The 72089-nt window shown below is 40.2% G+C and overlaps 3 protein-coding genes and 1 pseudogene across 3 annotated transcripts; all 4 read right to left on the bottom strand.

Moving 5' to 3' along the window:
• Positions 1-26700: 26700 nt before the first annotated feature.
• LOC118485924 lies at positions 26701-30944 on the bottom strand. Its single transcript, XM_035982450.1, has 7 exons — positions 30500-30944; positions 28732-29397; positions 28500-28655; positions 27745-28145; positions 27526-27636; positions 27054-27459; positions 26701-26960 (listed from the first exon to the last, which is right to left on the bottom strand). Exons 1-7 carry the CDS (start codon positions 30942-30944, stop codon positions 26701-26703), a joined length of 2445 nt encoding a protein of 814 aa, XP_035838343.1.
• Positions 30945-30988: 44 nt separating this feature from the next.
• On the bottom strand, positions 30989-32923 carry LOC110902270. Its single transcript, XM_022148971.1, has 4 exons — positions 32185-32923; positions 31786-31932; positions 31092-31678; positions 30989-31039 (listed from the first exon to the last, which is right to left on the bottom strand). The coding sequence occupies exons 1-4, from the start codon at positions 32921-32923 to the stop codon at positions 30989-30991; spliced, it is 1524 nt and encodes a 507-aa protein (XP_022004663.1).
• A 10294-nt stretch (positions 32924-43217) lies between these two features.
• Positions 43218-45163, bottom strand: LOC110902268. Its single transcript, XM_022148970.1, has 2 exons — positions 44254-45163; positions 43218-44161 (listed from the first exon to the last, which is right to left on the bottom strand). The coding sequence occupies exons 1-2, from the start codon at positions 45161-45163 to the stop codon at positions 43218-43220; spliced, it is 1854 nt and encodes a 617-aa protein (XP_022004662.1).
• A 1821-nt stretch (positions 45164-46984) lies between these two features.
• On the bottom strand, positions 46985-48383 carry LOC110902267 (annotated as a pseudogene).
• Positions 48384-72089: the final 23706 nt, after the last annotated feature.

Here is a 72089-nt window from a genome sequence, read left to right on the forward strand (position 1 = left end):
GGCGTTTTAGATACAGATGGCAAAATAAAACTAATTAACTTTTGTAAGACATCCTTTTCTTGCACCCTGTATTATACAATTTCAGTAATTTTTGGAGTTTTTGTAATAATGTATGATTAAAGGAAATTATTATAGTTTTGGTGTTTGGTGTTTGTGTCATTTTGGCATTTTATAACTAATTAGAGAAATAATGTATTTTATTAGCGAAAAACTAGATGACAAACTACATAAAATGACACAAAAAAAGAAAAGAAAAAAATTAAAAACTCCTCATCCAAATCTTCACTGTCATTAGTCTCTTCTTCGTGAAGATTTTGTCCCTGAAACCTTTGAATTCCTACACGGCTGGATGCCCGGCTCTAGAGGAAGCTGATCATTTAGCAAAATCTTATTGAGTTTAATCATATGTGATTTTTGAACTTTTTGGCGATATTGAGTATAATATTGCGTTTGTTTTTTGGTGTAATCTATGGTTGTTGAGTGTTTTAGTGGTTGTGTGGATGGTTGCCATTTTTCTTCTTTCAGTTTTTTTTTTTTTTTTGAAATTTGGCGTTTTTGTTAAAGATGACGTTTTTTAGTATGATCAATGGAAGGGATGATAACGTCGTTTATAAAATGATGTTTGGCGCGTAGTTTATGAGGGAATTTTTTATAATAAATGTTAATAATAAAGTTTCAGCTACTGTTTGTTCACCTTTACCTATTAAAGCTGCAACGCATTTCATCATTAAGTTTAGCGTTTTTGTATGAATGACGTTTTAGATAAATATGGCGTTTCATCTGGAAGGGACTATGTGTATGGCTTGTAGGTTAAGGCGGGAATTTTAATGGCGTTATGCTCATGAGTTTGACGTTTTGTATTAGAGCAGTAAAAAGACCCCTTTACCCTTAATGAAACGCGTCCACTTTAGAAAGTTAATGTTATTTATGAAAATGTCACCGTGACAATCTAATCCATAGATTGTTTTGATCAGACGGATCAGAACCGTTCTCATTGTTTTCATACTTTAGAGTGTTTTGTCTAAATCCTACCCCTGTATATATATATATATATGTGTGTGTGTGTGTGTGTGTGTGTGAATGGGGAAGAAAGGGTCACGCCTTGAAAATTTTCACGAGGAGAAGGAAAAGGCCGCACATGGCGCCGACCGCAATGGTGTTCACCGGCGCCATGGGCGTTATGGGAGGAGGAGGCGCCATATACAGCCCCATTATAGGCGGTTTAAGATGTTGAAAGTATGGTAATAAAGGGTGATACTAAATGGGGGCTACTAAACGTACCCCCACTTGTTACTTTTTATACCCTCTTTTCATAAAATCACATTTAAACTTGACATGTTTACCCCCTAAACAAGTCATAGTTTTTTAAAGTATTTTTTTTGTTACAAAACATTCAAAAGTGTAAAAATATATAATAGACGTTTTTAAAAAAAAATATTTTTATGTTTATTTAAAAAACCATATTTTTTTAAAAGGTTTTCAGATATTTTTACACTTTCTCAAATATTATTTTGATTATGTTTTCTTTTATTGAACAACTTTACAAATTACTAATAACCTTTTCATATAAAAACTATAATAAAAAAAGTTTTGAATTTTATTTTTGAAAAAAGTCTACATTATATTTTTTCCTCGTCTAGTTTGTATTTTAAATGTCTTATATTTCTTATTTTTAATATTTTAAAATGTTTTTTTTGGAATGACTTGAAGTGGGTATCTGATGTGTGGTCGAAAACCGATTATTATTCATAATTAAGTTTATGCTTTTACATGACTTTTGGTTTCGAATGACCTACTTTTAATTACAAAAAAATCCACATATATTTTTGAAATCAACCAGTTTGATATATATTTTTTAAATAAAGAAGGGAAAAATATTTGTGAATCAACCCTATCCATTTGTTTTGCTTTAGAAAAGTGTTCACTTCGATCCAAGTCTTAAACTGGTTTTAACTTGTTTATAACATATAAAAGGAAGACCTTTAAAATACAAACTAGACGAGGAAAAAACATGATATAGACTTTTTTTCAAAAAGAAAGTTTAAAACCTTTTTATTATTTTTATAAGAAAAAATGTTATTATTTATTTGTAAAAAAACATAATCAAAAATACTATTTGAGAAAGTGTCTTTAGAAACAATATATGAAAACTTTAAAAAAATATGATTTAAATAAAAATTAAAAAATAAATATTTAAAAAAACATCAGTAATTTTTTTTACACTTTTGAATTTGTTTTGTAACAAAAAGAATATTTTTTAAAATGATAATTTGTATAGGGGGTAAATATTAAAAGTTTTAATGTGATTTTATAGAAAGGGGTATAAAAAGTACTAAGAGGGGGTATATTTAGCCTACCCCTACTAAATACACCCTCCTTTTTACTAATTATACCCCCTTTTATATTTTATTGTTTTTTTGTCTTTTTATTGTCTTTTTGTTATTATATTTTATTGTCTTTTTGTTATTATTATTATTATTATTATTATTATTATTATTATTATTATTATTTATTTTTATATTTTTTTAACAACAAACATTATTATTATTACTACTACTACTACTTAAGCCTTAAATTTTTTTATTTTTTTACCTTTTTATTTTTCTTATGTTAGTTTTTTTATCGTTTCAACTTAGTTATTATTTTTTACGAAAATACTGTACGTTTTGGAAAGTTTTAAAAAAAACCTTTGATAATCGATCCAAGCCTGGAAAGAAAAGTTTACTACAAAAGTTTAAAGAAATAACCAATCCAAGCATACCTTTTGTTGAAGAACCTAATGTTAAAGAAAATACTCGTGGACGAACAACTATAAAATCCAAACAACAAAAAAAACTGAACCATGTAATTGCTAAACCTCCTCTTCTTTGGCTTCATAGGTCTCATTCACCTGATTGTTAACGAACAGAGAGTCGACGTATGCAACGGCCCGTGTTGCCCCCATGGACTGGGCCATTCTCAGACCCGCTAACAGCGCTTCGTATTCTGCCTCATTGTTGGAGCATTCGAAATCGAACCGCATGGCTTACATCAATTTTATTTCATCCGGGCTTATTAGCATGAGCCCCGCCCCGGATCCTTTTCCACTGGAAGACCCATCTGTGTATAACTTATAGGTCTGCCTGGCTGTGCTAGACTTGGGTATATCATTGACCATGGGGTCTTGTATCACTTCTCCCTCAGGAATTTCAGCTAAGAAATCGGCGATGACTTGCCCCATGATTGCTATTTGTTTTCGATATTCGATGTCTAGGGCTCCCAGCTCAATTGTCCATTTGGCCAATCTCCCAGAGATTTCTGGTTTATGTAAGATTTGCTGTAGGGGATAATTTGATAAGATTTGCATTGGAAATATATTCGGAGACGCCGGGTATCATGGACTAATGCAAGTACCAGTTTTTCAAGTGTTGGATACCGCGTTTCAGGTCCTGCCAGTACCCACCTAATGTAGTATATGGGTGTTTGTTTTCCATCCCTTTCGACCATGAGTACAGCGCTCACAGCGTTGTAAGCTGCCGCCAGGTACATCTTCAGAGGTTCCTCGGGGTATGGCGCCGTCAACAGAGGTAGCTTTTCAATGAACCGCTTCATGTCTTGCAAGGATTCTTCGGCTTCACTGGTCCATTTGAAGTTTTTTTTTGTTGAGATAATCTTTCAACGTTTTTATAAATGGCAAAGATCTCTCGGCTTGTCTTGCCAAGAACCTGTTTAGCCACTAAACGCCTATTCAGTGCTTGTGCTTCTTTTAAAGTTATGGGGAAGGCATTCGCGTTATAGCGGCTATCTTTTCCGGGTTGGCTTTAAAGCCGTCCTGCGTGACCACTACCCCCAAGAACTTACCTTCCTCTACCCCGAATGAACATTTCTTAGGGTTGAGTTTAATGTTGTATTCTCTTAGCTTTTGAAAAGTTTCCTCGATGTCTTCGAGCATTTGTTTCTCCTCCCTGCTCTTGATCACGAGGTCATCGACATATACCTCTAAATTTCTGCCGATTTGTTTCTCAAAGGCCTTGTCCATGAGGCGTTGATAAGTGGCCCCGGCATTGCGTAGGCCAAAAGGCGTTTTGGTGTAGCAAAAGATGCTTATATCGGTGTGAAACGCCGTTTTTTCTTCGTCTTCTCTTGACATTTTTATCTGGTGGTAACCCTTATAGGCGTCTAAGAAACACTTGTACCTAAAAGAAACCAGAGAGTCAACCTTGAAGTCCATCTCGGGCAATGGATAAACGTTTTTAGGGTAAGCCTTGTTTAGATCTTTGAAGTCAATGCACATCCGCCATGTGCCGTCTGGTTTTTTGACCATAACGGGGTTTGATACCCATGTATGGTATTTTGTTTCCCGGAGGATTCCAGCCTCGACCAACTTTCTAACTTCTCTTACCACTGCATATTGTCGATCAAGGGCCATGCTTCGCTTTCCTTGGGCCACTGGTTTAATGCCTGGGAGTGTAGCTAATCTATGTTCTGCCTTGTCCCGGGGTATCCCGGTCATATCGGTGTGTTCAAAAGCGAAGATATCGACGTTCCTCCTTAAGAGTTGTTTCATATTGTTTTTGACTTCAGCAGAGAGGCCATGTCCTATTGTGACTGTTTGCTCGGGGTGGCGTGTACTCAAAACCCATCTTTCTAGGCCGATTGCATCGGTAGGTCCCTGACGGCATCTTTTGGTGCCAAAACTTCACCTATCTTATCCCGGAAAACTGTTGTAATCCCCCGCGGTATGGGGAACTTCATGAAACCGCGTGCCATGGAGACCATAGCGTTTAGTTTTCCCAGGGTGAACCTTCCAATTATTACATTGTGGTAGGATTCAACACGTAGCACAAGAAATGTGAGGAGTATGGTCCTTTCCTAAGGGGCGCATCCGAATGTTACTGGAAATGTGATTTGGCCAATTGGGTCAACCTTTTCTCCGGTGAACCCCTTTATAGGGGCGTGTACAGACTCGAGCAACTTTTTATCCAGTGCTCATAGATTATGTCTCCACAGCTCCCAGTGTCTAACAAGATCCTTCTTATGTTGTAGTCGCCTACAACGGCAGATATGATTAAGAGGTCAGTGGTGAGGTGTAAGTCCTCAACACGTGGTTCAACTGTCATGGTTGCCAGCATCCAGGGTTCGAGTGTGGAGAAACTCCGCTTCGCTCCCTTTCCCTTATCGGCGTATTCCATATTTAGCTCCCGCTGTCTCTTACCCGCCCCTTTGTCTGCATCTTCCTTGTTGGGGGGGGGGGGGCAGGCCCTACTTTATATCGCGAGCCAGGTGGGCCAGTTTCCCTGTCCTTACATAGTATTCGATTTGCTTCTTCAACTGATAGCAGTCGTTAGTATCATGGCCACTGCCCTTGTGATATTCACAATATTTGCTGGTGTCTTTATTGGGCACGTATTTCAATGGCTTGGGAGGGTTGAGTTTCAGGTTTTCAGAAGCCAGGATTTCTGCTGGCGTTTTACTTAGGTTAGGGTACTCAGACCTTGACTTGGAAGAGGATTCGTTTCTTGAATATGAGCTCCTAGACTTGTCATATCGGGAATCTGACCTGTCACTTTTCTGAAACCTGTCCCCCCTGTCCTTGCCCTTAGAGTTTCGCTGCTCCCTATCGTCTTGGCTTTTTGTGCTTCCTTTTTTCCTGTTAGCCGCGTGACTGGCTGCCACAGTCTTTTCTTTTATGACGTACATTTTGGCAATTCTCAGGATTTCGTCTATGGTGGACGGCCCGTGTAACAACCCGCACGTTCGTGCGTTGTTACTACTCACTATACTCGTTATGCCTAGCACCAGAGATTCGGATCATAATGTAACTATATCGAATACATTGCTATTTCGAAGTATTTTCGCATATACGCATACTTTATCGCTATGACACATCGCATCACACACACTAATGCTCACGATGACGTTGAGTGAGGACCTATTCTACCCTCCCCGATGGCTGTGATGCATCGCAGAGTAACGTATAATCGAAATGGATCCCGATTATTGTGTCGCAACTTTGAAATGTGGATATTTATACAACCCAACGTGACTAATTATACTAAATATACGAATGTGGGTATGAAAATGTGTATCCAAACTATCGCAACGCTTAACGATCAAAACGAAATATCAAAACGCAATTCACCAGAGACCACCGATCGAATGACTAGTCGATCGGACAGCCACCCGATCGGACAACCACCCTATCCATGGCACTCCCTCACATTTCTTCTCTTCACCTATAAATAGCCCTTGTCACATCACTGTTCAAGTGATGTGACAACTCTCACTCGACCAGCATGCTTTTAGGCCATTTTCTCTCGATTTCTCGCGATTCTTGTAAGTTTCTACCTCAAATCTTGTACTTCTATGATCTACACGCACTTCTTCATCATTTTCTCTTCTAAATCTTTACTTTTAACCGTGAAATCAATGGATTTGAGGAGTTCTAGGGTGATGTCATCACGAAGTTCTTATGAACTTCAAGTATTGGCCCCATTCCACCAAGAACAACTTAGATCTGAACGATTTCCACATGAATAAACAGAGATCTTGCATAGACCTGAACATATTCAAGGTAAAAAGGATTGAAAATGGTTTTCTAACTTTCTTTCAACTCTTTTACACTCAATGCACTCGAAACCGATAGAATCGGAGCTCGTTCTGATCTTCTACTCTTTCTAGTGATGTGTCGGTTTAAGATCTGGTTACTATCAGAGAGACTACCGATTTCGGGTTAAACATGAACAACCGTCTCGAACAGGTTAACTGGTCGGACTAGGGTGATTCCTATCCGATCGGGTCGCTTGGGTCAAGATGGGGTTTCTGTTGTTTAGCACGTTATCAAACCGTCCCAATCAAAACTGCAAACTATCAAAACAACCAAGTGTAGAGACGATCATGATGCTGGGACGGATTGCCGTCCGATCAGACTGCCACCCGATCAGACAGCCACCCGATCGACTTGCACCTTGGTCCCATACTTAAACCATTTCTCAAAGGATCTGAACGTCGAAATGGATTACCACCCGATCGGATTGCCACCTGATCGAGTGACCGTCCGATCATGTGACGTTTGGGACTTAAATAATTTTCAACACAATGAGTTCCAAACGGATTGCCACCCGATCGGATTGCAATTCAATCGAGTGACAAACTGCTGTGAACTTGTTCTCACTAAAGTGTCCTACCAATCGGATTGTCGCCCGATCGGACCGCCGTTCGATCGACCAACCTGAAAGGTAGAGATACTTCTTTGTTTTCAAAATGCTACTACAAAAACTCAAAGGACAAACCATCCTACATAAACGCATCCTTACCAAACGAGGTGACAATCCAATCGAATGGCCATCCGATCGGATTGCCATCCGGTCGGATTACCGTCCGATCCTTTGACACTTTGCACCGATTTACGCGCTGATCAACACTTACGCTATCAATATGTAATCAGGCTAATCTCAGACGCGCTCCCTTCAATCCAACCAAGTTGTGTTTACTTGCTGAACACTGACTGTGAGTATACTTGAACCCCTTTTTAATCGCATTTTGGGTGTAACATACGTTCTTATCAATCAAAGTATCAAAACGAATTATTCAATCAAACTATTTAACAATTACGAATAACTGTTATGCATATTTACACGTGATGGTAGTTACATATGTGTTAGGACTTATACTCGCGAGGTCCCGCCTTAACTAGTATAGTACTATAGCACCCGACGGGGTTTAGTTAGGATGAATAGCAATCGCAATCGCAGCTCGAGTGACTTAGCTGGTAGTATCTGTCTTGTATGCATGTATGTTAAGGTATCTCGTTTATGTATTTGGTAATTCGTAGCACTTTTAACTATTTACGCTACTCTATCAAAACTTGTATACTCGCTAATACTTTTGTATTGACGTTATTTTAACGTATGTTGTAGGTTTAGTCACAGTCTACATCAAATCAAGCTAGGAAGTCTAGAAACTCACCTAAATTCTACGTTGTCGGATTTGTATTGTTCGAGAGGACAAGAAATCTGTGATAACTTTTGTGAATGTATTGTTTATTAGTATGGGATAATGAACGCATTAAATACTGTCGCAATATAGTTGTTATGGATTCTCTTGAGCAATCTAATTCGCCTAGTGTCGTGCCCTGATGATTCCGCCATCGGTTGGGGTGTGACAAATTGGTATCAAAGCCATAACTATAGGGAATTAGGCAAGACTTGACCTAGTCCGGGTCGATGTCTTAGGAAATGACCTAGTCGATAGTCTAAGTACCAACGGGCCGACTCATATGAGCCCAGTAGGGAATTGCACGGGCCCACTTGATACTCCTGTTCGAATCCGCTAAAACTACAACTTTGCGTGGACACCGCATACTACAATTTCACGCGAAGAGCCTTTCCTAAGGCTGGAATGTTACTTAGCCTTTCCTAAGGCTAGAACAATACACACATTTTCGAAAATACTTGCATAACATAACCGAGTGGTTCAGTCGAGATTAGGTGTGAAAACCAAGAACTCTCGACAAGATCGCTCACCTATTGCATTTTTCTAGCACGAGAACTTTCTGATGAGCTAGAAGTGACGTCCATATCTCAACAAAAGTATCCGTTTCAAAATCCAGTGGAACTCCCGAATTTATTCAAAGAGCACAACCACAGTTAGGGGCAAAGTTATTAAGTCAGGGGTGAAACCCGTATCTTAGTAAACCGTTCCGCTCTCTATAAAATGGTTTTCAAAAGCTCTCACCAAGGACTCGGCTATAACGATAACTCGAGCCACGCGATGACCAGGAAGACGAATGCCATGAGCGGCACCCCAGTGGAAGCATAAGCCTTCTAAGGCAACGCACGTGCACGGACTTGTTAGGTATAGTTGGGTTACCATGGGTAGTCAACGCCTAAACACCTGAGGCACTCTATCTACTTTTCTAGCTTACGACTCGCCGATTTTACGCTTTACCGAACTTATTTACGCTATGTGGCTACGATTTAAAACTTTACGCTTTACCGATTTCTCAATTTATTGATTTTCGCTCCTCGTTTTATAAGCGCACAACTCACACAACCATCACAATCTAAAACGAAAAACCGAATGTTCGCAACAAAGAAAATTTCTAATTACTCACTCTCGCTCTCTCTCTCTCTCTGCATCGCGTCCTCGCGCTACCTATACAAGCAGAAAGGTGTAGTTATATGAACCTATATATACACGTATACAAGCAAATCAATTGTGTGGGAACTTAGGAATTTCGTGTTCCTATGTGGCTCCTATGTGAAATCTATTATATTACTCGCAACAAGTTTTGATCGCGCTCAATCGCATCGTAAAACCCAAAAATCATTATGATCGAATCTCACTCCAAATCTCTCTCTGTCTAGATGTCTTCAAACGACTCCATGTGACAACTCGAATTTCCAAGATTTGATTTCATATGTATTGCACGATCATGTATTGACTAGTTGTTTAATTGCACATTTGATTGCCATGAAAGTATATATATACGTTTGATTGTTTGATTGTGCATAATTGTTTGATTGTGTATAATGGTTTACTATATTGTGAAACTTGTATAATGTGTTAACTAGTTAGTGTGAAACATGGCCCAACCTTCGAAGGATAGTTCAACCTTCGAAGGATGACCACGAAACATGGCAGGGATCGAAGGATGACGAAACATATCCTTCGACCCGAAAGATCATCTTTCGGATCGAAGGGTCTCGAAGCATATCTTTCGGACCAGGAAGAGATCCTTCGACATCCTTCGGCCCAGTTCTCTCATGGGCTTGGCCCACTTCAGTAATATGTTTATATACGTGAAGACATGCTTAGTCGGCAGTTTTTCCGAAAACCCTAATTCCCTTGTGTGTGTGACGGCATAGCAGACCCACTCTCTGTTCGAAGGATTTCATTCTGTAACCCAGAAAATCGGTTAGTGTTTAAATTGTGATTTTATGATTGAATCGAATGTGTGTTGATCGGATCATTTGTTAACCGGCTGGATATTGCTTGTATGATAATTGGATAGTTGTTAATCGGCCGAATGATGTTATGATGATAATATGATTGATCGATTCAGTTTGGTATGATTGTTTGATTGTATTCGACGTTTTGTTATAATAGAATTGCATGATAATGAGCTAGGGCCGGTTCGATTATATTATTATACTTGGTCGGATTGAATATTATGATACATGTTCGTACAAATGGCTCATGATTTTGGATTAGGGTTCTTGATAAACGTGGGATTCATACTTGTTTGATCTTATTGATGTTAACTGATTTGTGAAATTGTGTTAATGGTTAAATGTAACTGATACCTATCGAAAGATACCTATTATTCGAAATATAACTTGACCGAAGGATACTTGCTAGTCGAAAGATAGTTTGACCGAAAGATACTTGTTGACCGAACCATAGTTTGACCGAAAGATAGTTTGACCGAAAGATAGTTTGGACCGAAAGATAGCTTGACCGAAAGATGACATGGTCCGAAGCATAACATTCGGTCCGAAGGATAATTGTGATAGGTGACTGTCGAAAGATAATAGTGGACTCGAAAGATAATAGGGATTTTTAATATGCTTTGACTGATTGAATATATGCTTGATTGAATTGGCATGCCATGCTTAGTGATGAACATTAACATTTGTATTCGTGTAATGATACGTGCTGTGCCGATATGCAAACTGACTGCTATGTGAACATTAATTTGCATGCGTATCATTGCGAACATGAACTGATTTGTTATACATGCATACAATAGGACGTGATTAATTAACTGTGAGCACTTAACTAGCATACCGAGCAAACCAAGGTGAGTTCACACTCTTACCAAGGCATGGGGTTCCCGGGGTGTTGGGAATGGGATTGAAAGGTTGATTAGATACTCTATTGACACTATGACTAGACTACCACATCACTATCCTCGGTTGTGAAGGATACCTATAGTTACGAGTAGTCTAGTGGTTAAGAAACGTGGAACACCACCACAGGAAACGTGGAACACCACCACAGGAAACGTGGAACACCACCACAGGAAACGTGGAACACCACCACAGGAAACGTGGAACACCACCACAGGAAACGTGGAACACCACCACCAGTAACGTGGAACACCACCACCAATAGAACATACAACGGCCCAGTAGAGCCACCTATTACAAACGAACTTACTATTACGCATTTCCTTTATGTGAACTCGCTCAACTAGTTTGTTGATCATTCTGTTACATGCCTTGCAGATCGCTAGGTACTTGGAGCTTGCACTGGAGAAGCGGGTCGTTGTGGACAAGGATCGTGGCTTTTTCACTGAACTATTATGACACTTAAACTGTTAACTATTACTGGTTTATTTACTATGCTTCCGCTACACTTTGAAACGATGAATTTGTTTGATCACCTTTTGTATTGAATGAATGGTTTTCATTTACTTTACTTAATATTAAATGCATGTTCAATATGATTGGTGGCTTGATCCTGGTCAGTCACGCTCCCAAGCGGTGATACTCCGCAGGTGGATTTTGGGGGTGTGACAGATTGGTATCAGAGCCATTGGTTATAGAGAACTTGGTTTTAATATGGGAAAACGTTTTTATTAAAACCAGACTATAACCAGAACAGTGCTCTCAACGATCCACAACGACGCTTCGCTCCACGTGCAAGACTCGACATTCTAGGTAATAAGGTTTATGTTTATTGCCTACATGCTAGAATTGCATAGAACTTTGCTCGTAGTATGCTTACATTACTTGCTCACAACTTGTTATTGCCTGAGAATACTTATGTGCTTACACTCTTCTGTCATCGCACTATTCGCGAACCTTTCTCACTTATGTTGCCTTTGATGTGAAGATCAATGGCCGCACGAATTAACATGACACAAGCCCAGCTAGAGGCTCTCGTTGCTGCGGCGGTTGCAGCCGCACAAGCAGGTCAACCCGCTCAGCAACAACCTGGGTGCACTTTCAAGAATTTCATGGACTGTCGTCCTAGCTCGTTCAGTGGCACGGAAGGAGCAGTTGGACTCCTCCACTGGTTTGAAAAGCTCGAGTCGGTTTTCGAAATGTGTGAATGCCCTGAGGCTCGCAGGGTGAAGTTCGCCACTGGCACACTTGAAGGGATTGCGCTCACCTGGTGGAATGCGCAAGTACAGATCTTAGGGTTGGCAGCTGCTAACGCCACACCCTGGAATGAATTCAAAGAACTGATTAAGAGGGAATATTGCACAAGAGAAGACATCCACAAGTTGGAGGATGAGTTGTACAATTTGAAGATGGTGGGTTCAGAAATTGAAGCTTACACCAAGAGGTCGAATGAGTTGGCTGTGCTGTGTCCAACCATGGTAGACCCACCATACAAGCGCATTGAGTTGTATCTCAAAGGTTTGGCGCCAGAAATCCAGAGCCACGTGACGTCGGCTAACCTCAACAACATCCAGGAAATTCAGCGCCTTGCACATCGCATCACAGATCAGGCAGTAGAACAGGACAAGCTGCCAAAGCGTATCAGTGCTACCACTACCGCTACTGCTTCTACTACACTTGCTACTCCCAGTGAAAGTAAGAGAAAATGGGATGGGGATTCTAGCAAGGGGTCAGCATCAGTACAGTCGCAAGCCCAGCAGCGAAAGACAGACAGTTATCAGAGTCCCAGTCAGCACTCTTCTAGCAGCCACAAACAGGGAGGGTATCGAGGAAATCTCCCAAAGTGTAACACCTGCAACAAACATCACAGTGGCCAGTGTAATAGGGTTCGTTGTCAAAGATGCCTCAAGATGGGTCATGAGGCCAAAGATTGTAGAAGCGCTCGACCAGCGAACCAGAATCAGCAGCAGCCACCAGCACAGCAGAATCAGCAGCAGGGTAACAAGGGGTGCTTTCATTGCGGTGCAGAGGGTCACTTCAAAAGGCATTGCCCCCAGTTGAACAGGAACCAGAACAACAACAATCATAACAACAATCAGGGTAATGGTAACAACAACAACGGGGGAAACAACAACAACAACGGCAATGAAGCCCGTGGTCGTGCTTTTGTGTTGGGTCGAGGAGATGCAGTGAATGATCCTAACGTGGTTATGGGTAAGTTCCTTCTCGATGATATTTACGTTACTGTCTTATTTGATTCGGGTGCTGATACAAGTTATGTGTCCATGAAAATGAGTAAATTACTAAAACGTACACCAACACCTCTAGACACTAAACACGTCGTAGAACTAGCCAATGGTAAAAGTGTAGAGGCCGCTCATGTAGTCAAGGGTTGTAGTATTGTCCTAGCGGGTCAGACATTCACGATTGATCTTATACCCATAGTTTTGGGTAGTTTCGACGTCGTCATCGGTATGGATTGGTTATCTCAACATCACGCAGAGATCTTATGCAAGGAGAAAGTTATTCGTATTCCTCGCTCCAGTCAGGAACCTCTCGAAGTTCAAGGCGACAAGAGTGGTGCTGTGGTTGGCATCATCTCTTACTTGAAGGCGCAGAAATGTTTACGAAAGGGGCATACTGCCATTTTGGCCCTCGTTACTGATGCATCAGCAAGGGAAAAGAAGCTGGAGGATATTCCAGTTGTACGCGATTTTCCTCAGGTGTTTCCTGAAGATTTACCAGGCTTACCGCCTCATCGTCAAGTCGAGTTCCAGATTGAGTTAGCTCCTGGAGCAGCACCAATAGCCCGCGCACCGTATCGGTTAGCTCCAACCGAACTGGAAGAACTGTCGAAGCAGCTGCAAGAGCTCTTGGAAAAGGGCTTTATTCGTCCAAGCTCTTCGCCTTGGGGAGCTCCAGTGTTATTTGTGAAAAAGAAGGACGGTACGTTCAGGATGTGCATCGACTACCGTGAACTCAACAAGGTAACGGTGAAGAACCGTTATCCTCTTCCACGCATAGATGACCTATTCGACCAGTTGCAAGGGTCGTGTTACTATTCCAAGATCGATTTAAGGTCAGGGTATCATCAGCTGAGAGTCCGGGATGAGGACGTCTCCAAAACCGCTTTCAGAACTCGTTACGGACATTACGAGTTCCTGGTCATGCCATTCGGGCTTACGAACGCGCCTGCAGTCTTCATGGATCTTATGAACCGGGTGTGCAAACCGTATCTTGACAAGTTTGTTATCGTTTTCATAGACGACATTTTGATTTACTCCAAGAGTCAGGAGGAGCACGAGCAACACTTACGCCTTATCTTGGAACATCTTCGAAAGGAACAATTGTACGCAAAGTTTTCAAAATGCGACTTCTGGCTTCGTGAAGTCCATTTCTTAGGCCATGTGGTGAACAAGGATGGGATTCATGTCGATCCATCCAAGGTTGATTCGATCAGAAACTGGCCAGCACCGCGTACACCGACTGAAATACGCCAATTCTTGGGTTTGGCGGGTTACTACAGGCGATTTATTAAAGACTTCTCCAAGATCGCGCAACCACTTACTATGCTAACACAGAAAGGTGTCGTTTACAGATGGGGTAATACGCAAGAGACCGCTTTTCAGTACTTAAAGGATAGGCTTTGCAGCGCGCCTATTCTCTCACTACCCGAGGGCACGGATGACTTCGTGGTTTATTGTGACGCATCGATACAGGGGCTTGGTTGTGTATTGATGCAGCGGGATAAAGTTATTGCATACGCCTCTCGGCAACTCAAGGTTCATGAACGTAATTATACGACGCACGATTTAGAGCTGGGAGCTGTTGTTTTCGCGCTTAAGATATGGCGACACTACCTGTACGGTACCAGGTGCACGATTTACACCGATCACAGGAGTCTCGAGCATATTCTTAAGCAAAAGGATTTGAATATGCGTCAACGAAGATGGGTTGAACTTCTGAACGACTATGAATGCGCCATCAAGTATCACCCAGGCAAGGCCAATGTTGTGGCTGATGCCCTCAGTCGGAAAGACACTCTACCGAAGCGCGTGCGAGCGCTACAGCTAACCATTCAGTCCAGTCTTCCTGCACAGATACGAGCAGCTCAGATTGAAGCACTTAAACCCGACAACGTCAAAGCTGAAGCCTTGCGTGGTTCAAGGCAACGCATGGAACAAAAGGAGGACGGCGCCTACTATGTAACGGGGCGTATTTGGGTCCCACTTCATGGCGGTCTACGCGAACTTGTGATGGATGAAGCGCACAAGTCTCGCTACTCGGTACATCCAGGGGCAGATAAAATGTACCACGATATCAAAACAACATACTGGTGGCCAAGTATGAAGGCCCACATTGCCACTTATGTTGGCAAGTGTTTGACTTGTGCGAGAGTCAAGGTTGAATATCAGAACCCAGCAGGTCTACTACAACAACCCAGTATACCACAATGGAAATGGGAAGAAATTTCCATGGACTTTGTTACAGGCCTACCGAGATCTCAGCGAGGGAACGATACAATATGGGTAATCGTCGATCGACTCACAAAGTCTGCTCACTTCCTGGCTATCAAAGAAACGGATAAGTTTTCTACCTTAGCAGACATCTACTTGAAAGAAGTCGTTTCGAGGCACGGAGTGCCAATCTCTATTATTTCGGATCGGGATGCACGATTCACGTCAGAACTTTGGCAAGCGATGCACAAAGCGTTTGGCTCTCGTTTAGATATGAGCACAGCATATCACCCTCAGACGGATGGGCAGTCTGAGCGCACGATACAAACTTTAGAAGACATGCTTCGAGCGTGTGTTATCGATTTCGGCAACGGCTGGGAAAAACATCTCCCTTTGGTGGAGTTTTCATACAATAACAGTTACCATACCAGCATCCAAGCCGCACCATTCGAGGCATTGTACGGACGTAAATGCCGGTCACCTCTCTGTTGGGCAGAGGTGGGGGATAGTCAGATTACGGGTCCGGATATTGTAGTGGACGCCACAGAAAAGATTTCACAGATACGACAACGTATGGCGGCAGCTCGCGACCGTCAGAAAGCCTACGCAAATAAGCGTAAGAGACCTTTGGAATTTCAGGTCGGGGACCGGGTTTTATTAAAAGTCTCACCCTGGAAGGGTGTGGTTCGATTTGGTAAACGAGGCAAACTCAATCCACGGTATGTTGGACCGTTCGAAATCACTGAAAGAATAGGCCCAGTAGCCTACAGACTGAATCTACCAGCTGAACTCGGTGCAGTTCACAATGTGTTTCACGTGTCAAATCTGAAGAAGTGCCTGTCAGATGAGACCCTCATAGTTCCTTTTAAGGAACTCACTATCGACGAGCGGTTGCAGTTCGTCGAGGAACCAGTTGAAATCACGGACCGGGATGTTAAGGTCCTCAAACACAAGAGAATCCCTCTTGTTCGAGTTCGTTGGAACTCCCAGCGTGGCCCGGAGTATACATGGGAACGCGAAGACCAGATGAAAGAAAAGTACCCCCAGCTATTCGAAACCAGTGCATCCACTTCTGAGGCTGAAGCTACTACTACTGAATTTCGGGACGAAATTCCAAATCAACGGGGGGATGATGTGACACCCCAGGAAAACCAGTGAACGATGTAACTTACCTAGCTTCCTCAGCAAGTGCGTACCAAATTTCGGGACGAAATTTCTTTCAAGTTGGGGATAATGTGACAACTCGAATTTCCAAGATTTGATTTCATATGTATTGCACGATCATGTATTGACTAGTTGTTTAATTGCACATTTGATTGCCATGAAAGTATATATATACGTTTGATTGTTTGATTGTGCATAATTGTTTGATTGTGTATAATGGTTTACTATATTGTGAAACTTGTATAATGTGTTAACTAGTTAGTGTGAAACATGGCCCAACCTTCGAAGGATAGTTCAACCTTCGAAGGATGACCACGAAACATGGCAGGGATCGAAGGATGACGAAACATATCCTTCGACCCGAAAGATCATCTTTCGGATCGAAGGGTCTCGAAGCATATCTTTCGGACCAGGAAGAGATCCTTCGACATCCTTCGGCCCAGTTCTCTCATGGGCTTGGCCCACTTCAGCAATATGTTTATATACGTGAAGACATGCTTAGTCGGCAGTTTTTCCGAAAACCCTAATTCCCTTGTGTGTGTGACGGCATAGCAGACCCACTCTCTGTTCGAAGGATTTCATTCTGTAACCCAGAAAATCGGTTAGTGTTTAAATTGTGATTTTATGATTGAATCGAATGTGTGTTGATCGGATCATTTGTTAACCGGCTGGATATTGCTTGTATGATAATTGGATAGTTGTTAATCGGCCGAATGATGTTATGATGATAATATGATTGATCGATTCAGTTTGGTATGATTGTTTGATTGTATTCGACGTTTTGTTATAATAGAATTGCATGATAATGAGCTAGGGCCGGTTCGATTATATTATTATACTTGGTCGGATTGAATATTATGATACATGTTCGTACAAATGGCTCATGATTTTGGATTAGGGTTCTTGATAAACGTGGGATTCATACTTGTTTGATCTTATTGATGTTAACTGATTTGTGAAATTGTGTTAATGGTTAAATGTAACTGATACCTATCGAAAGATACCTATTATTCGAAATATAACTTGACCGAAGGATACTTGCTAGTCGAAAGATAGTTTGACCGAAAGATACTTGTTGACCGAACCATAGTTTGACCGAAAGATAGTTTGACCGAAAGATAGTTTGGACCGAAAGATAGCTTGACCGAAAGATGACATGGTCCGAAGCATAACATTCGGTCCGAAGGATAATTGTGATAGGTGACTGTCGAAAGATAATAGTGGACTCGAAAGATAATAGGGATTTTTAATATGCTTTGACTGATTGAATATATGCTTGATTGAATTGGCATGCCATGCTTAGTGATGAACATTAACATTTGTATTCGTGTAATGATACGTGCTGTGCCGATATGCAAACTGACTGCTATGTGAACATTAATTTGCATGCGTATCATTGCGAACATGAACTGATTTGTTATACATGCATACAATAGGACGTGATTAATTAACTGTGAGCACTTAACTAGCATACCGAGCAAACCAAGGTGAGTTCACACTCTTACCAAGGCATGGGGTTCCCGGGGTGTTGGGAATGGGATTGAAAGGTTGATTATATACTCTATTGACACTATGACTAGACTACCACATCACTATCCTCGGTTGTGAAGGATACCTATAGTTACGAGTAGTCTAGTGGTTAAGAAACGTGGAACACCACCACAGGAAACGTGGAACACCACCACAGGAAACGTGGAACACCACCACAGGAAACGTGGAACACCACCACAGGAAACGTGGAACACCACCACAGGAAACGTGGAACACCACCACAGGAAACGTGGAACACCACCACCAGTAACGTGGAACACCACCACCAATAGAACATACAACGGCCCAGTAGAGCCACCTATTACAAACGAACTTACTATTACGCATTTCCTTTATGTGAACTCGCTCAACTAGTTTGTTGATCATTCTGTTACATGCCTTGCAGATCGCTAGGTACTTGGAGCTTGCACTGGAGAAGCGGGTCGTTGTGGACAAGGATCGTGACTTTTTCACTGAACTATTATGACACTTAAACTGTTAACTATTACTGGTTTATTTACTATGCTTCCGCTACACTTTGAAACGATGAATTTGTTTGATCACCTTTTGTATTGAATGAATGGTTTTCATTTACTTTACTTAATATTAAATGCATGTTCAATATGATTGGTGGCTTGATCCTGGTCAGTCACGCTCCCAAGCGGTGATACTCCGCAGGTGGATTTTGGGGGTGTGACACTCCACCTCGAGACAAACAGCTAGTAGAAGAGCCAAACGAAGCGCCGAGAAGAGGATTGCCTCGCTTGTAGCCAGGGAAGTGGCTAAGGTCATTACTCAAATTGTCGCTCAAGTGCACTCTCTCAGCAACTCTCGAACCTCGGAAGACTCTAACACGGAAGCGCCGCAATCTGCTTTCCTCTACAAACACTTCAAAGCCTGTGACCCGATGGAGTTCACGGGTGAAGGAGGTGTGTCCCAGTTACTCCAGTGGTTCGATTCTATCAAAGTTACCCTTCGTCAGAGTGGGTGTCCTGATGGTTTTCGTACCACTTGCGCTACCGGAGCATTTCAATTGTAAGCACTCGACTGGTGGACAGCCGAACGTAACAAACGTGGGTTCTCCGCAGCTTACTCTCTTTCTTGGGATGAGCTGAAGGAGCTCATGAAGGAAGAGTACTGCCCTCCCCACGAAGTCCAGAAACTAGAGAACAAATTTTGGGAAATCAAGCAAGTCGAAGGTGACAATGCTGGCTACACCGCAAGGTTTAAACAACTTAGCTTAATCTGCCCAAGTCAAGTTAACACTTCAGAAAAGGCCATCACGAAGTACATTCGCGGATTGCTGGAATGTGTGGGCGATTTTGTCGAAGCTGCAAGACCTGCTACCATCGAAGAAACCTACCGCTTACGAGCCTTGGACGGATTTTTCTCCAAGAATCCTGCCAAACAAGCTCATCAAGCAATCGTCATCGATTCTTCTGATGATTCTTCCGGTGATTCCTCCGACGATTCTACCGACGATTCTTTAGATGAGTCCTCGGACGAATCCTCCGACGCCAACGCACCGCTTCAGGAAGCTCAACCCAGCCGCAAACGAAAGACCATGAGCCCAAACCCTTCAACAACTGAGTTGTCGCAACCAGAACCTTTCCAAGCAATTCCAGTACACTCGAAGCGCGACTACAACGGAACTCATCCCCTGTGTCTCATGTGTACGTATCATCACCCGCCAGAAGCTAACTATCGCTTTTGCGCAAATTGCAACTGGTATGGTCATCTTACCCAACACTGTCACTCGGCGCCGCGTACTTGAGGAATTCCAGCAACAATCGCAGTCTCCGTAGAAGTCCTCCAGAGCAACATTAGTTATGCTTTCAATGTTGTTGTAATGATACGATTTTCGCCGTTAATTTCTTTTGCATGTTGAACTTGTTCTATTTCTCGACGCAATGTGGACTCTATTTATCTCACACTCTCTCGCACTCATGCACGGACTATATACTAGCACTAGATACTATATAATGTGTTTTACCCCTAATATGCGTTCTTGAAGCGAGTTGCGATAAACGTGCAAGGGACAACTTAACCACGGGTGCACACGGGATTATGTTGGTCAGTGCACGGGGATCGTAATAAGTTTCAATGATGCCATAACGTTAAAATCATGGTTAAGCATGGTGGATACGCCGCTGGTACTTCCTATATATAAGCGTCTTGACCATGTCGACACAGTGTGACACCTATTCACGGGGCAGAGGCGTGTGGTTGAAGCATGGTGGATACGCCGCTGGTACTTCCTATATATAAGTGCTTCGTCATGCCAACCAATGTCTTGTGAAGAAAGTGCCATATAAGTTGAACGTTATTAGACCAAGTATACTATTTAATTCTATCTTCTACACACTACACTACATCGCAAGGTGTAACAATCTCAATCGCAACTCAAAGCGTGTAATCGCTAGACTTTTCGTAAGTCAACACGCTCGCAATCGCATTATCGCTAGAATCTATCTCGCAAACTCAATCGCTTATAGTGTGTTTGCTCAGTCGCTTATTATGTGCATCGCGCTATCGCATATCGTGGGTATCGCTCTATCGCTTGTGTATCGCTATATCGCTTGTGTATTGCTCCATCGCTCATCGTGTATCGCTTAATCGCCATCGCTATCGCTTACCGTTATTTGTGTTATCTGTGATATGTTAGCACACATTACTTCGCTTCACGAAACGAAACTGATAGGGTTAAAGCATGGTGGATACGCCGCTGGTACTTCCTATATATAAGTGTTTTAACCATATCAGCAGATTTTTGTGGAAAAAGGCCATGTGGGGCTTAATGTCAGTTAAAACTTGTGGTGTCGTTTAATCTAATCAAGTCGCATATTCCCATCGCTTGTAACGCATCGATCGTTGCCTATCGCTTGACGGTAGTCGCTATCGCTCGCCGCTTGTCGCTTATCGCTTTTCGCTTATCGCCGCTGTCTTCGCTTATTACGTTGATGTTGTGCTATCAAATTTTCGCGTACCAATTATCGCTTAACGCACTCGCTCGTGTCGCTAAACTGAGTTCGAAAACGACTTCATCACTCAGTTCGCCTTTCAATACTTGATTCAACCCTTTCTTGTTTGGATCGAGTCATCGCAAATCTGTCTGCACTATGTTGACACGTCTGACACTGCCTCACGAGACGGAAGCCATATGGTTAAAACGTCGTGGATACACCGATGATACTTCCTATATATAAGCGTTTTAACCATTGTAAAACCTTATCAGGATCTATCAATGATATCAGTCAATAACTTGTGAAGGTGCGGAAAACAATCACAAGGTGATTCAAGAACAAATAATAAGAAATAACTAATGATGTAAAGAAATCACAAACCAGAGATCTTGCATTCAAAGATTAACGATGACTGATACAAGATTCTATCAATCGACTCCAAAATCCCTTGACTCGCAACCTTCAGTTCGACCAACAACCTCAACCAAAAGGTTGAGGTTGGTGTAAATACTAATTCACTAGGCTAACCCTAAGCCCGTTGCGACTCAAAGCCTACAACCCAAACCCTTACAATTTCGGCCCAAATACATAAGCAAAACAAATACATAAACAACCCTTATACTATGTAAACCTACATGTATAAACCTTCAGGTTCCAACAATCTCCCCCTAGGTTTATGCATGCAGGTTCTCGATGCTTCAAGTATCATGACCACCTCCCAATCGATCTCGAAAACCACCAAATCCTTTCTTGCGAATGTGAATAGCGGAAGCAATAGCTGCAGTCCAACCCTTGGCAATGTTTTCATACTTCTCAGCTGCTCGAATCTGATTTTGAGCCAACACTTCCAAGTCTTCAAGAGCAATGTTGAGCACATCCACTTGATCCACTAAGCGAAAGCTAACATCACCGTCACACACAAACACCGCCTGACCAAGACGCTCATCATAAGCCCAAAAATGTAGAGACTTCAAAGCACCTTTAGGAATCTTCTTTACCAATGGAATCATCTTCTCTTTGTCAGTTACAGGCCAGTGCACCACTTTCATTCGCTTCTTAGTAAAAGGGTCCCTAACACCTTTAAGTGGTTTAACGAAAGATTCAGCCGTACGCATCGATGGAAAGTTATGCTGAACTTCCCTCTTCAGTCTTTCGAAAAACATATGTCCAGGACCTCCAGGGTTATCATCAACATAAGGTGCATTTGACAATTCAGTCAGATCAACCTTTGTAAATGATTGAAACTGACCAGGATGTTTATACCATTCCACAGGACCAACTTTCCTCTTAATCTACCATCTTTTTCTATCATGGTCATAACCCCAGCTCACTACTCCTGAGTGATTCCCAACTTGATCATAAAGAGTTTCACCAACATCCATCAGATGGTGAGTAGCCTGAGCATCAACATCATCTGGGTTCAGATTCTTGTTCTTTAAAATCACCAACTCTCTTTTCTTCTTGAGTCTTTCTGCCTTTGCTTTGTCTGCTTCTGGATCAGTAACCCTTTTAAAGTATTGTTCCATTGCAGCATTCTTCTAAGCATTATCCTTCTCAAAGGCTTTCCTTCTGTTCTCAACGTCTGTAGGGTCAGAAAATTCCTGCCCGAACTTCCTTTCAAGTTTACCACGTAAATCATAGACCATAGAAAATAACAAACTAACATCTCCTTGAAGTTGTTCAATCTGTTGATTCTTCTGCACTATGATGTCTTCAAGTTGGATAATTTTGGCTTCTTTATGAATCGAGTCTTGCTCAACAACAACCAACCTTCTCTTCATCTCTCTCATACTTATAAACTCATCCTCATCACTTGAGTCATCGTCAAAAGGCATTCTCACTGGTTCCTCAGGCCTTTTACCACTTGAACTACTAGGCATATCATGAATAACATTAGAAGGACCAGCAGAATCAGAACCACCAAGTGACACAACGCCAACAGGCTCAGAAGCAACACTTGCAGCTTGAGCTTCAACAGTAACATCAGTGGTATCCATATCAATTCTTTGAGCATCAACATCAAACTCAAAGATATCTGCAATAGAGGTGGTCGCATCAGTTACATTCTTCTCAATATCAAAATCATATAGACCTTCATCATCTTCATCAGTAATCAAGGGTTGATCTTTGTTTTTCTCAACGTACATTCCGAGCCTAGGATCCCTCCTTTTCCGCTTCAAGGGTAGGGAATCAGAATCCTTTGGGTTTTCACTAGACTCTTCATTTGGAACTGAAAGACCAGAAAGAGGATTTCCCATCTTTTCAGTCACAGACTTCAATAACTGAGCCAAACTTTCAGCAGAAATCATAGGTGGAGCAGTTGAAACGGCAGTAGTAATTCCAGCTTCAGGTGGAAGCTCTACATCCTCATCAGAATCACACATAATTTCAATACCTTCGTCTTCAGAATCTATTGTCACAAACTCATGATCAGGCTCATTCTCAACACCTCTCTGAACATCATGCTCTTCAGCAACAATGGCAACAGCAGGCCCAACATTAGCTTGAACAGGTTGAACTATAACCGGATCAGCAGCAATATCTTCAGTCTTAGCGAATTGACCAAACTTCTCCAGCGGAATCAGTCCTTCAAACTTCTTTTCAGTGCCCTTTTTTGGAGTAAGAGCACCAAAACAAGCAGGACCCATCAGCTTCAACTCCAATGTGTTTCCAGATTTCACCAACTCAGGATAACGTGCATTGAAAATCATTTGTAGAAACCTTGGATACATGAGAAATTTGTCCTTTCTGACTCCCAGTACATTCCTTTTCATCGCCTCGAAAACATATTTCGAGTAGTTGAAAGGTTCATTAGTTATCACACAGACCAGAGCAGCAGTCTGTGTACTATTCAGCTGATTAGTACCCCCTCTATTCTTAGATATGCACAAGAGAAACATGTGCAATAAAAGCCTCCAATACGGATGAACGAATTTCTTAACCAAGGGTGGATACCTTCCTTCATAACTTAGCCTAGGCAATAAAGCCTCAACTGTACCAGCTGGAACCTCTATCGAATCTGATTCTTGATCATTAAACTGCAACACTTCTCGAATCATCTGCTCTGTCACAGTAACTGTCATCTTCTGAATTTCAGAAACAATAACTCCCTTTCCTTCAACTACCTCGATCTTCGCGTTCTTCCAGAAATCTTGAATGAGACTTTCATAAATGACTGGATTATCTCATAATGCGTGAACAATGCGGCAGCTGTTTAGGCCTTTCATAAGTGAGGTATACAATCTCCGATGCTTCTCTGGAGGAGGTGCCAAATATCCTGCCTGATTGTGAGTTGCTGTAAACTTCAAATCCATGATCTGCACAAACCGGAAGTGTATTACAAACACAAGAATTTGAAAATTCAAAGTCAACATATTCAACTTCAACAACTAAGTGTTTTCTCATTAGGACTCGAGATCAGATACTGTTGACTCGAAACAAGAGTCGAAACCAGATACTGTTGACTCGAAAACATGAGTCGAGACTGTAGGTTCTCGAGTCGCAATCAGTAACCGCAACTGAGATCTCGAGTCGAAACCTAAGTAGAAACCAAGAGATCTCGAGTCGCAGTCATGAAGTTGCGACTTGCAACGGCTGGTCTCGAGTCCTTCTCTGTTGTCTGAGTCGCAACTACACAAACACTTTGTTGTTCCAAACAATTTGGATCAAATCCCATAACACCATCAGAACTGTTTGAAGACCAAGTTATACTCAAATTAGGGTTCTTGAACATCTTCAAATCTTCATTGAAATATCATCAAATCTTCATAAACCTGCAAATCTTCAAGAAGATCATCAACATACCTTCAAATACTTATGAGTCGAGACCGGAAACGCTAAAATCACCAACTCGAAACCGGAGATCAGAGGTTTTTCGCCGGAATCTTTGAGAGAGTTTCTTGAATGTCTCGAGTGAGTTATGAGGTCTCGACTCGAGACCTTGTCTTTATACTCAAACCCAACAAATGGGCTTGGGCCAAACACTGGGCTTGTTGGGCCGGACACAGTTCATTGGATTTTCTTTAAGGTTTTTAATAAGATTTAATTAAATTAAATACACTTAGCAAACATTTAATCGATTAAAAATCCATTTAGACTTTCTGAGCATGATTTGTAAAAAAAAAAAAAAACTAAAACAAAAATAAATAATAAAATAATTATTATTTACAAAAATAAAACAGGAAAACAACAGAGATTACTCAGGGATCAAATCACGAGGTTTCGGGCCTGACAACATTTATCAACACTGATCTACTACCGAATGATCTAGGCGATTGCTGGTATATTTTTCCACCTAAACTCATCTTCCCACACCTATTCCATACAACTGCCTGTAACATATTTTATCATGTTTTGATTACTTAACAATGAACACACATGCAAATACTGGTCAAATCCCGGAAATATAAACAGTACACACTATCATGCAAGTATTTTCCCTACCACATATTTCACAAGTCCAATCTAGATCTCTGAAAGCTTAACTGGGAGTAGGTTGAGAAAAGAACAGAATAGATCTTTTGCAGAGATGATATAATATACAGATCAAATGAGTTTTTCTCAATTTGATATAGGTTTATTGGGGTTTCTTTTGGGCACTAGAGGGCCTCTTTCGGGTGTTTTAGATCTACAGCGCGACAACATACAGCTATGTCAGCATGTATCTGGATGCAGCAGAAGCTGTCGTTGCCTAGCACCTCCAGGTCAGCATGTATCTGGATGCAGCAGAGGAGGTACACGATTTTCAGAGAAGATTTCAGAGTCAGATCAAAATTGTGTGTATCGGGACAGCATACAAACATTCAAATAGATATGCACTAATTCCAAGTGATTTTCTTTCCTGAGGTCATGTACTATTTAGTTCTAAACAGAAACAGCTAATGTTTTTGGTCTAAAGAAAAGAGCCTACCAACACATCAATACTAGAGTCAAACTGTTTCGATATTGGTCTTACATGAGTCAGCCCTTGACCATAATGTGAAAATTCATTTCATTTCCCAGTCATGCAACACCTCTTTTTGTATTTTTCAATTTTTTTAATGTTTTTAGCTTTTCAAATTTTTAATGTTTTTGGCTTTTGTATTTTTCTCCCCCTAAATTTGTGCATAAATAAAAAACTACCTAAGAATAAAAAACTACCTAAGAATAGAAAACTTTATGAACAAATTTACCTACAAAAAACAAACATGCTCAGTCCGTGAAACGGATCATTTTCAGAAAATCCACAAGCACTCTGAATTTCGAACTGCTAACAGGTTTAGTGAACAAATCGGCAGCATTCGCATCTGTGTCGATTTGTTCAAGAGTAATAAGACCTCTGTCGAAGCAGTCTCGGATAAAATGAACTTTAATATCAATGTGCTTGGTTTTTGAGTGAAAGACAGGATTTCGAACAATTTGAATTGCAGCATCATTATCACAGTAGATAGTAGTGTTAAGATAAGTCAAACCATAATCCTGCAATTGATGTTGCATCCACACCACTTGAGAGCAAGAAGCAGAAGCAGCAACATACTCGGCCTCAGCTGTAGATATCGCCACTGTTTGTTGTTTCTTGCATTGCCAAGAAATGAGCCTATCACCCAAAAATTTACATCCCGCAGATGTAGATTTCCTGTCACTGTCAGTACCTCCAAAGTTGCTGTCAGAGAAGGCAAACAAGTCAAAATTGGAATCCCTCGGATACCACAGGCCAAACCGAGGTCGGCCTTTAAGATACCGAAAGATTCTTTTAACAGCAGTAAGATGAGAAGTTTAAGGATTAGCCTGATAGCGTGCACAATTGCAGACGGCAAACATGATATCCGGACGGCTAGCTGTGAGATACATCAAAGACCCGATCATGGACCTGTATTGACGTTGATCTACAGAATCTCCTTCTTCATCTTCAGTCAATAGTGGCCTCTCTACCATTGGTGTTTCAGCAGACTTTGCGTCCGTAAACTTGAATTTTGCCAAGACGTCATCCACATACTTCCTTTGATGGATGAGAATCCCTTGAGAACTCTGCTTGACTTGTAAACCCAGAAACAGTGTCATTTCCCCGAGAGCACTCATTTCAAATTTCTTCTTCATAACTCTCTCAAATTCCTTGCAAAGATCCTCACTTGTAGACCCGAAAATAATATCATCGACATAGATCTGAACTAAGATTTGATCCCTTCCTACTTTCTTGATAAACAGAGTCTGGTCTATGGTGCCACGCGTATATCCATGAGCCAAAAGATGTTTCGTTAAGGTGGCATACCAAGCCCGAGGAGCTTGGTGCAATCCATACAAAGCCTTATCTAGCTTGTAGGCATACTCTGGATGGTCTGGATGTACAAATCCTGGTGGCTGCTCAACAAAGATTTCTTCTTTCACATCTCCGTATAAAAACGCAGTCTTCACATCCATCTGATATACAGTGAACCCCATGAATGACGCGTAAGCCAAAAAGATTCGGATGGCTTCAAGACGAGCAACCGGAGCATATACTTCATCATAATCCAGACCTTCGATTTGTCGAAATCTCTAAACCACCAGCCTAGCTTTATTTCGAACAATAACTCCAGCAGAATCTTGCTTGTTTCGAAATACCCATCTTGTTCCAAGTTTACGCTTTCCCGCTGGCAACTTGACAAGTTTCCATACTCCAAGCTTCTCAAACTGGTTCAGTTCTTCGTGCATTGCATCTACCCATCCTGGTTCCTGCAAAGCTATATCAATAGATTTAGGTTCGATTTGAGAAAGATAGCAAGAATACAGACAAGTATTGATGATTCCAAATTGACTCCTGGTCATGATTCCTGCATTCACAGGACCAATCACATTCTCTATAGGGTGATTTCGCTGGACACTTGTAGGTATGGCCATGTCTGGAACTGTCTCGTCTGTAGAAGCAACGTTTTGATTATCAGCAATGGTGTGGCTAGTCTCCCCCTCATTAGGTACTGTAGTATGATGAATGAATGGAGTAGCGACAGCGCAATCCTCAGGAATGGTGTCAGGAAAAAGTGAAGATCCTGAAACACTGGGTGCAGCACCACTCGTTGAAGCACCTTCAGGGGAGCGATGGGACATCTGCTGAGGCAAAGAATGAGGAGTAAAAACCAGTCCGGGGGGATCAATGGTGTGACCTTTTGATCCCTTTTCAGCTTGTTCCTCTTCCTCAGAGTCACCAAATGACAACGGTTGATGCGGTGTTGACATACCTGCACCTGTAGAGACACTTGGTAACGCATTAAAGGATTTAAACAAAGTGGCATAATCATATAACCAGTCTGGTCCAACTCTAGCATCAGTAGTATTTTCTTCTAGCCATTCAATGTTGCACGACTCAACGACCTTTTTAGTTACTTTGTTGTATACTCTAAAAGCTGAGCCTTTAGCGTATCCAACAAAGTAACAATCGTCTCCTTTGACTTCAAACTTTCCATTAGTGTCCATTAGCAGTAACACACAAGGACAACCAAAGATACGAAAGTGTGAAACCGAAGGTTTATGTCCTTCCAGAATCTCATAAGGAGTTTTCATATGACGTTTATTGACTAAAGCATGATTCTGGACATAACAGGCCGTGCTAACAGCTTCAGCCCAGAAGAAACTAGGAAGCTTGGAGTCAGCCAGCATAGTACGCGAAGCCTCTATAAGAGTACGATTTTGCCTTTCAGCAACACTGTTTTGTTGTGGAGTTCGAGGAGCACTGTACTGCTGATCAATTCCCTTCTCTGCACAGTAAGTATTCATGGTAACATTTTTGAACTCTGTCCCATTATCGGATTCTAATCGCCTACACTTTTGTACTAGCTTGATTTTCCACCAAGGTGATAAATTGTTTCATCAAAACTGCAGCCTCACTCTTGTGACTTAGAAAGTACACCCAGGTATACCGTGAGTAGTCATCGACTATCACGAGACAATACGCCTTCTTGTCAATACTTAAAACATTCACGGGCCCAAATAAATCCATATGAAGTAATTCAAGTACAGCTTTGGAAGAGGGTGCTGGCTTGGATTTGTGTGACTTCCGATGAGCTTTGCCTTTAGCACAGGCAACACATTTCTCTACCAACATAAAGTCCTTGATTGGCAGATCACGTACCAGCTGACCTTTGGCAAGACGATTCAAATTTTTCATATTCACATGTCCGAGACGGCGATGCCACAATAAACCATCATGTTCTGATATCTTTGAAAACAAACAAGTGATCTCTTCACACGGCTTCTTGTTCATATCGATGACGTAAGCGTTTCCTCTTCTCTCAGCAGTCATTAAAAACCAATCTTCAGGAATGACAATCCCCGGCTTCAAAACATAACATCCTTTCTTTGTAAAATGCACTGAATTTCCTCGATCACAAATTTGTGAAATGCTCAACAAATTGTGTTTCAGTTCAGGAACGTAATTCACATTTTCGAAACTTAAAACACCGTTTTTCACTGTTCCCTTCAATATGATTCTACCAGATTCTCCTCCCGCAAAAGAGACATACCCCCGTCAAATTCTTTTACATTGACCAGCTGAGACAAGTCTCCTGTCATATGCCTGGAACAACCACTATCCATGTACCAGAGGCGCACGGTAGTCCTCCATAGCTGTTCCTGCACGATTTGCGAGATTAGTTAGATTTGGGAACCCAGCCCATGGTGGATCTGGGTTTTCCATGTGAATCAATGTACGTTACTTTTTGCCAAATTAGATTATCTTTATTCAAAAATTTCGATTTGTCTTTGTTGACAAAAGAGTTTGCACACATGTTTGACTGGGCAGCCTTGATTTTTGGTCTCCAATGTTGATGTGACCACTTGAAACAATAGTTATCAAAAACATTTTGTTGGTGTCTTTGAAAACTTTTGTGATTTTGTTGATTTCTTTGTTTGGCTGCATTGCAGTCAAAATCAGAGGGCTTGGTCCTACGACTGTTATTCTTCATTGCCTCAGTCTTTGTGACTTTCACGGGCTTTGAACAACATGTTCGATTAGACTTAGCCTTCTGATTGTTGAAGCCTTTATGCTCAGATGACTTCCTTGGGAGATGGACACAATTTCGTGCGATGTGTCCCGCAATTCCACAGTTGAAACATGTTTGTCGTTTCAATGTGTGGAGATTTGGGTTTTTCTGAAAATTGTTCCTGTTTTGCTTTTCAGGTTTTGCGATTTTTGCTGGCTTTCGTTTTGAGCAACCTGGATTTAGCTGATTGGAAGTTTCACAAGTATGTGATGTAGGTTGAGATTGAGACGCAGCTTTCTCACTGTGATTACCCTTTTCTTGAAAATTTGATGATTTGAGATCAGTTTTATTTGGTAAAACATCTGTTGAAGATTTTATATCCATTTCAACATTTAATTCTTTGTCGATGGATTTTGATTCAGTTTCAGTTTCAGAAACATTTGAAATTTCACTAACACATGTTTCTTCAACATGTGCATCAACGGTTTCCAATGGGATCCTACTAGATTCAACATTAGGGACTCCCACTGAGACCGATTCAGAAGAAGAATCATGATATTCTTGATTTTCTTGAGAAGAAGTTTCAGTGGTTTCACTGAATGTATCCTGAGGGACCTCACCTGCAACACTATCATCTGACAGATTAGAACCATCACATTTACAATTATTAACTGAAGAAAATTCATCACCAGAATTAATGTTCACAGTTTCAACACAACCATCATCAGTCTTGCCCAAAACATCAGGCCCATTAGAAGCTAAAGAAAGAAACATGCTAAAAATATTTTGTCCCAAAATAACATCAGGATTATTTTCATCAAAACAAGGTTTTTGTAAATCAGAATTTAAAACTTGTTCTCCCCCAAGAGTATCTTCACATTTCAAGTCAACCTTTTCTGCACATGCAGACGACTGGTTAGGATCAACATTGCCTTTTGAGACGAAATTCATTGAAGGAGCTGGTCGTTTATTATCAACAAATTTGCTGTTGATTGATGACTTATCGGTTTTTGGACCGTAAGTCATCTTGCCCTCATTAATTAACTCCTCTTCCGTGAAAGGCATATAAGTGTAATTATGATTGTATGGAGGAGGAGTTTTTGTGTATCCTATGCAGCCCCTTTCTTTTCTTTGTACTCTAGTTGTATGTCACAAATGTTCTTGACCAAATTACTAGAAGTGTCAAATTTTTTTAATATTGATTTCATTTACCTGATATTTGACTTTCAAATCTTCTAATTCTTTGGTCAAGTCACTAATTGTTGCTAGAGCATCTAAAAAATTACAATTTTTAGCACTGAGGTCTTCTTTCAACTGAACTATATCCTTTCTTTGGGCCTCAATTTTTTCTTTGTAAAGCTTTTCATTTTTGGCCAAAGTAAAGTTTTTATTTTTAAGATCTTGGTAATCTTGAATAAGTTCAGCATTATGTACCCTATAAGCCTCAACTCTTTCTCTGCATTCAGTAGTACAGAAAATAGAACGTACCTCCTCAGCAGTGAGTCCATGAACAGGAGCTGACAAGATTTTGGTCATAAAAGCCAGATTCTCAGCTGGAGGCTCAACATCTGGCGAAGAGTCCTTTTCATCTGATGTCATGAAAGCTATGTTTTCAGTGACACTCTGGATTTCTGGTTGAGAGATGTTCAGAAGTTGAATTTCATTGTCCCAATTAAACTCTACACTTGGTTGAACAACAAGGGCTGAACTCTGAGTTCCTTCACCAGCAACAGTTGAATCGTTTGTCGTTACAAGAGCCCTTTCAGGATTTGGAGGGGCAGGATGCGCAGGAGTATGATCTTTGTTGGGTTAGGCTTAGGACAGTTTCGTGCCAAATGTCCTGGTTCATGACAGTTGTAACAGCGTAACTTCAGTGGAACAGTTGCAGAGTTTGAATAAGGAGTACCCCATCTATTTCTGCCAGTCTTATTAGCGAATTTTTGTGCTCTGAACGCTGCCATTGCCATTTGCCAGGTGATGTCCATCTCCTCCACATCGTCAGGATGATACTGATATAGATCATTCAACGACCAGCTAGGGGGTTGTATTTTACCTGCGACAAAAGCATTTAAACAATTTACAACGGAAGCAGCGATCTCCAGATTCTCTTTGGATTGCTGAGTAAAGAAAGCAATGAGCCCGGCTTTTGCTGAAGGAGTTGTGGCAATTTTTGCTGCAGACGACGAAGGACTTGAGCTAGAGTAATGCACAGTTGTGGTCGAACCAGAAGAAGTCTTTTTTGATCCATTTTACGAAATCAGTGCGGCGTTGTCATTGCTCGAATTGGTAGAAGAAACAGAAATACCTGCTGCCAGCAAGCTGGACTTGTGATTATTCTCCCTTTGCTTGTCATCAAGTTCACATGCCTTGATATGAGAAATCATTTCAGTCAAAGTGCATCTTGCAAGATCTTTCGTCCGCTTGATCATTGCAACGTGATTATCCCAGCTCTTTGGCAAGGCATTTAGAAGTTGTCGGTTCTGAGCAGCCTTTGAAGGAAGAATTTCTTCTAGATCCATTTGAGTGACAATCTTTGAGAAACGCTGAATCTGATTCTCAATAGTTTCCCCATAGATGTAATTGAAATTATTGAAATTTTGCCTCAACAAGTTCCTTCTGCTTTCCCTCATGTCTTCATTCCCTTCGTACACATCAATCAATGCTTCCCACATTTCTTTGGCCGATTTGCAAGTGCGAAATCCCATAGCGATGTCAGACCCCAGTCCCATGGTCAAGTAAGATGTTGCTCGATTATCTTCCTCTTCAATAGCATAGTCTTCATCAGTATACTCGGCACGAGGTTTCTTGACTTTGACTCCAGGGTTTGTTTCCTTCTCATACATAATTTCTCTAGGACCTCTTTCAATACACCTCCAAAGTTTAGGTTCCTTAAACTTGATATGCTGCTCAAAACGCCACTTCCATTCTGGAAAATCATTTGCATCCAACAGCCTTGGAATGCGAGAGCTGGTTCCGATTTTGGAGTCCAATTCTTGCTGAGCATTTGTGACAGCTAAGTCATTAACTTGATTACCAGATGACATGTTTTCTTAAAGGTAATTAATTAAATAGGTGATTAATTAATTATTTTAAGTCCAACAGTCCAACAGTTTAAATGTCCAGATCCAAATAACGTTGCGAGTCGAGATCACAAACTTGAAACCTAGCTGGTTGCGAGTAGAAACCAGATCCACACAAGTCGAGATAAGAAAGATTGCGAGTCGAGACCGGAGCAAAATCAATCGAGACGGTTGATGATTGCGAGTCGAAACCAAATCAGCACAAGTCGAGACCTTTGTTGATTGCGAGTCGGAACCAAATCAGCACAAGCCGAGACCTTTGTTGATTGCGAGTCGGAACCAGATTAGCACAAGCCGAGACCTTCGTTGATTGCGAGTCGAGACGGATGCAGCACAAGTCGAGATCTCAGTTGATTGCGAGTCGGAACCTGCAAAACAGATATGAGATAAACACTGTTGACCCGTAATCCCTGATTTTCAGCACTTTTAAATTCAAAGATATCGAAATCTTTGAATTTTCTTTGATCACCAACTCCGAGAAATCAGCTAACAGATTTTCTGAAATCACACAACCCAAAATCAGTACTATTTTTAACAATTTACCAAGAACAGTTTTGAATATGAGATCCTTTTTCGCTGCAAAACAGACACCAAAGCATATTAGTAACAAATGATGTTCTTGAATCTGATTGATATCAAAACTGAACCAAGAATGGTTTCTTGGCTCTGATACCAATTGTAAAACCTTATCAGGATCTATCAATGATATCAGTCGATAACTTGTGAAGGTGCGGAAAACAATCACAAGGTGATTCAAGAACAAATAATAAGAAATAACTAATGATGTAAAGAAATCACAAACCAGAGATCTTGCATTCAAAGATTAACGATGACTCCAAGATTCTATCAATCCACTCCAAAATCCCTTGACTCGCAACCTTCAGTTCGACCAACAACCTCAACCAAAAGGTTGAGGTTGGTTTAAATACTAATTCACTAGGCTAACCCTAAGCCCGTTGCGACTCATAGCCTACAACCCAAACCCTTACAATTTCGGCCCAAATACATAAACAAAACAAATACATAAACAACCCTTATACTATGTAAACCTACATGTATAAACCTTCAGGTTCCAACAACCATATTGTCAAACTTTCGTGGGAAAGTGCCATGCGGGGCCGACCTTAAAAATTAAATTTGTGGTATTATTAAAAAGCATTGTTTACCCAAAGTTTAAACCGACCCTTTTCCTACAAAACTTTTTCTAAAATTTGATCAAAAACCTTTGTACCAACGAGATTATCTAGTAACGATGGCGTGACAATCGACTCAAGTTACTGCCGTGTGACGAGAAAATTTCGTAAAACAAGTTTTAATCACTTTAAAATCTTTTAGTTACCTAACAAAACCCTTCTCAAAGCGCTGGTGGGAACATCGCTACAGTTAACGCTGCACTGTGGGTAGATTTTTCATAAACAAATTTCTTTAAACCTTTTCAAATTTATCAACTTTTCAAGGATTTAAAACACTTTTGGATCGCTTTTTGTCTGTTGCCATCTTTTGTATACGAATCGCCTTACTCGCTGCCACCGCCAGTCATCGCAACATTCTCGCTCGTCGAATTTTCAATCGATCGCTCGCTTATTTTGGCGCTTTTTATCGCTACTCTCATTCGTATCAACTCTCGCGACCCTTCTTGTGGATTAATTTTGGGACGAAATTACCTAAAGCAGGGGAGATTGTAACAACCCGCACGTTCGTGCGTTGTTACTACCCGCTATACTCGTTACGCCTAGCACCAGAGATTCGGATCATAATGTAACTATATTCGTAGTATTTTCGCATATTACGCATACTTTATCGCTATCACACATCGCATCACACACACTAACGCTCACGATGACGTTGAGTGAGGACCTATTCTACCCTCCTCGATGGCCGTGATGTGTCGCAGAATAACGCATAATCGAAACGGATCCCGATTATTGTGTCATAACTTTGAAATATGGATATTTATACGACCCAACGTGACTAATTATACTAAATATATGAATGTGGGTATGAAAATGTGTAACCAAACTATCGCAACGCTTAACGATCAAAACAAAATATCGAAACGCAATTCACCGGAGACCACCGATCGAATGACTGGTCGATCGGATGGCCACCCGAACGGACAACCACCCTATCCATGGCACTCCCTCACCTTTCTTCTCTTCTCCTATAAATAGCCCTTGTCACATCACTGGTCAAGTGATGTGACAGCTCTCAGTCGACCAACACGCTTTGGGGCCATTTTCTTTCGATTTCTCGCGATTCTTGTAAGTTTCTACCTCAAATCTTGTACTTCTATGATCTACACGCACTTCTTCATCATTTTCTCTTCTAAATCTTTACTTTTAACCGTGAAATCAATGGATTTGAGGAGTTCTAAGGTGATGTCATCACGAAGTTCTTATGAACTTCAAGTATTGGCCTCATTCCACCAAGAACAACTTAGATCTGAACGTTTCCACATGAATAAACAGAGATCTTGCATAGATCTGAACATATTCAAGGTAAAAAGGATTGAAAATAGTTTTCTAACTTTCTTTCAACTCTTTTACACTCAGTGCACTCGAAACCGATAGAATCGGAGCTCGTTCTGATCTTCTACTCTTTCTAGTGATATGTCGATTCAAGATCTGGTTTCTATCAGAGAGACTACCGATTTCGGGTTAAACATGAACAACCGTCTCGAACAGGTTAACTGGTCGGACTAGGGTGATTCCTGTCCGATTGGGTCGCTTAGGTCAAGATAGGGTTTCTGTTGTTTAGCACGTTATCACACCGTCTCGATCAAAACTGCAAACTATCAAAATAACCAAGTGTAGAGACGATCAGGACGCTGGGACGGATTGCCGTCTGATCGGATTGTCGTTCGATCGGACAGCCACCCGATCGGACAGCCACCCAATCGACTTGCACCTTGGTCCCATACTTAAACCATTTCTCAAAGGATCTGAACGTTGAAACGGATTACCACCCGATCGGATTGCCACCCGATTGAGTGACCGTCCGATCGTGTGACATTTGGGACTTAAACAATTTTCAACATAATGAGTTCAAACGGATTGCCACCTGATCGGATTGCAATCCGATCGAGTGACAAACTGCTGTGAACTTGTTCTCACTAAAGTGTCCTACCAATCGGATTGTCGCCCGATCGGACCGCCGTTCGCTCGACCGACCTGAAAGGTTGAGATACTTCTTTATTTTCAAAATGCTATAACAAAAACCTCAAAGGACAAATCATCCTACACAAACACATCCTTACCAAACGAGGTGACAATCGAATCGAATGGCCATCCGATCGGATGACCATCAGAATGAATTACCACCCGATCGAGTGGCCATCCGATCGGATCGCCATCCGATCGGATTACCGTCCGATTCTTTGACACTTTGCACCGATTTACGCGCTAATCAACGCTTACGTTATCAATCTGTAATCAGGCTAATCTCAGACGCGCTCCCTTCAATCCAACCAAGTTGTGTTTACTTGCTGAACACCGACTGTGAGTATACTTGAACCCCTTTTTATCGCATTTTGGGTGTAACATACGTTCTTATCAATCAAAGTATCAAAACGAATTATTCAATCAAACGGTTTAACATTGCGAATAACTGTTATGCATATTTACACGTGATGCTAGTTACATATGTGTTAGGACTGATACTCGCGAGGTCCCGCCTTAACTAGTATAGTACTATAGCACCCGAGGGGGTCTAGTTGGATGAATAGCAATCGCAATCGCAACTCGAGTGACTTAGCTGGTAGTATCTGTCTTGTATGCACGTATGTTAAGGTATCTCGTTTATGTATTTGGTAATTCACAGCACTTTTAACTATTTACGCTACTCTATCAAAACTTGTATACTCGCCAATACTTTTGTATTGATGTTGTTTTAACGTATGTTGCACGTTTAATCACAGTCTACATCAAATCAAGCTAGGAAGTCTAGAAACTCATCTAAATTCTACGTTGTCGGATTTGTATTGTTCGAGAAGACAAGAAATTTGTGATAACTTTTGTGAATGTATTGTTTATTAGTATGGGATAATAAACGCATTAAATACTGTCGCAACATAGTTGTTATGGATTCTCTTGAGCAATCTGATTCGCCTAGTGCCGCACCCCGATGATTCCGCCATCGGTTGGGGTGTGACAGCTCGCCATCCCTTCCATATAGTGTCCTTAACAGCTCGTGATCGTTTACTCCTTGTAGGAAAGCACCACATGCCAGGTCGTTTATTATACCTGGGATCGCCAGGCTTTCTTTGTTGAATCTAACGATGAAACTCTCCACCGTTTCATTGTCTCGCCGACGAATATGGAGGAGTTCATTTCGATCTTTTGTGTCGTCTTTGTTGACTGAATTGTAGCTGGAACTTAGCCACTAAATCTTCAAAACTGTTAATTTCCCCCACGGGCAGGCTATCCCACCATACTCGTGCCGCCCCTACTAGCGTTTGCACATACATCTTGCACCAGAAAGGCATGGGCCAACAGGCTACCTCTCCCACGCTTTTGAACAAAAATTAAGGTGGTCATCTGGGTTGCTTAAACCATCATATTTGCCCACTGTCTGGGGCATTTTAGGTTTCTTCTTGATCGAGGCTTCAGCGATTCTTCTTGTAAATTTGGACCTGAAAGTAGCGTTCGCAGGCTTGTAAGGCCTGGTGAGGTCGTCATCTTCCACGTTAATGGGCTGTACTTGTTGAGTCGCCCCGCCCTGGCTTGTCCACTGGGTGACAGGGGGTTGGGCTGTGGTGATGTTGAGCGTGGAGCTGGGACCCCTGTTTGGAGAGAAACGAGGTCTTGATGTGTTTTCTCTGTCGTAAAAAGGCTCCGCCGTAGACGGGGATTGAATGTAAGTTGGTTGTAACGTTGGGAAAGACCACCAAGGTGGCATGTAGGCCGCGTATGGCGGCTGCTAAGCATAACTCTGCGCTGTCATCTGAGGTGAGTACGTCTGGTTGTTGTATGGGGGTAGGTACCCGTAAGGTGGTTCATAGTAGTATCCTGGGAAATAAACTTGATTCCCAGGTGTGACTGGAGCATTCATAATTCCAGCAGGCATGATTACTGGCTGATGGGGGGAGTGGACATCGTTGCTGTAAGCGCCGCAGTATAGAGCGACAGCATAGCGTGCGTGATAGGCGACTGGTAATACTGGGCCATGCTCATCTGCTGTGTAACATTGCCAGGCCCCGCGGATGTGATAACATGCATAGTGTTGTGACGTATAGTCTGTGCGCTTGTCATCGATGCTAGGGTAGAAACAATGGTTGCTGTGGTGATTGGAGCCACCGGTCGTAACTGCCATTAGGTGTATGCTAGGGGGTCTACGGCTGTCGTCCCAGAAGGAGTGACTGAGGCGTTTGCAAACCCTGGTGGTGCTTCTACTTCAAACTCCATGTCCAAAGATCTGGTTATGGCGGGTGAAACCGGCATGGTTGTAACCACGGAACTCGTCACCAACAAAGGATTACTAGTTATCACTGCTTGGTTTGGTGTTGTTGCTGTTTTCTGATCGCTTGCCAATAGGTCTAAGTGCACAGGATGTTACCGAATGGTCCCACGGATGGCGCCAATGAAGAAACACTGACCTTAACGGTAAGCTCCGGCTAGGACTTCAACTCTTGGCGATCCGAACAGCTGACTGCAAAACAGAACACCGTTAGGACTCCTTACAGGAATGAGGTTATTCCTGTAACCACCCTCCGACGTGAGAATAAGTCTCGGTTTGCGAGTAAAAGAATATGGGTAGAGAGAGAGAGAGAGAGTGAGTAAACGAGAGCAGAATGAATCATACCTTTGATGTTTACCTCTATTTATAGTTTACCATTAGGGTTTCCCCTAACTTAGGATGAGCTTCGATAAGTTAGGGATTTGCATGATCTTCCCAAAAGATTGGGGATTTGGTTACGTGGTTTATCCACGCAGAATAGAAGATTCTAGAATAAACATATGTAATTATATATTTATAATAAAATAATAGGTAATGACCGGGTCGGGTTAGCCGGTCCGGGTCATACCTCGTCAATAATAATAATAATGTTTGTTGTTCAAAAAATATAAATAAATAAATAAATAATAATAATAATAATAATAATAATAATAACAATAATAACAAAAAGACAATAATAACAAAAAGACAATAAAATATAATAACCAAAAGACAAAAAAACAATAAAATATAATTGGGGGTATAATTAGTGGGGGGGGGGGGGGTTATTTAGTATCACCCCTCTATATATATATATATATATATGGAGGCAAGACAACTAGTATTGGTGTAGACGACATCTTACATTTTACATTTTCTCTTTCTATCTTTTAAAAATGGTGAAAACTTCATTGACGATGGTGTTCGTGATCGCCTTATATCTGTCCTTACCCGGTAAGCTTGGTTACATTCGTCCCTAATTGTTGTAACGTCGTGTTTTGAGTTTACACTAACGACTTACGATTTGTAGGTTGGCAAGTCTCATGTGGTTTGGATGACAAAGGATTGGGAATGAGCCAGCAAGAAATTTATAAGAATGATGGTGTGACTTCCATGAAAAAACTTCAAAGCGTTGGTGATCCTTGTAATACGTCTGATGATTGCCAGATGTATTGCAAACGTGGCGTGCCGGCATGTTGTAACCGTCTATGCGATTGTAGTTGTGACTACTATTGCCACTGTTCTCCTAATTACTAGTTACCTAGTTAGCCATTGAATAATTGTAACGTGTTCAAGTGTGCTTTAATAACCCATGATGAAATTGAAATATGATATAAAATCATTTGTGCGTCTTAAACTAACACTAATCAACTATTTACTCTCTGCTTATTAGAATAACGAGTTCTAAAAGATGTTTTTGTTACAGTTTTAAATCTCACAACACAGTTGTTTTGCATCACCAGTGATAAAAAGAGAGTTTCAACCCCCCCCCCCCCCCCTAAATTTTACTAGTTCAGAAAAATGAGAAATAATAAATTTACAAATGTTATTAAGAGTAACTAGTTTTATTCCCCGCGCACGTCGCGTTGCGCTGCCGGGATTCTGTGTTTCATATGAAGAAGAGGTGTTTAGTTGCTGGTTCAATGTGAAGAAGAGGTGTGTAGTTGGTTCAAACGTTGCTACAATAACATTGCTTAGATGGACATTGAGAGCAATATCACAAAGAGAGAAATATCTATAACCAAATCTTTTTGTCCAAAAACATTTGAATAAACGGTTTGAGTAAGGGCTAGAGGCACTTAACAAAGATAGATTAAAACCAAAAAGTTGTGCGTTTTCAGTAGCTTCAAGGTAGTCAAAACTACATTCTTACGTGATATATTCATTATGTTCATAGAGTGTTCTAATACTTCGAGCATTATATTATTATAACTAGATTAGAACCCGCGTGTACACGCGGTTTAACGAATGAAAATACTTCGAATTTGTTCAGATTTAATCAAAACTAAATGAGTTTCTATCCTAATATATTACGAAAACAAACTCACTAAGACCCACAATTTGAGCACTATATATTACTATTACTATATATTACTAAACAAAGTGAAATGAATAGTGATTTTAATATTATAATAATATATCGTTTTTTAATACTTTTATTATTTTAATATTATAATAATAGTTACTTTCTTTACTTTTTAACTTTAATCCTTTTTTTAATATCAGGGGTTGGGATAAACTTGGTGTCAACCGGTATCGAACCAGTAGTGGTATCGAAAATACCGGGACGGTCCTGTTTGGTATCAGTACATGCAGGTAAAAACCGGCACTAATACAGAAAACCCCAAAAGTTGGTTCCGAATTGTTGTTGGAAACCTTTTGGTTCGGGAAATTCAGTGTTGCTACCCGGTACCATTATCACGGTTACCGTACGAACAACGGTATCGTACAACTTTTTTTTTTGATTTTCTTCAACTTTTAATTTTTTCTTTTTTTAGTTTTAGGGGTAGGGATGAACTCGGTGCCAACCGATACAGAATCGATGCTGATACCGAAATACCGATTACGATATCGATATATGAAGGAAAAAAACGGTAGTGAACCGGTACCATGAATGCCAAAAGTCGATACCGAATTAGTACTTAAGATCTTTCAGTTCAACAAATTTGGTACCGGTACCCAGAAAAATTTGCTCATCTCTCACCACGGGTTTCATACGAACAACATCGTTACCATACAACATTTTTTGTTGATTTTCTTTCGGTTATCTTTTAGTGTTTTTTTCTACATTTTCTTTTTATTCTTGTCAGCAGTTGCGTTCGCAACACGCTCGTAGTGATTTCAAAACACATGTAAACACAGACTAAATAACAAAAGAAATTCGCTGCAACGCGGCGAACTTCTTTAAACCTAGTTGTATATGGTTATAGAACATTTTAGTGCTCATTTGTGATAACGGGTCAGAAGCACCACAAGCATAAACCAATCATAAAGTGGTATTGTAGATCACATTCGTAATTGTTGGCATATAGAATAGAATAAGTTAGTTAGATATATATATTTTAATTTTAGAGTGAACTAGAAGAGTAACCTGCCGCGATGCGGCGGGAGGCTAGACTTATATTTACATTAAGCCAGTTGTGATTGAGTTACATTCGTTAGGTTAGATAGATTAGCTACAACCAAGAGTTTGTGTCCAGGTTTGTATATATGTTATAGTTGCAACTTAGGTTACTAACACTAAGCCATGTTAGTTACATAAGTTGCACAAAAGACATATTCCTAGAGGACATGGCTTGCTTAAGTACTACCTACAGTTGCGTTTTTTCTACTTGGCAACTGTACAAAAGGTCGTCGACGTCCATATCATTCCCGGTGCCCCATGCTTCCCTTCTTTGAAGTGTTGCTGTTATCTGGGATGGTAAAAAGGTTGGTTAGTAAGGTTTGTGTAATAAGATATATGAGCATTAATTTAGCGAAGCATTAATTAGCTTAAGATTACAATAAAAAACCCAACGCACTAACTTAAGATAAATACACCTGCTTTAAGCTTATTTGTCCAAAAAAAAGTATATGCAAACTTTCTATATAATCTATCGGTTATGGGCTAACAAAATGCTAGAAATTAACGGGCTACAAAAAGCCTAAAACGAACGGACTTCTTAGGCAATCCATGGACATCAAGTGGTGTCGAGTTTGTTATGTTTACCTGGTGATTCGTCTAGAGGGCGCTTTTGTTGGTTAAGCTTGGGGTTGGGTGTTTTTGATGGAGGAGCGCCCATGTGTTGCTGCTGAATGTTGTCAGTTGATATATGCACAACGGGAGGATCCGAAACATTGTTGATGACATATTGTTTCCCTCTAACGGATATGTGCATTATTTTTGGTTTTCCAATCATGTCGTGGATTTCCTTTGGTAGCATTTTAGGATCTGTGTAGCCATTGTTTGTCATCATTTCAGCACAAGTTGTTTTCAGCAAGGCGACCATTCTTTCATCAAAGAATGTAACCTCTTATGACTTGACATCTATACTCTAAATAATGTAGCCTCTAAAATAATAAGGAACCACGCCAAAACCCCCAAAACCCGGAAAAAAATCAACATAAAGCTAAAACATAATTTAACTATACAAGAAAAAAGACGCACCTGATTAGCAGTAATATTAGCGACCTAAAGATAAGAAGGCTACTGCAAGAGAACATATGAGCATAGATTAAGAAGTGTTTAAATATACCATCAATCAGTATGTTAGACAAGCGTAAAGACGGCATAAATAATAAGAACATACAAAAAAAATAGTAATAGTTTAAAATGATAAGAAAGATGATAAGTACTTAAGTAATATGCGAAGCATGTATTAGGACTTTTCAAGTGCTCGTCATGATCTATACTTTTCTTTTACGGTAGTTATATGAGTCAAAGTAGGTATTAGAATTTTTCAAGATGAACTACAACTTTTTACAAAGAAGAAAGCACCACACGAATTATCAGATAATTTTTTAAGGTCAAAAAAATACGTAATAATAATAAAGTATTTTTTTTCTTTAGCCCAACTTATCACTTTTTATATTTAAATTTTTTAAGGTCAAGGGTATACCCACCCGAAGCCGAGTGGGCGGGCACACCCCTACAAACAGAAGCTAAAAATAAGAAATAAACATAAAAAAAGAGATGGAAACAGCAGCATATCTCGATATCCAACATACAATTGTGCTCTTATTAAACCTTTTCCCAATTGTCTGTTATCCAATTGACTCACAAGATTACGTAATTTTTTTTTATATTAATTGAGTATTTCATTTCAAATAAAAACTTTAAGGACAATTACACCAAAATAGCCGGTAAGCGGGCAACAAGCTGCGCCGCTACCCCTTTTTGAATAGCGAAACCTAACCTAGTAAAAACGAAACCCCGATCTCTAGGAGACGAAATGTTGCTGTGAACAACCCGTTGGACCCGTTCAAGAAATCTGATGGCTTCTGGGGCTAGCGAGCCAAAGGTATCAAAGGCAAAAGCGATAAACGAATGTTGATTATCCTCGCAGGCTTTTGCATGTTTGTCCATTTTCTTCGCTGCCGCCTTTGCAATTGCCTGACCAGGGACAAAACCTGTATCCCGTAAGCCTACAAGGGGGGAAACCCCGGTAAGATCGACACACGCGTGTTTACCTGCATCCCACCCGAAAACTAACATGTCCGCAGGGCGCAATGTGGATCTTCCTTCCCTCGGATCTGTCCAAAAGTTTACGGGGGCTTCTTTCTTCACCGAGATCCCCGCCCGTTTGAGGATGTCCCCCAAGACATCCCGCACCCAGTCGTGCCTATACTTAAAACCTGGCAGTTCTTTACAGTGCAGAGCATGCTCCCCAAATTGGTCTAAGCAAGCTTTCCGGCAAATCGGGCATTGCTCATCATCAGGGAACATAGGAATCATGAGCCGATATTTTAAGATAGCACGGTATTCAACGGCTGACATCTTTTGGCCTAGGCCCTCGATGGGGATGACCGATAGAAAATCTTGGGCGTGGGGGCCCCGCAAACATTCTAGGACGGCGTTTTGACGAGGGGTCGTACAGAAATCTGATCCAATATTCTGAGCGATACGACAAAACAGAGCACTCGCCAAAGTCTTCTGGGTCTTCGGTGGGGCGGTGTCCCTGTTAGCGAAACCGCCAATATCCAAATCCGGGAGGTGTCTATGCAACTCCCCCAGAGCCATGTCATAATCCCCATCCATCCCAACAACCCCACTCTCGCGCAAGATGTGATCTTGCAGCCCCCACGATTGAGCTCGCGAGGCAACAAAACTGTAAATGGAGACATCCGTGGCCGAGATAAGCCCCAGCCCCCCCTCATCTTACAGGGCAGAGAAGCGACCCGCCACTGAAAATCCCCAAAAAACTGGCCCCCACGCACCACAATGTCCTCTATAGCCCCCCGTAGCACTTTATCGAATAATGATACCGCCTCCTTTACAAACGCAGGTTGACAAGTTCGCAGTCCAAAAAGGAGCTTGGCGACACCCATGCAAGAGCGCAGCAGGAGAAGCTCACTTTGCGGGTCTCGGAGTTGCGAAAGGCTACTCATAAGGCCCACTGCCCGGGAAGCTCGCCGCGCAGCCAAAGCACTAATGAAACTGGGGTCCCGACTAACAGCTCCCCCAAGGAGTCTCACGCCCCCCGTTGGTCTTCCAATCTCCTTCGGGAATAAACTAGCCTCCAATTTTTCTCCATTGCAAGACGGCCAATATACCTCTGTTTTTTTTATATTAAGCCGGAGCCCCAAAGGTGGCCCCTTAGATTGAATGATAGCCAGAGCCTTTGCTACCTCAGATGTTTTCCCCATAATAGTACCATCATCCAAATACCACGCGTGGAAGGGGAGGGTGCAACTGTCTCGTATACGTTGTGTGAGGGGGTGCAAGACAAGGGCGAACAATAGAGGTCCCAAAGGATCCCCCTGCTGGACCCCCGTGGACGACCCAATACAGTCATTACCCACATAAAGCCTAGCGGTTTGCCCATAAAGAAAATGTATCCAAGGAAATATAGATGGGCATTGAATCCAAACCTCCCGCAGAAAAGCTGTGCGATCCACTAGGTTGAAGGCATTGGAGAAGTCAACAGTAAGCATGGCGAAGGCTCCATCATCGTGAAAGGCGTTAAGGAACCTGTTCGCGCAATGGAGGATAGCTTCAGCCCCATCTGGTGTCCCAACCCCGAATTGATGATCCCCCAGGTACCTAACCATCTCTTTCCCTACCTTTTTCATCGCTATCTTGGAAACCAGCCTACGCCAAATGGCCCCGACCGCAATAGGACGAATTCCCCCATCAGGTTTCAGCAAGGGGGACGGATTCCCCCATCAGGTTTCAGCAATAGGACGGATTCCCCCATCAGGTTTCAACATGTGAAAAAATATTATACAATATTGCAAATCATGATCACTTTTTTGTCCACATTTATATAAACAGTTGCACTGTCACTACTAATATTGTCAAATAAAACAACTTTTAAACTTAAAAAATAGTATAATTCTATAAATATTAGATTTTACATACAGAAAGAGTTATCATCAAATTTTCAAACACAAAATCTTTGTCTTTGTATGATGTTTATTAAAAATGAAAGTGTAGCTCCAAATCTCTTGATTAAATAATATATCTAATCCTAGCTATATACAGGAAAAAGAATGTAATAGATAATCACACCCTAGGGAATAATCATCGGTCATTGACCCACACAGGCGTGCAACGGGTATAAATCATCCGAAATTAACTGCAATTAAGTATTATTACTTTGTTAGTGAAAAGAGGTTTAATCAGTGAAGCAACAGGTAGAGCGAAAATGAACATTACTGGTCCATCACCTATTGTTCCATTTGTAATAGTGAATGTTCTTGTACTAATAATCTTCAGTCCTATTGTTCCTATTTTATTGATACTGGTCATATACTTTTTTTCTTCTTTCTTTTCTACCCAGCATACTTCGGCGAATTCTAGTTATATCCATTAATCTATGCGTGAGAAGTTTTTTGCTATCCTCTGCCAGACAGGACATGATTGAAATACACACCCTCTGCCAGACACTTCATAATTCGTTTTCCCCACCCTCTGCCAGACCCTTCATAATGTCGGGTGGCTTTTATTCGGGTACGGTTAAAAAACACACCTTCTGCCAGACAGGAGATGATTGAAATACGCATCAGCTGTAATGAAGTTATGTCCATTAATCTATACGTGATAAGTTTTTCGCCATAACGGGCCGTGGTGAATATCGTTCACCCAATTCGTTTTCGGGAAAGTAGACCACAATGCGCATCAAGAAACAACTTCAACAAATTTGATAGAAAGTTATGTCCACCATCATAATAAGCCTAACACTGAATGAGTAACCTATATATGAATTTATCTACGTATTCATAAACAAAGCATTTTCTTGTAAATAAAACTGTTATTTTTAAGGTTAAGGTAGTAGGAGTGCATCTTGTATGTTTGAGTGCAAATATATTTCTTATGCCTGTAGGACTATGAGTTTAATGCATTATGGTAATGTGTAGGTGATGCCAAACGTTTGGATCAAGCATCACGATGCATATCTTTCTCATCTTGAAGCAGCGGTAAAAACGCAGTTAGTACAATGCAAGAACGCGGTTCCTTTCTGGTCCGATTGTACTACCGAATTGTGCGAGACTTGCCGTGTTTCATGAATCCTAAATTTGAGTAAGGATACTCATTAAGGGGGTTTTGGACCAACCCAACCCGACCCAAAACCCGCTTCGACCCGATACCCGTTCTGACCCGAACCCGTTCCGACCAGAACCCGTTTTAACCCGAACCAAAACAACCCTTTTTTAATCGACCCAAACCCATTTTAACCGATGACCCGACCTAACCCGACCCGTTTGTCATGTCTACTTTTTATATTCAATTTTTTTAAGGTCAAGGGTGTACCCACCCCAAGCCGAGTGGATGGGCGCACCCCTACTTTGTTTTCACTTTGTGGGCGTGCATATAAGGAACTCAGCATGATGTTAAGACGCGATGACATGGGGAACACCATGTTGTGCATAGTGGCGCCGTTGGGGGTGCCCCTACTCCCTACTTGGGATGAAGACATTGTTCGCGACGAAGCCATTGTGATCTTGTTCAAGGGCTGTTGCTAATTCCTGTCTTGATGATGTTTTTTCACCTAAAGTTTTGAACTTTAACGGTTTGATTATCATAAACGAATCTTCCCCATTTCCATTACCCTTCAGTTTCTTTTTATGAAGTTGCTTTAAATGAGATACGCATCACATAATTCAACCCTGCTAGTCATCTTCAAAGCTTCTTTTAAAGACTTTTTAGCTTCATCGGTCTCACCAGCATCCAACAACGACACTGCCTTGTTCAACTGAGCCCGCCAATGGTTCACCACAAGCCCAAAACCCGAACGTAAACCTCCGAAGCCCCTTGGTACCGACCCATATCCATATAAAGCCCACCAAGATTATACAAAGCATCAACATGACCCGGCTTCAAATCAACCGCCTTTTGAAACTCCTTAACCGCGTTATCATTATTACCCATCGCATGCAAAGCCAACACAAGATCATAATGCGCGTCTGCATAATCATTCTTAAGGTAAATCGCTTCTTCTAACGCTTTAACAGCCGCTTTAGACCCGCCTACACCTAACAAAGCACTACCCAAAAGCTTGAAAGCTCTAAAATGCGTCGGACAAAGAATCGCAGCCTCGGGATAATGCTCACACGCGCTAATAACCATACCTTCCGCCTTAAGTGAAATCCAGAGATTCACATGAATTTGAGGAAAAAGATAAGCCCATTGATTCCCACCTGCTTCTGCAACATCTAAAGCTAAAACAAACTCATCTTTACCCTCATTATACCTCCCAACAACATAATAACAATTACCAGCTCGAAAATGCGGTCTAACATCAGTAGGCTGCAATTCACAAGCTCTTTTAAAAATACCAATGCTTCCTTAAACAACTGTTGATCGTATAAAACTCGCCCAATCGCCATATGCCCATCAAACGTTTCTTCACGCGACCTCGCCCCCATCCGCTCTAGACCTCAAACCGCCCAACTCCTTAACGAAAACCGCATAATCTGGCTTACTTTCGTCTCAAACAATCTGCTTACTCATCTCAGTTGACGGCCCGAGCTCCCTCGACCACCCCGGATCCGAATACACATCCGAATTCTCCGCTTTTCCTTTCGAATCCTTCATCTGGTTTGTCCTCAACCTCTTGATCAAAACCTCCAAATCATCCACAAGCTTCCACGTGTCATCGAACACGATCCCGTGGTTCGATGATGCCGCCCACCTCACCGTCCGTTGCTGCACCGGCGACGGCTCCGACATTGAATTCGAATCTAGAAGGGTGGATTTAGGTATGTTTTTCGCAGTTTTAACCCCGATTTGTGGTGGTGCACCTGATAAACGCAAACGGGTCGCATTTGAATCGCTTCTATGGAGACCCATGAATGAAGAAAGAACCAATGGAAAGATCAAAAAAGCCGACGCGTTATCTTACATAAAGTTATTGAGATCAATCTATATTCCTTCTCATCCAATTAGTGAATTTTTAGAGATTCATAGTGAAACGGGTGCTTCATTGATCTTATTACCTGAGTTTCTTGCTATGTTTGATAATCAAGATTGGGGTTTTAGTGTCTTGTCTACTATGCTTGCAAGCGAATGGTTTCATGCTCTATGCAATGAAAGCTGCAGTAACCTAGTAGTTTCTTCTCGAAACATGAAGCAAAACTGATGAGCTGGGGAGGGAAACGGCAGACCTCAACTCAGTGGTCTTGTCGAATACAGATGATACATGGGTTCTGCAGACGTCAATGCGGTTCTGCAGACGACATTATGAGAGATTTGGAAGAGCCGAAATGAATGTGTTTAACTATTGATGCTGACCAACTTGTGAAGGGCCATATGAAGTACAATCGTTCGGGTAAAGATGCCATATCGAAGTCGTATAGGTGGGTACAGTATTAGGATTCGAGGTTTTGGAAGGATTCTTGAAATATTTTTTTCTAGTGATATATAGTATAGAAAACAATGTTAAAAAGAGTGCTCTTAAAGCCCTAACTATTTCTTTCTATACATATCATAACATGTTTATCCAAAGATCAAAAACTAAAAAAATAAAAAATAATCAGAGCAAGCATATATCTTGCAGAAGGACATTTTGAAGGATCCTTAACCAAACTAACTTATGATCAGAACCAAACTAACCACATAACAAATTAACTGTTCATTTCTAAGCATCAAACAATCAAACCAACCACATAACAATGAGTCCAGTAGCAGATTGTACTTACCATCTCGATCTATGGTGATGCTACATGTTGCTCTGAATCGTAGTCCTAAACACCCAACTAAAATGTTGCTGTAAAGAATCAAGAAATCAAGATTAAGTTCGATGTAAAAAGAAGAAAATGTGATGCAGAGATCACGAACCTGTAACTATCGATGTTGCCATATGCTGATCACTGAAATTCGGTCGTTGAATTGGTGATTCAGAAGTGTGATTTTGAGTGAATCTTTGAGAATGTTATATTGTGAGAGAGAAAAAGAAAGTAAAAGGTAAAGTTGTGAAATGTGGATACAAAGGAGACACGTGGATTCAAAATAGCGAAACCCTAAGCTCCGCCGTGAACCACCGCGAACCACCAACCGTTTCCCTACTCTCTCTGTCTCCAATAGCTTACTTTCTCTCACACATTTTGTCACACCCCGACCGCGTGTAACATACAACCGCGACGAAAAACGTCGGGGAGTGTTGTGGACAGAATTAATTGTTATACAACCATGGAAAATAAAGTTACATTTTATTTATTAAACAAGGGTAGTACATTGTCTTAACAGGAAAACAAAGAGTTTATAACATAGTTAACTAAGTCTATCTTCAGTTTTAGTCTTTAAGGCACATGTCCGCCCTAGTATCGTGATTAACATCTTATGGAACAGCTCCTGAAAACACATGTGAAAGTAGGTACGTCAGCATAAAAATGCCTGTAAGATACATAGGTTTTGTAAAAATGGGATTCATGACTTGTGTTTAAAGAAATGTTTTAATAACAGTTAATCATGAACCTTGTAAATTGTCTTGTTTTGTAAAACATTTGAAAAACGATAACATCTGATGATATGTATAGATAAGTGTAAGGTTAAACGAGTAACCAAGTAAAATGAGTTGAATAAGATAAGTTGTTTGTGAAAATAATGTCTTGTGAAGAATATGATATTTGTGTAAAATGTAATGTGTCTAAACTGAAATGACTTAGATAACGCCCCGATATGTAATATTATACAAACATTTATATATAGGAAGTACCAGCGGCGTATCCACCATGTTTGTATCATATTACATATGCCACGTTACTCAAATCATTTACCCAAACCCGATCCACCATGTAAATTGTTCATGTATAAACCAAATGTCAAATGTTATTTGTGTAAACCATGTCAAATGTTTATGTTCAATGTAAATCATGTAATGTGTATCCCAAAATGTATCATGTATGGTAAGCGAAATGTATCAACTTAAACCATATGTAAAATGCACAAAACAAGTCATTGAAGTAAAACGTGGTTTAAATCAACGTTATGTTCCGTGGAAAAATGCATGCTCTATTGATATTAACATTTATGCGGTATTGCAAACTATGCATACATCCAAGCCTTGAGACTGCGGCGATAAACTCTTAAACAAATTAAAGGTTTATCTAAGTTATGTATATCGAATTCGGTCATTCCTTCCAATCCTATCAAACCCAGGATTTCAGAAACGGGAGTTGTCAATTCCTATGGTACCACTACCTACTAACAAACGGCGTAGCTAATGTTAATGAATGTATTGTCCCATGTTAAACAAACCAAATGTCATAACAAAATGAAGGCATGTGCCCATATGCTGAGTAAACATATGCAACAGAAATGTTCATGTAAATCAATGTGTCCATATGCTGAGTAAACATATGCAACAGAAAATGTAATGTAAATCAATGTACTAAGTATGCACACAATGGGGATACATAGCATGAAATGTAATGAAATCGTGTACTATAATGTACTAACAACATAGCAGGCATATGATGTGAAAATATGGAAAGCATGAATGTAACAGATAGGCACATGTGTTTCACCCCAAAACAGTTTAGAAAACAGTAAAAGAGGGGTTCAATGTACTCACCTGATATTGCTTTGGAGTTCTTGTATAATAACCAGATAATGCTAAAGATCACGGGATATCAAACGGCACCTAATAGGTAGCTATGTTAATATACCGGACCAAATCGGAAGGATCGGATAGTATGCGGGTTCGTAAACCAAACGAGTATGGAGACTCATGTAATATGGTTTAACAAAGCCTACATACTAAAATGAAACCTAACCTAACTGCTTGCGACCCATCACGACCCGTTTAGGTAGCTTATGCTACCTTACGCGCCGTTCGCGTAGAACGCGTCTGGAACGCCTAACATCGTGACCACAAGGTATAACCTCGGAAGGTTATAGCTATGGTCACCTAATGTGTTTGGTTGGATCCTAATGATCGACCAAATGGGTCGGGTTCGAAAGTATAAGCGATGGTTTAGATCGCTTACCTCACGACCCTATATAAGCACTAAACTAAAAGTGACGAGCTAAGCATGTTAGAACATGCTTAACTAAGTTTAGAAAACAGGTTTGGCATCAAAGCAAACGGCTTTGATGCTCACGAGTAGTTTGGTTACAAAATACGCAAGAATGCGCATTTTGGCCGAAACTACGACTCGTCACTGAGCCTAGATAACGTGGTGATCAGTAGGTATAGTCACTACGGACTATAACCATCGTGATCACGCTCACGTTATGAAGTTCGAACGAACTTCGCATCGACCATAAGATGGTCAATGCAGAAAGTCAACAAAACGTCGACTTTCGGACTCGAAAAGCGAATAAAAGAACAAAAGAACACTTACGGAGAGTCCCCGAATGCTAATCTAGATCAAAATAGCTCAGGTATGAAACAATGGTTCCAACTTAGAGCCTTAAGATCAGATTGTGTGGATTTTGAGCAAAATGAGGGGGGGTATTTATAGGAAAAGTGGAACCGTTAGGATCGTTTTATTGAATATCGTGTCATGATCTTGTGCGTACATGTGTTACATTGCTAGATTCACTGAATATGGCCCTTGGCCTTTGATTGGGTGAAAAGGCAATTGAACCTTTCGTCATTTGAAGAGCCAATCAGCATTAAATGTGGGTTCTGCTGTACTGGGGACCCCTTACGGACCGTATGGGCTTTGGCCTACGGTCCGTAAGCCCCTAGTTTGGCAGATTTACCATTTTGGTCCCTGCAGCACCAAAATTTGGTTTTTGGTGCGTTTTTGGTACTTTTAAGCCCCGTTAACCCCATTTCAAAGCTCTAAAATGAAGTTAAAGTACAAGGGACCTAAAATGTGCTCAAAAATATGTCGGATGTCGGTTCGTTTGGCCATACGGTCGCGATGTTCGGTTAATTACGACGGAATGCGCATAAGCGCGAAAGACGGTCCAAATTGCGCGACGAATGGATTTTTATCATGCCATAAACTAAGGCATAATATAAGGATGCTTACATAAATTTTTGGGTGTCCAGATGTATTCAGAACGTAAGTTATGCGCGAAAATGCAAACTTGTGCACTTTTTGACATTTTTAGCCCCTGAATGATCCAAAAGTTTGTTTTAGCATACCAAACCCCTCAAAGCCTATTTCTAAGCTATGTAAAGGATATTTATGGTATGTTTAACTTATGGACATGTTCCGGAATGTTCGTTACAGTTCGAATTGGCATACTTTCGTAGTTTGTCAAGTTTAGTCCCTGTAAGCGAAATAACTTGTTTTTGCCATACCAAAGCCTTCAAAACTTATTTCTAAGTTATGTAAAGGTTATTTAAGGTATGTTGAGTATATGTTGATGTTCCGGAGTATTTTTCGCATTAAACTGAGTACGTTTACGCACCAGTTCGCTTATAACTCTCCATAAAGCGATGTAGAGTTTGAAATTGAGCAAAACTCAAAACATGAAAAATGTAAAACACAACCAAACAAACATTGGGATAAAATAACATTGTTTTATTGATAATGGAACTGTTCATAATGATTACAAGCACAAATGTTACACATTCACCTACATCACCTGATGTTTAATGGCGTTTTGAACCACCACCATTGCTAGAAGACACCATCCTCACCAGCACACACGGCGAAAGCCTAATCCTGTCGCTAAGCACTCCGGAGGTCGGCGACCATCGCCTTCATGAAGTGCCATTAAACCTTTTAACAAAAGAAAATACATACTAAACATTAAATTAAAAAAACAAATATATACAAAAAAACAACATTACATTCAAAAAAAACAAAGATCTAAATCCAAACCCTAATCGTTTCCCACTGCGCGACATGTTCGAAATCATGTCGTTCATCATGGCGGAAGTTGATGAGCGCAACCGCCTTGATGTCCTCCTCGCTAAGGCCCTGGGATGAATCCTCCACATACTTGTAGTAACACTCGAACTTCTTACACTCCAACCGTATAACCCGAAACCTTGAAGATAAGGCGTCAACGGCCACGGAATTGTGCAAATATTGTTGCACCCGGACCCATAAACCCCCTGCCCTCGACGAGGAGGATTGGTATACACCTCCTCCCAAGCCTCCACCAATGCAATGTCCTCAACTTCGGTCCACGAGGAAGAAGCCATGTCTGCTTGTGTGTTTCTGTGTGTAGAAGAAAGTAGAACAAAGAAAGTAGAAGAAGAAGAATGGTGTGTGTGTGTTTCTGTGTGTTTAGAATTAGGGGTATATATAGTGGGGTTGGTTATATGAATATTTATTTTAATATAACTTTAAAAATTCTAACGTCTTAACATAAGTTTCAAACGTCTTAACATTTAATTGCCTGTTGAAATGTCTTAACATTTAATAGGCTGTTGAAACGTCTTTAAACATTGACTTATACTGAATTGAACAAGAATTCAAACGTAAAATAGTAAAATTTATAACTTTATTATCATTGAATACAAAGTACATAAAAAACATAACACAACAACATACAAATATAATCATTTGAACTAGAATATACCAAACCTCTACTTCCATAAATTTAAAATGGGGTAGGAGATCCGGATTTTGATTCCGGAATTTGCATCGAAACACCTAGGAATAAATATGGGTCGTGAACTGGTAAGTTCCATCAATCCACATTTATTTTGGCCTACGTGATATGTAACGGGTTGTTCAAATTTGGTTCTGCGGTTCTGCGGCTTCGGTGATGTTACTGGACCTGGCAAACACATTGGTGAGAGCCCATTGTGTTAGCCAAACTCTCATCAACCACCCTAAACGGGCAGAACCGTCATGACCCGAACAACCCGTTTAACCCTTCACGTGTCCGTTGTAGATGAGTTCTTGAACCCGATCGACCCTGCAGAGCACGTGGAAGGGGATATCCGATCTCATCCCTTTAAAAGGGAGAAGATCTGTGTCCGTCGTAGATGACTTCTTAGACCCGTTGTAGATGACTTCTTAGAACCGTTTGTTGAATCAGGGGGTCTGCCCATTTTTTGAAGCTGTGAACACCAATGGGGTAGAAGATATGGTGAAGAAGAAAACGTTGTATATGACAGGGTCGAAAATTGTGAACGACTTAAAAAGAGGTTTTAAACGTCTTAAAAATAACTTTGAAAACCGTCAAACGTCTTAAAAAGAACTTTGGAAAACGGACGTCTCAAACGTCTCAAGGTTTGAATGAAACGACTTAAAAAGAACTTTGAAAAATGGGAAACGTCTCAAACGTCTTAAAAAGAGCTTTGGAAAACGGGAAACGTCTCAAACGTCTCAAAGTTTTAATGCAACGTCTTAAAATTTTTTAAAAAACGTGATAATTAAACCCGTAAACAGTTAAAGAAAATATAAAACATTATTATATTAAAAAAATAAAATACATACTAAACATTACATTAAAAAAAGAAAATATAAAAAGAAAAAAAAACATTACATTCAAAAAAAAAATCTAAATTCAAATACTTACAAATATAAAAGAGGGGGTCTTCTTTAAAGAACCGGCCCTTAGTGAGATTCGAACCCGCGCCACTCGTGTATAACCCAAACGTCTTAACCAGTTTATCCTCCGTCTCGGAGCTGATATAACTTGAACTTATATTGTATTTATATACTCGTTACCTTATATTAAACTATATTATTTAAAACAAACATATTCAAAAACTTAAAAATATCAAAAAGGGGGTCTTCTTTAAAGAACCGGCCCTTAGTGAGATTCGAACCCGTGCCACTCGTGTATAACCCAAACGTCTTAACCAGTTTATCAACCATCTCGGAGAGCTGATATAACTTAACTTATATTATATTTATATACTCGTTACCTTATATTAAACTATATTATTTAAAACATCTTAAATAACTTTGGAAACCGTGAAACGTCTCAAACGACTTAAAAAGAACTTTGGAGATCGTGAAACGTCTCAAACGTCTCAAGGTTTTAATGAAACGTCTTAAAATTTTTTAAAAAACGTGATAATTTCAGACATCTCAAGCCGTGTTGAGGCGTCTCAAGCCGGCTTCAAACGTCTCAAGTCATGCAAAAGTATCAGCTTATCGGCTCAACTTTTAAAACGTCTCAAGCAGCCGTCTGAAACGTCTCAGCCAAGACGTTAAGACGTCTGAGCTGTGTCGGACACGTGGCAGGTTTTGGTTGGTCAGCCGCCAAGACGTTTGAACATGTTTGTAACGTCTCCCCAAGACGTTTGACTTGGCCAGTTTGGAAAAGTTGACCATAACTTGGCCATTTTGACTATTTTCCCTTTTCTTTAGGAATAATGGATTTTAATAATCCAAACTTTTAGTTACTGGCCGGAAACGGTCCCAACTTCAAAAATAACCGGTGGTGGTCCCAACTTTTCATATATTGTAAACCAATGGACTTTTACTAAAAAAAACCTCAGTTTCTTTTTATCTCCTTATCCTTTTCGGAAACTTTTTCGTATAATGTAAACCAATGGACCTTTACTAAACCGAAAAGGATAAAGAGACAAAAAAAATTAAGGTTTTTTTAGTAAAAGTCTATTTGTTTACAATATGTGAAAAGTTGCGACTACCACCAGTTATTTTTGAAGTTAGGACCGTTGCCGGCCAATGACTAAAAGTTTGGATTATTAAAATCCATTATTCCTTTTCTTTACTATAAACAACTAAGTTTGCTTAACTAGAGTATTCATTGTCTTACATACAAGCAAATCCAAATTCAAATAGCAACTCAAAACAACATTTTCTTTGTGATAAACATATATATATAATTCATATTTAATTACTTGAATTCCAATAAAGCTTTAAATTGTCATGGGTCTTTTATCTTAAACTTTAAAATTGAAAACAATCTAACCTTTCCAAATCTACTGTTGGTGCACTTGTGTCTGTACTTTGTCTGTATTCGGTCTGTTTATAAACGATGTCCTTATTTACCTGTAAGTTGACCAGTCAACCATCCTCTGGATTGACTTGGTCAACAGTTTGAAAGATGATAGTCAGTCTCGAAGGATATCCTCGAAGGATACTTGATCCTTCGAGGTGGTCGAAAGATATGGTTCGACCATGGTTCGATCAATAGCCATGGTTCGACCATTAGACATGGTTCGACTACTAATCATGGTTCGACGATTAGACATCGAAGGATGATCCTTCGATGTCCATGCTGATCATTCGACATGGTTGTAGTCGACAGATGATCCTTCGGACCATCTGTCGAATCCTTCGTGACAGACAACATGGTATGGGTATAAATACCCATGCAGTGTATGTGTGAGATAAGAGAGTTCTGCCATTCCACACACCCGAGAGATAGAGAGCCTTTGAGAGCATTCTGTCCAGAACTCATACATACACACATAGAGAGTTTATAGAACATTTCTGTAAACATTGAGCTTGTAACCGAACCCTCATTGCATTAATACAACTTGTGTTAATCGGTGAACTTGTGTGTTTGTTTCTATACTTGCTACTAACTCGGTTTGCTTGCTAGCTTGGATTCCGCACTTGCTAGTAGGTTTGTATAACAAGGTTTGAGGTTCGTCATCCACCGGATAGGGACCTACAAGTGGTATCAGAGCTTGGCTCTTTACCTTGTTTAAAACCGGGTTTTTACAAGTTTTGGTGTGTTGAAACATTTGGTTTTGCACCTGTTTTTACCTGAATTCTTGCATCTTCTTTGTGTAAAAACGTGTCTAAACTAACCGGGAGTGTTTAAAGTTGGGTTGGGTAACTTGAAAACTTGTTTTTGAGTCACTTTGTATTTTCCGGCCAACTTCCGGTGTGTTTCCGGTGACCAGACTTGGTGGATAAGATTTGCCATTTTTGGACACTATTTTCGAAAGTCAAAAAGTTGGTGGGAAATCGAGTGCAGAACATCCCTTCTGCCGAAAGTTGGTACACCAACCTGTCACCTTTTCACCTACCTATCACATCAGATCAGAGTGTCAGAACCTGTCGAAAGATATCTTTCGACATCGAAAGACTATCCTTCGACATCTATCGATCAAGGAAGGATCGAAAGATTGTTATCCTTCGACCCATCCTTCGAAGTCTGGTTCATATCCTTCGAGAAAGGAATCTAATCGAAAGATAAGTGTCCGAAAGATCAGGATCCTTCGTATTGGTGAATCTTTCGAGAACTGTAGTTCGAAAGATAAGGATTAAGCTCGAAAGATAAGGATCTTTCGAAAAGGGAATCCTTCGAGCTCTTGAATCTTTCGAAATCATTGTTCGAGATACAACAGTGATCTTTCGAGCACTGTTGATCCTTCGAACAAGATTTGATCTTTCGAAGTGTGGACAGTTAATTTTTAACAAGTCTTTTTGTGGTTTGAGATCTTTCGACCAGATCCTTCGACTGTGTGATCTTTCGGGTGCTCATCATCTTTCTTGACTTGGACATAGAATTTATTTTTCTTGTCAAAGATGAATCCGAGTTGGTGGGGAAATCCGGCTCCAGACAGTGGAAAGTACATGAACACCAGTCAGTCTCCATCATGGGCCGAATCTCCGGTATCTACATCCTCACAAACAAATGTCAATCCAGCTGGTCAATGGGCGTTTGTTTCAAATCAAACTCCGAGTATACAAAGTCTTCTACTGAGTGAAAGTGAAACTGGAAGTTTGAACAGGCCTCCGAAGTTGATGCATCTTAATGAATATCCGGGATGGGTTGATCGCTTCCATACATACATTCTTGGTCAAAATACAGAGTTGTGGTTGCGGTTCACTACGGAATTCGATCAAACTATCGAGGTTGCTGCTTCTTCGACAGCTACATTTGCCGATCTTCCTGATGATCAAAAGAAGACGTATGACTTAGAAAAGAAAGCATACGCTATTCTTACTCAAGCATTGAGCAAGGATATTTATCATCAGTTCGTCAGTTTCAAGACTACGAAAAAGCTGTGGGATGCATTGAAGACAAGGGGAGTAGGTAATGAAGCCACACGTCAACTACGACGGGATTTACTGAAGAAAGAGTTCGATGGCTTCACATGTATGGATAAGGAGTCCCTGGGAGATATGACAAGCCGTTTTTATCACTTACTTACTGAGCTGACTAATTTCGAAGTCACAACGACTCCAACAGAGGTGGTAAAGAAGTTTGCAGATGCATTGCCTCCTCAATGGAGTAACTTTCTGGAAATCTTGAAGTATAACGGAACGTTGAGAACTACCAATATCAACGATTTCGTGCAGCTTCTGGAAAACAAGGATCAGGAAGAAACGTTGAAGGCAAAGAGAGTTGCTGTGCCACAGAATCCAGAGATGTATTATGGCACCTCCACTTCTTCATCTGCAAAAGCCGGTTCACATGCTCCACATCAAACGGCGTTTGTCACAAGCACGGATCTGTATGGGAATCCAGTGCAAGTTCCTGTAAAGCCGCCTCCAACCACAGATCTGTATGGAAATCCAATACACCCACCTTCTCTTCCTCCTGCTCAACAACCACAACATGCGTGTTATGGTGGAACATCATCTGCTGCAGGTCAACAATCAAAGCCAAATACAGTACAGCTTGACACGTCAAGTTTCTCTAAAGTCAGTGTAGAAGTAGCTAAGGAGCACATGGAGCTACTTAACACTGTAGTAAGCGCGTACTGTGGATTGATAGAGGGTCAGATTGGAAACATTAATCTGACACAAGAAGATTACAGGCAGATTGATAAGGAAGAGATGGACTTGATGGATATCAAGTGGGCCTTTGCGAGTGCTGTGAGAAGAGCAAAGGATTGGATGGAAAGTACAGGCAGAACCAGCTTGGAAAGTAAGCGAGACACCAAGTATGGGTTCGATAAGCAAGCTGTTAAATGCTTCAACTGTGGTGAACGGGGCCACTTTAAAAGGGAATGTACAAAGCCAGCACAGCACGGGAATCAAAATCCCTTCAGAAACCAAGGCAACCAGCAGAATCAGAACAGAAACACTGAGCGTTCATTGGTGCCTGCAAATAACCAAACCAACCGAGCACTTGCAGTTCAAGTAGATGAAGGTTGTGACTGGTCAATCCAGTTGGGTGGTGATGCTCCCGACAGAACAGCATGCTTTGCTCAGGTTGTGAAGGAGCTAGTTCACACCAGTGGTAGAGAATCTTCTGCCAGTGGTGGTGAATCATCTGAAGATGAAGACTCCTCGGGGTATAGCAGGAGCACTGATGAAGAATCATCCAGTTCTAGTGATGATCATGTGGGCGAGACATCAAATGCAGCAATCGATGCAGATATTGATGAACTCTTGGGAGAAGGTGCAGCAGAAACTGAAAGAAGATCTATTCTGGTGGATCAAGCTGCTTATACCTCGTGTTCTCTCCATTCAGCCTTTATGGCTAATGTCGACAGTTCATCAAGTCAGGTATGCGTCGATGAACCCACTACTATTAACTGTGATGAATGTGATAGATTGCTTGCTAGGTGTGCAGATCTAGAAGGAAACATGTCTGAGTTGCAAGCCAAACATGATGCTTTACAAGCTAGTTTGTTTGACTTGCAAGACAAACATAGTTCCTTAAATGCTGAATGGTGTAACTTGCAAAGCGAGCATGAAGCTTTGCAAGAGAAATATGATGTGACATTCATCCACAATCAGAAGTTGACTGTGGATCTCGCAAAATGCACAGAAGCCAACATGTTTTATGCAAACCATGAAAAAGATTTTAAGTCAACGATTGAAACTTTAAAGAAAGACAAATCTGAATTGACTAAAATGGTTTCTAGAAAACAAACTGATATAAATTTGTATATATCTCGTCTTGAGGATATGCAAAGAGAGATGGCTTGTGTGAAAACCGAAAGTGATGCGATCCAACTTAAGCTAGACAGCTATTTGAGCTCTAGTTATGTGCTGGATCACATCATTGAAGTTCAGAAAGCGAAGAGGGATGTCACGTGCATAGGCTATCAGAAATGTCCACCACCAGTGAGACATAATTATGATGCCATGCCAGATGAAGAGTACAGAACTCATTTTGAGCCATCTGTACCTCTAGATGTGAAGGAGTTTGCAGAAGGACTCGGATACCAAAAGGAAGTATCCTCAGATTCAGATGTGTCAGCAAATACATTTGTAAGTGCTGAACAGGATCAAGATCCTCCAGTTGTGATTGAGGATGTTGATTCTTCTGATGATGAATCTGATGATACTACTCCAGCAAAGTCTGATGCGGTAGCCAAAAATGAGGACATACCTCTTGAGAATCACATTCTATGTGATCCCCCTGTTCAACCCGCTAAGACTGTTGCAACTGAGTCCACATCTGCAGAAGAGCCGGAGAGTGTGAATTTGCTGTACACTCTAGTTGGTGATGACAAAATTTACTCAGACAAAGATTTTCCCATTAAGAATGTTAAACAATCCTTAATCTGCAAAGTCTTTGAAAATTCGACAAGTAAGTTTTTGGGAAAGTCAGGACCAAATGTTACAGTTACTCAGTGTCCTCCTGTTCCAAAAGCTGAAGTTCGAAAACAATTTGGCAACAAGAAATTACCAACTGTGCCAAAACAGCAAAATCTCACCAAGACCAAAGGAAAATCAACGGCTCAAACTCAAAAGAAGCCGAATCAGAAGAAAACCAAGAAAAATGTTAACTTTGTGAAGTCGACGGGAACCGACAAAATGAAAAAGTTTGAAAATCAATCTAACTTGGATTTTGTCAAAAAGGTTACAATTTTGAAAAGAAATGAGAAAAGTAGTTCAAAGCCTAGTACCTCGGGTTCACAAAGTTCAACATCATCGGCTAAACGAACACATGATTCTTCGGGGTTTGTGGAACGAAGAACATGTTTCGAATGTGGAACCATTGGGCACATAATTCGAAAGTGCCCATATCTTCATAAATTGAAAGAAAAGGTTGATACTCCCCATGACAAAACTGACCGTAAGCCATCTGTTTCCATGAAACAAGATCCCAGACTTGTAAAAGAAAGGGAAAAGAAACAGAAACGCCAGCAGGTCAAAAAGGTTGAAAAAGCAATTAAAACCGATGTCACTCAAAAACAATCTGTTTCTGTAAAACCAGAAAAATTAAAAACTTCAAACAACAAAGAAGTTAAAATTTCAAAGAAAGACACTGGTAAAACAAAACAGACTTGGAGACCAAAATCGGCTACTAAATCAGGGGGAACATCACAACTCACCAACCATCAAAGACAAGAGGTTATTGTCATTGATGAAAATGGAAGACCCAAGACCACAATGGCTTGGGTCCCCATCTCCAACTAACTCTTTTGAGTTCATGTGCAGGGTGCTTCAGGAGGAACTATCAGTAGTCACTGGATTGTTGATAGTGGGGCATCCAGGCACATGACGGGCGACATGAAGCTTCTCTACGACGTTAAATCTATTAGGGGAGGTTATGTTGCTTTTGCTGGAGATAAAGGTGGGTACATTACGGGTGAAGGAATGATATCCAACGGGATTGTCAGTTTTGACAAGATCAATTTTGTGCAACAACTTGATCACAATCTTCTTAGTGTTTCTCAAATCTGTGACAAGCAGTTCTCAGTACACTTTGATGCTAATGGATGTTATGTGCTGAAACCCGGCTTCAAAATTCCGAAAGAATGGATTCTCTTGTCGGCTCCAAGGATAAATGACTTGTACGTCCTTGACATGAGCCAAGCTATTACAACGTCTGCACAAGCAACTTGTTTTGTTTCCAAAGCCACAGAAAAAGACACTATCTCTTGGCATAGACGTATGGGACACATTCACTTACGCAAAATGAATCATTTGGTTTCAAATGAATTAGTGAATGGTGTTCCTCTCAAGAATTTCCATCTTCAAGACGTCTGTGTTTCGTGCCAGAAAGGAAAGCAAACAAAGAAGAAGCATCCTACAAAGAAAATCAACACGGTGGCAGTTCCTCTTGAACGTTTGCACATGGATTTATTCGGTCCTGTCAAGCACAAGAGTATTCGGGGTGACCAATACTGTCTCGTGATAACCGATGATTATTCAAGATTTTCTTGGGTTGCATTCATGGCACACAAGAGTGAAACCTTTGGCATTATCAAAAACTTGATCATTCAGATTGAGAATTTGTATAAGTTAAAGGTTAGGCGGATACGTAGCGACAATGGTACTGAATTCAAAAATCATTCCATGACGGAGTTCTGCACTGAAAAAGGTATTCTTCATGAGTTTAGTGCTGCTTATACTCCTCAACAGAATGGTGTCGCTGAACGTAAGAACCGCACATTGATCGAGACTGCTAGGACAATGTTGGTAGAGTCACAGTTGCCCATTCCATTCTGGACTGAAGCTGTGGCCTCTGCATGTTATACATTGAACCGAGTCCTTACAGTCAAAAGACACAACAAGACCTGCTTTGAGCTTCTTCAAAAACGGAAACCAGATTTGTCTTATCTAGAACCATTTGGAGCTCCTTGCACAATCATCGATCCAAATGGAAAGTTCGGGGCAAAAGCAATTGATGGATACTTTCTTGGGTATGCCACCCCTAACTTACGAGTCTGGAATCTAGAGACAAAAAGGGTCGAGGAATGGTCTGAGGTCAGAGTACAAAGGCATACATTGCCAGTCAAAAATCCGGGTCAACCTTGGATGTTTGAGTATGATGACTTCTTTAATTCGATCAATGTTGAAGCCGTTGAAGATAATGCTGCGGCTAGGATGTTTTTCGAGAGTGACAATGCAACAGTTTCACCGGTGGTTCGTCCAATTCTTGTTAATCAAGAACCATCTTCTTCGGTGAACAATAATACTCTCAACAATGAGGATTTTCATGATGCAAACGAATTGAACGAATCTTCAGAGGATGACGAATTTGTGGATGCAGATCAAGAAGTTCCAACAACAGCAGTTCATGGTACTTCAGAGGGTACTCCTCCAGTGGATGCCCATAGAACAGCTGAGGCTACTGCATCATCCTCTTCGTCAATTCCTGGTCTTGAATTGGTTGTTGATCTTAATCTCAACAACCTGGGTATAAATGTTCCAGTTCCAGAAAATCCAGAAACAAGGATTCATAATACCCATCCTCAACAAAACATCATTGGAAATGTGCAAAGTGGCGTTCAGACAAGAAACATGTTGCGAAACAACAACAATGCAGGCTTGTATGCAGCTATTCGAGAATCCGGGCAACAAAACGATTGGTCTTTCGCGTGTTATGTCTCACAGGAAGAACCAAGAACGTGGAAAGATGCCTTGAAGGATAATGCTTGGGTTGAAGCAATGCAGGAAGAGCTGCAACAATTCCAGAAGCTGGGTGTCTGGAAACTGGTCGAGAAACCTGCTGGATACAAGAAGATTGGTACCCGTTGGGTCTTCAAATGCAAAAAGGATGACCGTGGAGTTGTTATCCGAAACAAAGCTCGTTTAGTCGTTCAAGGTTTTCGTCAGATTGAAGGGATCGACTACAACGAAGTCTATGCACCTGTTGCACGTCTCGAAGCAATTCGAATCTTTCTAGCCTATGCATCCTTCAAAGGATTCAAGGTTTATCAAATGGACGTGAAAAGTGCATTCTTGCATGGTGTGGTTGAAGAAGAGGTGTACGTCGAACAGCCTCCAGGTTTCGAAGATCCTATCCATCCCGATCGGGTTTGGTTGCTCAACAAAGCTCTTTATGGTCTTCATCAAGCACCGCGAGCTTGGTACGCAACCTTATCTCACTATCTGCTGGAGAATGGTTTTCGTAGAGGTCTTATCGACTGCACTCTTTTCATCAAAGAACAAGATGGAGATCTGCTTCTGGTACAGGTATACGTTGATGATATTATTTTTGGTTCTACTAATGATGCTTTGTGTAGGAATTTCGAGCGGATTATGCAGGAGAAATTCGAGATGAGTGCTATGGGGGAAATGACCTTCTTCTTGGGCCTTCAAGTACAACAAACGGAGTCTGGGATATTCATCCATCAGACAAAATATGTTGGTGACATCTTGAACCGGTTTCAGATGACTGATGCAACGCCCATTGGTACCCCATTGCCAACTAATCACGGAATTACTCCAGACTTGAAGGGAGAAGCTGTTAGCCCTTCAATCTATCGCGCTATGATTGGATCTCTCATGTACCTCACAGCATCAAGGCCAGACATAATGTATCCAACGTGTCTTCTTGCCAGATATCAAGTTAATCCAAAGGCCTCCCATCTTGCAGCTGTTAAAAGGATTTTTCGTTATTTGAAGGCGTACCCTGACACTGGTCTATGGTATCCTAGGGATAATAACTTTGAATTGGTAGCGTTCAGTGATTCTGATTTTGGCGGATGTAAAATCGACGGCAAATCCACAACGGCTGGATGTCAGTTTTTAGGAAATCGCCTAGTTACATGGCAGTGCAAGAAGCAGACATGTGTTGCTACCTCAACATGCGAAGCTGAATACATTGCTGCCTCAAGTTGTTGCTCCCAAGTTCTTTGGATCCAGCAACAAATGCGGGACTACGGTTTTGAATTCCTAACTACTCCTATATACGTTGATAATTCTGCTGCTTTAGATATCACTAAAAATCCTGTGCAGCATTCAAAGACCAAACACATCGAAATCAAATATCACTTCATACGTGATTGCTTTGAGAAAAAGCTAATCGATGTTGTTAAGGTCCACACCGATGACCAACGTGCCGACTTATTTACCAAAGCTTTTGACAAATCTAGATTTGACTTCTTATTATTGGTAAACGGCATTAAGGTCAAGCAAGAGTAAAACCAACATCGGAAAATCATTTTTGTAAATATCTTTGTGTTTTTAAATTTATCTTGGTTTGTTGATTTTAGGGGGAGTAAATCCGAAAATATGAAAATCCAAAAACATCGAAAAATTTCAAAAACACAAAAACAATAGAAAAACAAAAATGAGTTTCCTGGTGAGCAAAAGAGAAAATGATAGTACATCAGTGGTCTATCCTAACCTCTTTAAACCTTAAATGCAAAACGATAAGCAGCTCTATATAGATGTATCGGTAGGCTCACAATCATTTTAAAGTGTGCAGGGTGATATAAATCTTAATCGACTGAAGACCAGGTGGGAACCATTCATTGGCATATGGTCTTAGTACCGAAATTTCGTTTGATAGATTGCCGAGGTTCTGAGATATTCGGTCTTTATGCTGCTTATCATCTGGGTATCATGGTTGTATCTTTTACCGAAAAATAACGGGGACGCAAGTCTAGATCTTCCATGATACTATACATACGTGTACATAATACATACTGCATTCGACCTCAATAAGTGATAAACAATCACATGTCCAAATCAAATAAGTGATAAAATATCACATTTAATCCGGGTGTCAAGTTCGTCTCTCTGCTGTACGGAAGTACTGACCTGTTCACGGACTTGCACCTGTGCCCTCATGCATACGAAAATCAAGTTCCTCATAAATAAGTGATTATATCACAAAGGACTTGTTTTCAAATCAAAATAAGTGAGAATCTCACATCATATACGGTCAAACAGATGATAATCGGTATACTCACCGGTAAGATGAACCCTCGTGCATACCTTGATACGGGAATGTGTCGTGATGTGGATGAACACCGGTCGGTAAGTATAAATTATACCTTAACGTATCCTCTAAACATGATTACATCTGATAAGTTGAGCTTAAGTGGATAACAATACCGATAATTGTTATAGGATGTTTATCTTAATGTTAACTAATAGAACAACAAGAGTGTTTTGGCTTGACCGTACACTGATATGATTCTCTTACCCTCGAAACTCGCAAAAAGAAGTGTGTATATATTTATTTGTTGCTTTCAGTCTTTACATTTAAGAAATACAAAAATACCAAAAAGATTTTATTTCTGCTTTATTTTCGATCGTACGATGTTGGAGCTCAAGTCTTCGTTACCTAAAATCTGAACGAAAACCGAAATGACTAAAACTTCATAAACGGTCGAAATCTGCATGTTTTGAAAGTTAAAATTAAAATTGATAAATTTTATTAAAACTTTCAAACTGTCGGACGGTGTTTGTTTGTGACATGGTCATACGTGTGTCATTTGTTTATGATTAACTATATTCCAAGCAGTTGTTCTCATTATGCGTTTAGATTTCTTGCATGTGCAGATTCTAAAGGCTAGGAGAACATGGTCGATGACAAAGCTTTGGAATGAAGACACGACGTGAAGGCGCTCAAGTGATGAAGATGATCGAGTTGCCGCTTACCATCGTCAACACCTCAAGGATCTCACTTCATAAAGATAAAGTTTTTCACGAGAATAACTCAAGGGGGAGCTTATGTTAAGGGGGAGTTTGTCTACACACTTCCTACATGATACGGGAAGTTTGTTGGTACACTCTCTACTTTCAAGACGTGAAGACTTTGAAGATCCTCCGACATTGAAGACATGAAAGGACATCAGAGTTTTTGGGAACTCGAAGACCAAAGACCGTCGAAGTTCGAGACGAGTCTACAACTATAGAAGATAAAGACAAAGCTACAGCCAAGGGGGAGTTTGTTGGTGCACTTGTGTCTGTACTTTGTCTGTATTCGGTCTGTTTATAAACGATGTCCTTATTTACCTGTAAGTTGACCAGTCAACCATCCTCTGGATTGACTTGGTCAACAGTTTGAAAGATGATAGTCAGTCTCGAAGGATATCCTCGAAGGATACTTGATCCTTCGAGGTGGTCGAAAGATATGGTTCGACCATGGTTCGATCAATAGCCATGGTTCGACCATTAGACATGGTTCGACTACTAATCATGGTTCGACGATTAGACATCGAAGGATGATCCTTCGATGTCCATGCTGATCATTCGACATGGTTGTAGTCGACAGATGATCCTTCGGACCATCTGTCGAATCCTTCGTGACAGACAACATGGTATGGGTATAAATACCCATGCAGTGTATGTGTGAGATAAGAGAGTTCTGCCATTCCACACACCCGAGAGATAGAGAGCCTTTGAGAGCATTCTGTCCAGAACTCATACATACACACATAGAGAGTTTATAGAACATTTCTGTAAACATTGAGCTTGTAACCGAACCCTCATTGCATTAATACAACTTGTGTTAATCGGTGAACTTGTGTGTTTGTTTCTATACTTGCTACTAACTCGGTTTGCTTGCTAGCTTGGATTCCGCACTTGCTAGTAGGTTTGTATAACAAGGTTTGAGGTTCGTCATCCACCGGATAGGGACCTACATCTACCTCAGTGTTGTTTGTAACAACAATGTCATCTGCATAAACCATACAAACTTTAGAAAAATACATTAGATTAGTCTAACAAACAAAGAATAGTCACCAACAAAAATGAACAAAACCAATTTCTAATAAAGTAACTTTTCATTCCATTTTCAGGAACCTATTTTAGACCTTATAAAGATAACCAATTTGCACACTTTGGGTCTCTTTTAAGAAATACACACATCTTTTGACAAATATTCATACAAAAAGCATTACTCATACTCAATTGAAACATATATTAACCCTTGTTTATAGTTAATCTAATTAAGCATTTTAAACAAAAGAAAACGCTTCATCAAAATCTAAACATCCCATGTCATCATAGCCTTCATTACTAATCTAGTTTCATATATATCTATTTCACCTTATGACTTATAATTTATTCCAAAATTGCACTTACAACTAATAGTTCTTGTTCATTTGGAAACATTAGTTAAGACCCAAGTATTATTTCTATTAAGTTTCATTCCCTCGTTCATTGTTGTTATCTAATTTTCATCATAAACAACTTCCTCTAAAGACTTAGATTAAGCATGTTTAATAAGAACAAAAGCAAAACAAAAATTATCAAGATTCAAATTACAATAGTTAACAACCATTTCAATATTATACGTTACGTCCCCCTCAACAACGTTATCACTTAATTTCTTTATAAAAGATACAAATCCATATATGAATGAAATCCCCTATGACACTCTCAGGGGGAACAATTGCTTCTAATAACTAATCATCAGATGTCACAAAGTTGTCACTGATGTTTGTTGTTTTGACGATTACCAACATTTATTAAGTATAATTTATAACATGAGAACCATACCCTTTCATTTGTTTTTACACTATGAACTATAAATATCCTAATGTTAGTGTTTAGGAAATAATATATATGTTAAAAATTTTGAAAATATATATTTGATATTATACTTTTATTTAGGTATATACAATTATTTACCAAGAGTAGAATATATAAATTTGTCCCTTTTAAGGATGGGTCAAAACTACAAACTCATTGAGTATGAGTTATTAAGAGACAATATTGCTATTTATTTCTTCATTTCAAATTTGAAAATAAGCGCATCACACATGAGACCTTATCTAGTCTGAATGTTGTTTGGTGCAAATACATGTTTTAGAGTGAGAGTAATTAGGATGGCGAACTTGAATCAAGATTCATATGACAAAGATTTCCATGTAATGAGAGATCAAAATGCTTGAAGTCATAAGGAATGGAAACAATAAATAAAAAATGTAATGGAGTAATTCCAAGAGTACCTGGCCCATTTGCAAGGGTTATTGAAAAAGCATGTAGCTTAAAGACCAAATTGATGTATATTATGGTTAGATAACAAAAAAATACTTTGTATGAAGCAAACTCAAGATTGGAGGCATTAGTTTTATATTTATATTCATAAGTATATGTGATAAAAAATTAAGTTCCTAGTTAAAGTTGAGATAAAGCTTGAATCATGTGATTTCAAATTATAATTGTTAAGGTTACTAGAAATATAACCCGTATGTTTGGAAAGTTCATATTAGGTTATAGTGTGTTGTAATCTAATACAAATGTTTTGGTGGTGACATTTGAGAAGCATACAACTATTACGAGACTAACATATACGTGGAAATATGTCGTGTAGACATGATCATAGTCCATGTATATTATACACATGGTTGTAAAAGTCCCGTCTAGGCTTCAAGTACTCCCTGTGTACTCGTTACAAGGTAGGCTGCCGAGGCCCGAGTACTGATCGCCTAGGTCGATAACTCCCCAAGTAATTTCCGCCTAGGCCGAGTACTCTCAAATCCGACTAGGGAGCGCCTAACGACTTTTGCAACCATGATTATACATAGATCATACACAACCTTTTGTACATTTCATGAGTACCTTCATGCCAACATGTATCTTATCTTTGAATAAGTGTGTAAAATCAACGATAACTCAAATTAACACGTGTTACTAATTTCAAATCCCATACGTAATGTGAATCAACAATTGGCTAATGGGAATGAAACTTTCATATACTATGTTGTTGAAATGAGTCATAAATCCATGTTAGGTGTATTGAGATACCTTAGTAAGGTGTTTTAAAATGTTATTAAAGTTCCATATCACATCTAGTGATTTGGTAAAACTATTAGCTGGATTGGAATATTTGCCATACTTTGTCAAATATAAAACCCAATATATGTTCACAAAATATGTAGTGTACTCCCTCAATTTAAACTTAGTTTTTTTTGTGAACATGGTTGTTAAAATTTGTTAACATTCTTAGAAAAAACTATCTTTTTGAAATTCTAGGATCCGATCTTGTTTATAATGTATAAGATGTTCAACCAATAACAATTGATTATATGCGGAAACTATAATCAATTCTTAGAAAGAACTTATTTCTGTTAGATTTCACAAGAGTTTGGTTACAATTTGATGATAACGAGATTTGAGTTTTGTCTGGCAAAGTTGTGACAAATGAACGAGAAACTCTCTATTGGATACAACAATAATGGCAAATGAATGTAAATAAATGGCAATTTTGAAATTAAACTTTAAAAGAAAGGCAAACTTTTTACTGAGAGTGAAGATAGTTAGATAACCTCCAGATGCCAGTCATGAGTGACTTGGAAACTTGCAGTGTTGTTAACACTTCAGCATTTGTCATTGTATAAAATTCTTAGAAAGAACTTATTTCTGTTAGATTTCGCAAGAGTTTGGTTACAATTTGATGATAACGAGATTTGAGTTTTGTCTGGCAAAGTTGTGACAAATGAACGAGAAACTCTCTATTGGATGGCACATTCTATTGAAAATTCAAAAGAATGGCATAATCCCTTGACTTTTCAAGAGAATGGCACAATCCCTTGAATTTTCTCATTAGTTTGACTTTTGAAAAGTCAAACAAATGACTCATTCATGTGTCTCAAATAACCAAACTCCAATATATAAACCACGAAATACAAACAAGACCAAAACATTATCTAATTAAGATATCTTAGGCGATTGGCACCTAAAATGCATTAACAATCTCCCATTTGACAAAAGCTAGAGATCTTTTATCTTTGGTCTTTATTTGTGATTACTTCATCATTTTGGAACGTTAGCCTCTAGATGTATCAACAGACTCCCCATAGGCTGATGCTTCCAAAAATTAATTATTTTTCAATCTTCCAAACTTGTTTGCTTCAAAAGACGTAAGACTGTAAGAGGAGGATCCTAACTCAGTATCTTTTGTTAATTGAGAAACATGTTCACGTTTGTACATTGTCAGTTGTTGTGAGGTGTTGAAGTATTTCATAATCTTCATGAGTTCTTTACTCTAGTGAATATCTCGAATTTCGCACCTCGTACATTTTTCAGCAACTTAGCAACTTATCTGTTCACTACCACAAACAATTTCTTGAAAATCTCGTTAAACTCATTCACATTACAAGACAAACCCGTGTTTGTCTCAAATAATCAAACCATAATATCTAAAGAACCACAGAACACAAACAAGACCAAAACATTATCTAACTAAGATCTCTGAGTTGATTGACACCTAAAATGCACTAAACACTCCCACACACACATATATATCAAAACACATAGACAAGGTTTGATAATTGGGTTTGGATTTTGTTTATGGTCTTATGAGAGCCTCATGAGTTTGAATTAAAACAAGTAGTTAAGTTTATTGGTGTTTATCTCTATTTGATTTTCCGTAATTCGGGAGGATCATGCGGTATGAATCGGCTGGGATCATCATCCAACATTGAAGTGAGCTAGTATATTTTCAAGGGAAAAAAAATGGGTACACACCAACATATTGTGTTTTTACACTTGCATGTTTTTTGCGCTTGAATTACAATTTGTTGTCTTTCGCGTACTTTTTGATAACGTTCGTACACACCTTTGATACTATGTTGTGTCGTAAAGAAACACTAGGTTAAACGGGCGGTGTTAGACTAGGTTCGATAAGTTGGAGATTCTTCCGATCACTGTGGGTTCTTGAGAATATTTTGATCTGTAAACTAAAACCACTGTTAGGCTCGTTACGGGAAAGGGAAAATGTGGGTTCTTCTTGTAACCACCATCCAACGTGAGAATAAATATTGTTTTCTCTTGAGTATAAGTGGAAGGTGAGAGTGAGAGTAGATGGTATGGAATGAATTACCGGAAAGGGAGAAGTTCAGTATTCAAGCCGGGATGGTGAGAAGGGATCGGAAGAGACGTTACTTTCGAAATATCCTTTTATAGCACTTATATAAAATTAATGAGCATTTACACTTCATATAAAATTAATGAGCATTAATAGGAGAATTTGAAGGGCTTTTGGTAAGACAATAATCGGAAACTCTATATATATGGAGACAAGACAACTAATATTGGTGTAGAAGACATCTTACATTTTACAGTTTCTGTTGCTATCTTTTAAAAATGGTGAAAACTTCATTGACGA

Source organism: Helianthus annuus, chromosome 13 (assembly GCF_002127325.2).
Source record: "Helianthus annuus cultivar XRQ/B chromosome 13, HanXRQr2.0-SUNRISE, whole genome shotgun sequence".
Lineage (NCBI taxonomy): Eukaryota > Viridiplantae > Streptophyta > Magnoliopsida > Asterales > Asteraceae > Helianthus > Helianthus annuus.

What these genes read in the sequence shown, in the direction of transcription:
- LOC118485924 (XM_035982450.1), bottom strand. Translation starts at nt 30,944, where the DNA reads ATGCCTTTCACGGAAGAGGAGTTAATTAATGAGGGCAAGATGACTTAC. An exon ending in CTTGGTGGAAAATCAAGCTA is followed by an intron (nt 28,656 to 28,731) that starts GTACAAAAGTGT and finishes CTTACTGTGCAG; the next exon opens with AGAAGGGAATTGATCAGCAG. An exon ending in TAGAGAATGTGATTGGTCCT is followed by an intron (nt 27,637 to 27,744) that starts GTGAATGCAGGA and finishes ATAGCTTTGCAG; the next exon opens with GAACCAGGATGGGTAGATGC.
- LOC110902270 (XM_022148971.1), bottom strand. Translation starts at nt 32,923, where the DNA reads ATGTCATCTGGTAATCAAGTTAATGACTTAGCTGTCACAAATGCTCAG. An exon ending in GTCCAGCTTGCTGGCAGCAG is followed by an intron (nt 31,933 to 32,184) that starts GTATTTCTGTTT and finishes CTTTTGTCGCAG; the next exon opens with GTAAAATACAACCCCCTAGC. An exon ending in GACTGGCAGAAATAGATGGG is followed by an intron (nt 31,679 to 31,785) that starts GTACTCCTTATT and finishes AACCCAACAAAG; the next exon opens with ATCATACTCCTGCGCATCCT.
- LOC110902268 (XM_022148970.1), bottom strand. Translation starts at nt 45,163, where the DNA reads ATGAAAAAGGTAGGGAAAGAGATGGTTAGGTACCTGGGGGATCATCAA. An exon ending in GCGGGTCGCTTCTCTGCCCT is followed by an intron (nt 44,162 to 44,253) that starts GTAAGATGAGGG and finishes GGGGGCTGCAAG; the next exon opens with ATCACATCTTGCGCGAGAGT.